The sequence below is a fragment of the Lissotriton vulgaris genome, chromosome 8 (genome assembly GCF_964263255.1).
Source record: "Lissotriton vulgaris chromosome 8, aLisVul1.2, whole genome shotgun sequence".
Lineage (NCBI taxonomy): Eukaryota > Metazoa > Chordata > Amphibia > Caudata > Salamandridae > Lissotriton > Lissotriton vulgaris.
This window is the reverse complement of record NC_141696.1, coordinates 110,729,210-110,801,298: the sequence shown is the minus strand read 5'-3', so window position 1 is coordinate 110,801,298 and position 72,089 is coordinate 110,729,210. Positions and strand designations below refer to the sequence as shown.

The following is a 72,089-nucleotide window of genomic DNA, read 5'->3' as shown; positions in this document are numbered from 1 at the left end:
AGGCCTGAGTCTGTACTTATCGTACACCTGTTCATCTGTTTGCCCCAGCAATGTGATGCGCACCTTGAAGACCCTTTCCTGGATCATCCTCCTTCGCTGGGCCAGGGCATTGATTCTCCTCCTCCAAACAAGCATGTAGGGGGCAGCCATTTTGGTTGACTAACAGAGTTTACAGGGTCATTTTTAAAGGGTTATTGTGATTGTCAGCACCTGTCAGAATTTTTTTTTTTCTCATTCAAATAACTTTACCTCCAGTTTGAGATTCCCCTTATTTAGCTCGTGCTAGATAGCGATTATTGAGTGTTTCTGTATTTGCGATTTTTGATGCATTCCGTTGCGATTCTTTATTAGCGATTCGGTATTTCCGGAGGCCTGCTTTGGTTTTCGTTATTTCCGAATGGCTGGATAGCAATTCGGTAAAATACCGAGGGGATTTTTTTCCCGATTCTTTATTATTTCCCGATTTGTGTTGATGCATTGCATTTTGGGTTTTTGCGGTCGGTATCAGCCTGTTTTACCGATTTGCTATTTTACCGGGAGGCATTTTGCTTGATGCATTTGCCTGTAAATGATATTTAGGCTTCAAATTTCCCCAGGGATTACGGAAAGCCTTAATCACCGCCAAATAAGCACAGAGAGTGAAATAGCTAACCTTTTCTCAAAACCTTTTCAAAGAAATTGGAGAACATCCGGAAGAGAACATGCAATAGGCGAAACAGAACTCCAGTTCTGGAAATGCCCTCAATGCCTGCCATAAGACTTTAAAGTAGAAGGCCTGCCAGAATTCTGCACAGCTTGAGCTAAAGGAGAGGACAAGCTTCTATTCTGCCACCCCATTGTCTCAACTTCCAGACCAATAACTGAAATCTTTGGGAAATCACTATATTAGATTTCTGGGGAGACTAGTGAATTGGGATCAACCACAGACCCTGCACACCAAGCGCCTTTAGAATAGGACACCATAACTATCTTGGCTAAAAGGGACCGACCACCAACATCATCATCCTGACCTCTCCCTAAAGTCGAGTTAGAAACCTGGGAATCAAAGGAATAAGCGGGAGGCGAGCCATAAGGAAGTCGATTTGGCCACTGCTTTGTCAAAGCATCCATCCCCAATGCCCCGTTCTGAGATACCCTGGAACAAAACCTCGGAAGATGAGCATTGATCCAAAATGCAAACAGATCCACGTATGGGATAACAAACCTCCTGCAAATATGTTGAAACATCTGTAAAGAGAGAGACATCTCCTGAGAGGACAGAAACACCAGACTTGGGGAGTATACTATCACACTGTCTAAACCTCTGATGTCGACTGCTGTCAGGGAAAGAAATGGACTTTCAGCCCATTAAAACAATGTTACCTCCACCTGATTTAGAGACTTAAACCTGATATCCCCCTCCCCCGGTTGTTCAGATAGACTACTGACACCATATTGTCTGACTTTTTTTGGAGAAGTTTTATATAGCGTGAACTAGACCTGAAGGTATCAAGAGCGCTTTCATGATCACCAGTTGCATTATAGACGGACACATTCATTATTATTTTTTTTGTTAGGCACTTGGAGATTAAGTGATTTGCCCAAAATCACAGGATGTTGGGCATCCCTGCCAAGGCTCGAACCCAGTTCTCCAGCTTTGAGGTCAATCACCCTAGCCATTAGGCCACTTCCTCTTCCCTCTGACTTGACAACCAAATGACAGCCCTGGAAAATGTCGTGAAAATGCATGACTGGTCACAAACCAGCAGTAAGCGCTCTCCAGTGCAAAGAACGTCAGATCTCTTGAAGTGACCATCATGCCTGTATGAGTCCTATGATGCCCCTCATTCAAAGGACCTTGCATCCGTTGCCAGCACTTTCGGAGGTTCTGGTTGAGGATCCATACCCTTCGTTAATGATTCTGCAAGATGCCACAATCTTAACTCCTCCCTAATCTCCTGTGTCACTGGAACCTTGATCTCGATATCTGCAGACTTGAAATCTCAGTAAGCATTGAGATGGCACCACACAACCAAAAGTGAAATCTGGTCCAGGGGATTGTAAAACAGCTGTCGCCATATGACCTGCAACTTAAACCATTGCCTGACTGAAGGAGAGTGGCTTTGAAAGATCTGCTGAGTTAAGGACCTTAATATCATAACTCTGGGAACTGGAAGACACATCTTGTTGAGGCTGTCCCAAATCTTGCTCCCATTAAACGTCAAGTTCATGGATAGTGAGAGTGCAATTTACCCAATTTAGAAGGACACCATGTGACTGGCTGGTCTGCAACACAATTTCCAAACCCATGAGCAACTGGACCTTCAAGGGGGCATGAAGAAGCCAGTCGCCGAGCTGGGGGTAGAGGTGGACTCCCTGAAGATGTAGAGAGGCTACCAGAGAGGCCTTCACTTTCATGAACCCTGTGGAGCTGTCCTCAACCCAAAAGGGAGAACGCTGAACTGGAAATGCCGACCTCTGATACAAAAACGAGGGAATCTCCGATGAGAGAGGAAAATTGGCATATGATAGTAGGCATCTTGGAGGTCCAGAGTGATCAAGAAGTGTCCCTGCAAGGTTTCTATTTTCAACGGTAGTTCCCTGATGAATTTGTTCAGATTCTTTAGATCCAGGACGATCCAAAAACCTCAGGTTTGCTTCTGAACCAGAAAGATTATGGAGTAAAACCCCTGACCCCACTCAGCTTGGGAAACCTCTTCCATCTCCTCCTTCATGAAAAAGGACTCTCTACCTTGAGTGATTGGCAGTTACTTCTCCTTGTTCAAAGGCTACAGAGTCAGTCTCAATCCAGAGTCGTGAGGGAGATGGACTCAATTGTCTGAAGTGGATTGAAGTCAAGCCTCCTGGAAGTGCCGACTTCTGCCTCCAACCGCACAGACCTGGCCATTTCCGTGATTCCTAGGAGTTCTGCTGGAGACTTAGGTTTTCTCGCCTTCTCATTCTTAGGGTGAAAATTTCCTTGCCCCACCGGTTGCTGCCTGTGGGAAGGCTGTCGAAAAATAGATTCCTTGGATTGTGGCACATAAGAACTTCGTTTAAACAATGAGGAATTCTTCATTATTTAAAAAGTTTATGGATCTTGTGCTCCAGCTTTGCCCCAAAAAGTTGAGTACTTTCAAATGGAATTCTGAGAGACGAGTCTCTTTTGGAAAAATCCGTCTTCCAATGCTTAAGGACTAGATTAAGCCTTGCAGCAACAGAAGCACCCACATATAAGGTCGCAAATTTCACAATATCGAAGGAAATGTCAGACATACTCAAATTGTCTCTCCATCCCTTCCAAAAGTGCAGAACACTGCAGCTCACCCGAAAAAAACACAATCCGCTACGCGGACATACCATGTGTGAATGCGCTAAATACTCTTCCAACACTGCATAGTCATTTGCCCTAGCAAGACCAGATCTTTTCACAAAAGGGCATATGGGTTCTCACCAAACCTTTTAGAGCTGCATATGCAAGCTGGCCTGCTTTTGGGTCCTCTAGATATTTATATGTCCAAAAGGGTACTTTGCAGGAATTCTCCATCTTGCCACCATGTCTGGCTGTTTGCGGTCATATGGTATTTCTAGAGCCACATACAGGTACACCCCACGGCTTAGCCAACAGGGATGCATCCATTTTCTTGGCTCAGGTACAGTCTATCCCATATTCAACAACATATTTAAAGAATACCTAAAAATATATGAGACATAGAGGAAATGGTACACACCTAGCATCTCACTGTATTGAGCAGGAACCCTTAGAAATTCCTTATACTAATTCCTTACACTAAGTCATGCGCAGGGCAGGAAAGTTTATTGTATGGCTCTGGAGAGCATGCAGTCAAGGCCAATGTTGTTTCCCCCTATTGTGCAGTAATTTTTATTGATTTTCCTGGAAAGCCCAACAATCATGCCTGCTTACTGTGTGGCTTCCCTGTTAAATTGCTTGAGATACAAGAGCATGGCGCAGAGGCCAAAAGGTACCCAAAGTGCTCCCTTCACTTAGAAAGTGACAAGTGTCTTCTCTTATCAGTTTTTGTTTTTCTGGCAGTGCTGGTTTATAGTAAAGGCACAGGCACTTTCACAGGTCTCCTTCAGAGATAAATGCCTACCGGCCTCAGTTTAAGCGATTACACAGTCTCTTCAAACAGGGGTCTTTCCCTTACATGTGTGTAAGATTAAAGTTATATGCAGGGATTTAAGCGGGCCGGGTCGCTCAAGGTCTCAGCCTGGTAGTAATTAAAAACTGATATTGAAACAGGCCCTTTTCATGCCCTATATTCATGTCCTTAACTGTAGAGGCAGAAACACGATTGATTCTGAACAATGAATGTAAAAATCATTAGGCTAATCTAAGTCAACAATTTAGTTCCTGTTTATATTTCACGGTTATTTATTTATTTTATTTATAAAGACTTAATCTTGCATTCCCTAAGAGTGTTAACTAGTTCCAGGATGTCGTTTTTTTTCATTTTTCTTAGTGAGGTAGATTATTCTTGTATACTACATACTTTGAACTGAGTCCCCTCCAGGTGTTAATAACGAGCCACGATTGAGAGCTTTGGAGCGGAGACTGGAGGTGCTACAGGTAGCTCAGAGTGCCTGTTAGTGGGGAAGAAAAATATTCAGAATACATGGTCATCAAATCCTTGGCCTCTCTACTGAATGCACAGAGCAATGGTTGTGTATTCCTGCAGCAATTGGGATTGGGTGTAAATGTGTATGAACGAGGTTCACAGTTATCAAAAGATTAACATGGCGAAAATATAAAAAAAGAATGCAGTGGTGACTGAGTATGTTGTGTGTTTGGGTGTGGTGAAGTTAAGGCGATGCAAGGAACTGCATTTAAGAGCGTGAAGACAGGGTGCTGAAGAGGAATGAATGAGGTGTAAGATTTGTAGATGGGCATGTGGCGAGAAAAGTTACACAGGTCTAACAGAGTGAACATAACAGGAGTGACCGAGACACACTGAAGACCACAGTCCTCAGTAATGTTCATTCACTCTTTTATATTTTCAGGATTGAAACGTATTCAATAATAATTACAGCTGAATGCTGGCTGTAGTAGTGTAAGAACAGCAATTCAACCAGTTTTGACTGGTAAAAAAATCACCCAAATGTAGGCCTTAGCCCACAAGGCAGGGTCTATGGAATTTAAAAATAGCACATGTAGAAATTTAATTTTAACATGTCCTTACAGTGACTAGCACCAAAAGCTATTTTTTCACAGTGGCATGCTTAGTTATCCATTGTAGAAAACCAGAGCACAGATTAAAATCCTACCATAGTATCTCGGAATGGGGCCAGCTAGAAAGATAACTAAACTACTATTTTTTAATAGTTATCAAAAATCCAATTTAATGGTGACGTCAGTTTTTATTAAATATTAAGAGAAAGTAACTTTTAGAAAGTTACCTTTTTCCTGCCAAAGATCCTGGAGGCTAATTTGTATTGGCTCCCCAGCTTCTCCCATCCAGGAATTAGCCTTTAGGTTTAAAGCATTTTATTGAGACATTCACAAATAAAAAGGAACAGTTGTCACAAAGAATCATTGCTTATGGTACAACCATATAGTAGCGCACCAGCGCGTAAGGGCTCTGCAAACGTAACGTCCATCCAAATGTGATTTTTGGCGCGTATGCTGCAACAAAAAACTTCAAAAGTAAACAAACCCCCCAAAACTCCCCCTACCCTTCCCAACCCCTCGAACCCCCCCTCTCCCCTCCCGTCCAGTGCTAAGGTCGCCCTCCCGCATCAACCCCCCCAAGCCGCTCCTTCCACCCAGCTGCCCACAATCCTAGGCTCGTTGGTCATCTGAATCCGCTTGTGAAGTCAATCTCAACAATCAGAGATATCGGGGGCATGTAAGTTCTGTAAATTCCTTAACGAGTAGTGAGTGAAACGGCTGCCACAGGTCATTAAACTGCTCCACCTCTCCCGCCACCATAAGCGACAACTTTTCCATCCCCAGGACATGCCATAGTCTATGCAACCAACCTGTTGTGGAGGGGAGTGTGGTGGTGCGCCAGTGAATAAGTATATTTTGAACTGCAGAGCCCAGTGCTATCGCAATTTGCCTCTTTCTACGAGACCTCAGAGGATACATTAGCCCATTGGGTAAGCTCAACAATACATATGCAGGGAAGCGAGGCAGTTCAATGTCGAAGTTTGAGTCAATCTCATCCAGGACTTCCTTCCAGTAGGGGCACAGTAGAGGGCAGTCCCATAAAACATGAGTGAGTGTGCCTATCTGCCCACATGCCCGCCAACAAGTTTTCTCGATGTTGCGATTCATCTCATGCAGTCTCTGAGGTGTGTAATACCAATATGTGGACACTTTAGTAAATGTTTCTGTAAGCCCAGTGTGGTATGCAGAATGACGTGCTCGGTAAGAAATGTGGTCCCACTCCGTGTGACTTAAGGATCTCCCCAATTCTCGTTCCCAGCGTTCCTTACCTGGCTTATAAAGACAAGAGGAGGAAGGCTGCAAGAATTTATATAGATCTGAGATGAGTTTCATGTCTGAGGTGTGTGTTACAAACTATTTCTCATAGGGCAGGAGTTTCCTGTCCGCCGACTCACGCACCTGTGGTTGCAGCGCCCAGTGGCGCACCTGCATGTATCGCAACCGTTCCGTTTCGGGCAATTGATATTCCTTCCTGAGGTCTGGAAATGGAATGACGCCGTCCTGAGTATATACGTGAAATAGCGCTCTGCATTCCGCAACTCGCCAGCGCGCAAAGGCCCCAAGTTCCATTCCGGGATGAAAATTCGGGTTGTCAACCAATGGCGTGAATTGTGAGGGGAAGGTAGTGAGTGCATGCATCGCGTTGGTGGCGTCCCACACCCTCATCGGGACCCGTGTGATAAAAGACTCGTATAGGTTGGGTGGACGATGAGCCCTACGTAAGAAGGGCACCTCTTGCAGAGTCCGGCCCGCCACCGCCTGGTCTTGAAAAAGCCAGTGTTTGTCAGACTCCTTTCATTGGTAACCATCTTTTTCTCTTCCTTCTCTTAGATCCCAGTTCCGGTCTCCAGTGGTGTGTCGTCCCCAGGTTGTTAGGAGAGAAGACAAGGAGAGGAAGGTAAGCAAAATGGCCTATCCAATAGGTTTAATGTTTTATTAGCTACAGAGACCATCACCACACCCAGGTGGGTAGAAAATAGAACCCTTTTGCTTCGGGTTATTAATTTCTAACCCTTTGATAGAAGAGGGGGAGGGGGTTGTGAAATAAAGAAAAAAAATGCAATTTGTTCCCCTGGCTCACTCAATCCAATAATGTGCCTTCAGTCTTCCCCGGGTCATTTTCATGGCCTAACTTTTTTTTGATAATCAAGTTTATTGAAATTTTAAACCACTAATTCATAAAGGCAACAAGATCAGGCATAATATCATACTGTACATACACATGTAGAGCGACAAGGATCGTCGAATCAATCAGCAGGGTAAAATCATACAGAGGGCTAATCCAGAAGAATAACGACACGTATCCACTCCTCAAGTTAGCAGGTTGAACCATTTGCCCCATATCTTTTGGAAAAGTTTGGGGCAGCCCTGTGCTTTGAAGAGGGGCTCCTTCTGAGTCCCACACTAGTCCACCCCCGTCTCCATCTCCGCAGAGTCGGGGGGCTTGGCCTGGGACCACAGCGCCGCTATATCTCGCTTCGCCACTGCCACCACTGTCCCGAGAAAACGCTTGTTTGCCCGAGAGCCGTCCAGGCCATCGAACACGCCTAGAATCAGGCGCAAAGGGTCATGAGGAATGGTCAACCCTAGGGTCTGTGAGAGCTCTAGTTCCACTCCCGCTCAGAATGGAGCAAGGGCAGGGCACTGCCACACCATATGATAGAAATCCGCAGGCCTGGTTGCAACGCGCACAGGTCGGGGAAGGACGCAGTTGGGCTTTGTATAAGCGCTCCGGTGTGAGATAAGCCCAGTGTAAATAGTAAAGTTGGACTAAGCGCAGCTTCGATGAGGTTGTCAGGGTCTTAGGGACCATTAGGGCGTCCCTCCAATCCGCCCCCTCCAAGGGGCCCAGCCAACCCTCCCAACGGGCTCGCAGCGAGTCTAAGATTGCAGGGGTATTGTTCATGAGGGAACAGTATATCCGGGAGACCCCGCGCCTAACCAGATCCCCCATCATCACCTGGGCCTCAAGGGGACTAAACTTGGGAAGGGAGGAGGGAGAGGATAGGTGCACCACCAGGGCATGCCTGAGCTGCAGATATTTGTTAAACTGGGAGGTGTGGAGGGAGTAGTGCTGCTGCAGGTCTGCGAAAGTTCTGATATGGTCCCCCACCCAAACATCCCCAAGAAGAGAGATCCCTTTGTGATCCCACCGATGGAAGTCTCGGAGGGATCAGGTCTCCTGCAGCCATGTGCCATACCACAGGGGGGTCTGCCTGGTAAGTGTCTGATCCCACCTCGTGTGGCGCAAGTCAGTGCGCCAAACCAGGAGCACCGACCGAGTGACGGGGGCAGGTCTCGCAGCATGGGGGTTCCATACAAGTAAGCCTGAAGCCGCAGAAAGTCCATCGCCTGAAGTTCCACTTGGTACGCCGGGTCGGACCAGCCGCCCGTGAACCAATCGTGGACCATGATAAGTTTTGCGGCAAGGTAATAGAGATGAAGGTTGGTGACTCCCATACCTGTGTCATAAGGAGGTATTCAGCAATGTGCCAGGGACATCTGCGATCTCCCGCCCCCCCCCACAAAAAACAGGTAAGAACACCGTCAAACTCGTGAAACCAGGTTGCCGGGAAGTGAAAGGAAATATTCTACAGAATGTACAAGAACCGGGGGAGGACCATCATTTTGAAAAGGACACTTCTGCCAAGGGGGTTAAGGAGAAGAGATTGCCATTTCTTAAGGTCCGCCCTGGCCCTGGTGAGTAGGGGTGTGATGTTCAAGGACCAATGCATTTCCGGGAGTAGGGCAACCCAGATCCCCAGGAACTTGAAGGATTGCCTGCGCAAGGGGATGGTTGTCTGCCAGTCAAAACAGGCACGGGACGGGTGGTGGGGAACCAGGGTGGACTTCGCCGAGTTGAGCCGAAGGCCCGAGACCTGTTCAAAAGCGGAGATAACCTCCTAACAGCGCAGGCCAGAGGTCTCGGGGTCCGCCAGAAAGAGGAGGACATCATCAGGGTATAGGGCGATCTTGTGCACCCGCAATAGCTCCCACATCCTGCCCAGATGTTGGAATCTTGGCGAATACAGGAGGCCAGGGGGTCCGTCGCCAGGGCAAATAAGAGTGGCGAGAGCGGAAAACCCTGTGAGTGCCCCTTCGGATAGGAAATGTTTCCGATAGTACACCGTTGACCAGGACCCTCGCTTTAGGGCTGGAGTATAGAACGTGAATGAGGAACTGGAAAGGCATGCCGAACCCCATCACCTCCAGCACCTCATCCAAGTAGGCCCAATCCACTGTATCAAAGGCTTTCTCAAAATCGATTAAAAGCAGAGCCAAGTGCTGAGTGAGATGGTGGCGATGCGCAAGTGCGAGCTGGAGGCAGCGAATACAGTGCCGCGTACCCCGGGCGGGCATGGAGCCGCAGGTAGGCAGACAAAATATCGATTTTTTAATATCGACATACAATAATGTCGATGTTTAAATATCGAAGGGACATAATATAGAAGAACATAAGTTACTTACCTGTAAACTGTGGTTCTCCAGTATTGGTGTCTTTCATAGATTCACATGCTTGAATATTCCCCGTCATCGTTGTGGGAGTCCCACGGTACATAAAATAGCAGTAATATATGCATAAATAGATGAAATTACATAATCATACATATATACATATAGAGCAATTAGATATAAAGATATCATAAAGTTAAGAAAGTACCATAGAACAGAATAGGCCCATAGCAGCCTACGGGAGAATTCACTTTAGTAACATATCAGTGTCATTTTAATGGTCCACATACCAGCCAATCAGGCTGCAGCACCCTCTAGTACCTTCTCCTCAGAAGCTCAAGTCCTCAGATTTTTGTAGCACAAAGTGACCAAGAGTGCATGAGGAGAAGAGAGCCTCTGAGGGGAGGAAGGGTGGGTCGTATGTGAATCTATGAAAGACACCAATACTGGAGAACCACATTTTACAGGTAAGTAACTTATGTTCTTCTCCAGTATTAGGGGTGTCTTTCATAGATTCACATGCTTGAATAAGAATAGAAAGCAGTAAGGCACAACATGACTCATAAAGGTAGCATAAAACAAAGTACATAACACAATTCAACGTAAAACTGTGCATACTATGATTCAAGAGAAAATACCTTTATGACTGGAGGCGGGAAGCAACAGAGGTTCACCTTATTGGAAAAGATTCCATAGCACCGCTTGTCCCACTGCTGCGTCTGCGGCATCTGCTGATCCGAGACAGTAGTGCTTCGTAAACGTGTGTCTGCTCGACCACGTGGCAGCTCTGCAGATGTGGCGTAGAGGCATTCCCCCAAAGAGGGCTGTGGAAGTTGACACCGCCCTTGTGGAGTAAGCTCGTACAGGAGTAGAGAGGGGCTTTCCAGCCCGTTGGTGGCAAAAAGCAATGGCAGAGGAAATCCACCTAGTGATGGATTGTTTGGTAACTGGCTGTCCTTTGCAGATTGGGCCGTAGGCCACAAAGAGCTGATCTGATTTTCGAAAAGGCGCAGTGCGTTGAATGTAGAATTTCAAAAAACGGTTTAAGTCCAAAGAATGCAGGGAACGTTCTGCAGGGGACTGAGGATTAGGGAAAAATGTCTTAAGGATGACAGGTTCATTAAGGTGGAAATCGCTTGGAACCTTAGGAATAAATTTTGGATTGGTGCGTAGTGTAACCGCTACTTTAGAAAACTGAAGAAAAGGAGGTTGGATCGTAAATGCTTGAATGTCACTTACTCGCCTGGAGGATGTTAGTGCAAGTAGAAGAGCAACTTTCCACGTGAGGAATTTTAAGCCCGCTGAATGGATGGGCTCGAAAGGAGGTAGGAGGAGCTGAGACAGGACCAAATTTAAGCGCCAAACAGGAGGAGGGCGACGAGTGGGCGGAAACATCCGAAAGAGGCCCTTGAAAAACTGTTGGATAATTCGAGAGGACTATAATGACGTGGAACCATCATGACGGAAGCAAGAGAGTGCTGCCAAGAAGACTTTAAGAGTGGAATGAGAAAGTCCTGATTTTGCAAGGGACAGGAAAAAAGGCAGAATCTGTTCAGGCTTGGCGGTCGTTGGATCCAAGGCTTTAGTGTGACACCAGACACAGAAACACTTCCACTTCAGTTGATAGGTTTCAATGGTGGATGGAGCGCGAGCGTGAGCCAGCACTTCTCTGCAATCTGCGTCGATGTTCAGACGTGCAAACTCACTGTGTTCAGGTTCCAGGCATGTAGCTGGAGATACGCCGGATTTGGATGGCAGATTTGCCCCTGCTTCATTGTCAGGAGGTGAGACAGAGGATGAAGCGGAATTGGATCGCTCTGAGAAAACAGGAGGAGAAACGTGAACCATGGGCGCCGTGGCCACCTGGGTGCTATTAGGGTGACATGACAGGGTTGAAGCCTCATTCTGTGTAACAGGCGCGGAACTAGAGGGAGCGTAGGGAAAGCGTAGATGAATTTGTTTGACCAATTGATCGAAAATGCATTCCCGCTCGACTCTCTGTGGGGATGACGACTTGCAAAGCGTTGGCATTTCCTGTTGGTGGCAGTCGCAAAAAGATCCATCTGTGGCTGGCCACACTGACGGAAGATGAAATCTAGAGTTGGTTGATTGAGTTCCCACTCGTGATTGTCTGTGAGAGACCTGCTGAGTGAGTCCGCTAGGACATTGGAGACACCCGGCACATGGATCGCAGAGAGATGGACTTGATGGTGAATCGCCCAGTCCCATATTTCTTGTGCTTGTCTGGAGAGCAGAAGAGACCTTGTGCCGCCCTGTTTGTTGAGGTAGTGCACGCTGGTGGTGTTGTCTGTCTGCACCAGCAGCGATTGGCCCTGCACTACCCTCTGGAAAGATTTCAGGGCAAGGAAAATTGCCAGAAGTTCTAGGCGATTTATGTGCCACGTGCGTTGGAGCGCAGTCCACTTTCCTTTGACGGACATTCCTTCGAGGTGTGCTCCCCAACCCTCCAATGATGCGTCTGTCGTGAGCGTCAGTGTCGGAGTAGTCTCTCGAAAAGGTCGTCCCATGGAGATGTTTGGAGGGTGAGCCCACCACTCCAGTGCAGATTGAATGCGGGGTGTGAGGTGAATCTTGTCGTTGAACGACCCCGAGATCTGTTTCCACTGCTTGTCTAGTTCCTCTTGTACGACTCTCATGTGTAGTCAGCAATGTGGAATCAGATGTATGCAAGAGGAAGCCATGCCCAGGAATGATTTTAACATACGGACATAAACGTACTGTTTTGACTGCAAGGAAAGTACCATCTTGAGTATGCGGTCCTGTTGTTCCTGGGAGACAAACACCTTTGCCAGTTGAGAATCTAGCAAGGCTCCTAGAAAATCTCACTGCTGTGATGGGCGAAAGTGTGACTTTTGGCGATTGACTGAAAGGCCCAAGGTGCGAAAAAGTGAGATGCAGACCTGAGTGGGCTGATTCGCCACCTGGTATGACGGAGCCTTTATAAGACAGTCGTCTAGGTAAGGGTAAAATTGGATGCCTTGCAGGCGCAGAAAAGCAGCTACCGGAGCCATGATCCTTGTAAAGACCCTCGGTGCTGAGCGAAGGCCGAATGGCAGGACTTTGAACTGGAAGTGCAGGTGTCAGACTGTGAAACGAAGATATCTTCTGTGTTTGTGGTGAATCGGCACATGAAAATATGCGTCCTGGAGGTCGATAGTGGAGAAGAATTCTCCGGGATTGAGGTAATTTAAAATTTAGTGTTAACATTTGAAATGTTTTTGTTGTGATGAATTTGTTCAGGGCCCGCAAGTCCAAAATAGGGCGCCACTCTCCTGACTTTTTATTGATTAAAAAGAAGCAGAAGTAAAAGCCCTTGCCCTGCTGCCCCTGCGGTATCACTTCGACAGCCCCTTTTTTGATCATCAATTTGACTTGAGCCAATAGTTCTCTGTAATGAGGTGGGGGCGGACCAGTAGGTTGGTGGTTGGGAGGAAATTTTATAAATTCTAGAGTATGTCCCTTTGAGATCACAAATAACAATAAGAAGGGTCAAAGGAGAATATTTAATGACCATACAGTGATATCATCCCCTATTCCGTAATTATAATAAAGATACCAGTAGGTCAAGGAAAGTGGTAAACTATCTAAAACTATGTGTTTGATTAAGGAACAGTCACGAAGTCCATATAAAATGATACGTGGTGACCATCAAATGATTCCCATCAGATACCCGTCCTGTGCCGCCCTACATCATTTGGGATCCTTCAGCCGAAGGAAGTGATGTACAACCACTGAAGATTAGGTGAACTGTAACCGTGGAAAAGAACTCAAATGTGATAGCTTAATTTGTGTGGCATAAGGAGGGTAAACTGACTAGCAGTGTAAAAAGTATGATAAAGTAACAGTGCTTAATTTGAAAAGTGAGTGATTAAAGATCGGGTTGTGGAAGTGGAAAAAGTATTTTAATTGTATCCTATCCACACCCAACAGTAAAAACAGTGCAAGATAGTGTTATACAAATAACTACTCAGATGGATTAAAGGTCAACATGTTTCTGCGGTGAAAATGGAGTCTCGAGATCTCCTCCTGCTTCATCAGGACCTTGCGAAAATGCTACTGCGTAATGTGAACAACTAAAATAAGTGAAAATGGTGTCACCTGAAATTCGCCCAATTTATGGGGAATATACGCCCCACCTCACCTGGCTACAGCGCAGGTAGAAACGGAGCACCGCTCTGTCCGTCGGTACTCCGGACATCCGTCTAGGCTGTCATGGAGGGACACCTGGCGCTGTAGCCAGGTGAGGTGGGGCGTATATTGGATATTGGATTGCTGCGCAGAGTTTTTCTATTGCTTCCAGACACCATCAGAAAGACCCTGGTCCAGGCGTTGGTTATCAGCCGTCTCGACTATTGTAATGGTCTCTTGCTGTCAGCTAATGAGGAGGATCTGGATAGGTTACAGGTTGTGCAGAACACCGCAGCCAGGTTGGTTCTAAATGCCCCTCCGAGAACACCTTCAAAACCTCTACTTGCCAGGCTTCATTGGCTTTCCATCCGTCAGAGAGTTGTTTTTAAGATCTGTTGTACGGTCCACAAAGGACTTCATGGTTTGGGTCCCTCCTATCTGGCAGACAAGTTTGTGCCGTATGTTCCTTCTCGTGCTCTACGGTCCAGTGACCAAATGCTTCTCACGATTCCCAGGATCAAGCGGGTAAGGCAAGGGGGTAAGGCTCTGTCTATGAGGGGACCGAGGATATGGAATGGTCTCCCTCTCCAGCTTAGGCAGCTTGAAAACCATCTGGCCTTCAGAAAAAAGCTGAAGACGTTCTTGTTCCAGGTCTAACCACACAGTTTAAGAACTAGATTGGAGCCAGGAAATTCGATCTCCTGCAGGTTCAGCAGTCAGATAGCGCGGAGATACTCCCTTGGGAGTTTATTCAAGCGCTCTACAAACCCGCAAAATAAATAAATAAATAAAATAAATGAAGCAGGAGGAGATCTCAAGACTCCATTTTCACCGCAGAAACATGTTGACCTTTAATCCATCTGAGTAGTTATTTGTATAACACTACCTTGCACTGTTTTTACTGTTGGGTGTGGATAGGATACAATTAAAATACTTTTTCCACTTCCACAACCCAATCTTAAATCACTCACTTTTCAAATTAAGCACTGTTACTTTATCATACTTTTTGCACTGCTAGTCAGTTTACCCTCCTTATGCCACACAAATTAAGCTATCACATTTGAGTTCTTTTCCACTTGATTTGGTTACAGTTCACCTAATCTTCAGTGGTTGTACATCACTTCCTTCGGCTGAAGGATCCCAAATGATGTAGGGCGGCCCAGGACGGGTATCTGATGGGAATCATTTGATGGTCACCACGTATAATTTTATATGGACTTCGTGACTGTTCCCTAATCAAACACATAGTTTTAGATAGTTTACCACTTTCCTTTGAGATCACATCCAGGACCCAATGATCGGAGGTGATGTTTGACCAATTTAAGATGGACTTGGAGATCGGACCTCCAATTTTCACAGACGGTGTGTACTTAACGCTGGGGTTGTCACTGTTTCTTAGCATTAGAACCACCTCTGTACGTGATTTTTCTCTGGTATGGTTTTGAATTGGTCTGGCAATTTTCAGACTGGTAGTTATTTTGTTGTCTATTGTCGTTATAGGAACGATATTGGTTGGAGCCACGAAAAGTCGAAGAGCTGCCGCCCCTACCACGTGCTCCTCGAAACGGCTGTTTCTTATATTGGAGGGTTGCTAAAGCCCGGGTCGTATCCGTATCCTTTTTAATGGATTCGAGAGCGTCATCAACATGTTTGCCGAAGAGCGAATCGCCATCATAGGTTAGATCAAGCACTCGCGCTTGAACCTCTGGACGAAATGCAGTTGACTTTAGCCATCCTTGGCGTCGCAACACAGCGGCCCCAGCCAATTACCTGAATCCCGTAGATGAGATGTCGATGGCACAGTCGATGATCTCTGAGGAGATCTTCTCTCCCTCCTGTACAATGGCTTGCGCTTCCACGCTGATGGCATCCGGATATTGTGGTATTAATGCTGCAATTTCGGACCACATCTGGCGGTCATACCGTCCAAGAATTGCTAGGGAATTTGCCACCCTAAATGTTGTGGCCGCCATAGTGGTAAACCTTTTCCCGAAGTAATCCAATTTGCGTCCTTCTTGATCAGGGGGAGATGTGAGAGGTGCGGCAGGATTGCGAGACCTTTTCTGAGCCGCCTGTGTGATGACGAAATCCGCCTTCGGCTGAGAAACGAGGCATGCTGGAGAATTTGCAGGCGCTTTATACTTTTTATCAAGTCTAGGTAAAACGTCCGGGATCCAATTAGGCCGCTCCATTAATTTGAGACCTTCCTCCCAAATGTGATCGATGATCTGGATGGTGTGGGCTTGCCTCTGAGGAAGATCCTTGAAATCATATAAAAAACAGTCTGTCTGCCGGACCTCTAAAGTCAGGTGAAACCTTTTGGCAGCACGGACCATCAAGTTGTGAAAGCTGCCAATGTCCACTGGAGGCGAAGCTCTTGGCGATGTTGGTGGAGTAGAAGGTGTTTGAGCCCTGTAGTCATCCCAATCAGTGAGGACGTTGTCGTCATCATCTTGATCTGTGTTTTGAGGGTCAGGTTCCTCATTATCAGTATCCTGCTGAAGGCTGCTGAAGGCGGACTGGTGATCTGTGTGTTACTGTAGGTATAGAAACTTGTGTTTGAGGAGGAGGTTACAGGGCTGGAGAAGGAGGCCTAGATGGCGGAAACTTGCGATTATAATCATCCAGCATGTGCTGCAAATTAGACACTAAAGACAGTGGTATTTATGTCATCTGTTCCGTTATGGGTGTTTCAGAGTGCTCTATGGGGAAAAGATCTGCCCCATCTTCGGTTTCCTCTTCCACCTCCTCGTCATAGTCCTGGCACTTGATCTTAAGTTCAGAGGGGCTAGACGCAGGTCGAAAAACATCATCGACATATGAGCCATCATTAGAGGCCTCCTCTGCGGACTGAAACAATTGTTCAGGAAGAGCAGAGCCATTCTTTACAGGACTTAAATGCAGAAGAGGTACCCGTCTTTTAACCATTGAAGCAGTGACCACTGTGAAGGTGGTGGCTGTGGCCAGTGGATGGTGTGAAGTTGACAAGCTCGTCAACGAAGCGCCAGAAGATTCAGAAGGAGGCTGAATTGTCAGCGCTGGGTCTGCTGATGAAGAATCCGTAGCCATTGACGGATGTGACTTCCCTTTATTCTTCGTCGACGAAGGTTTTTTCACCGTCGACGACGCCGTCGACGAAGAGGGTAGCGTCCACGCAGATGTCACCGTCGAAGAGGATGTTGTCGTCGGAATTTTACTCGTCGACGAAGGTGGGACCGTCGACGAGGATGCAACCGTCGACGGCGTTGTCACCATCGACGAAGAGGTTCCCATCGACGGGCTGGGTCCCGTCAACGATGGTGTTGCTTTCGACGACAAAGATGGAAGCATCGACGAAGATGGACGCGTCAACGGAAGCTTTTTCGTCGACGATGAGGTCTTGGCAGTCGTCGACGAGATCTTAATGATAGAAGTAATAGTTCTCACCTCATGGGTCGTCCTCGACGAGGTGGACGTCGTCGACGTAGTCCTTGAAGACATTGAACCATTCGTCGTCGACGTAGAGACAGCATCAACTGATTTAGTCGTCGTCGATGTCGTCGACGGACGCAATGACGAGCCAGTGCTCGTTTTTGAAGATAATGGCACGGCTTTGGATTTTGACGCCAGACAACCAGGTCCCGTAGGCGTTGGAGGCAAGTCCTGTGGGGAGACATTCTTAGAGACTTTAGCAAGTCTTCTTTTCTTGAGGAATGGAGAGGGCAACTCCGTCTCTGACCCATCCTTCTGAGAGGCCTTGGAATGAAATGAAGAGACACTCTCAACCTCCGAGACCACTGACTCAGATGTCTTCAACTTCTGTAGCCACTGAAGGAGACGAGCCTCTCTGTCTCTTAACCTCTTGGCTGCTAGGCGTTTTCCCGCTGTGTGCTGGAAAATGCCATTTTAGTGGCACCATGACGAGCTCAGCTCGTCATCAGCACACGACACCCGTGGGTGATGACGAGCTGAGCTCGTCATCAGCATCGAAACGGTTAAAGTTTTAGCAGAAAAAGTACGGCAGTATTTACAGTTCTTGACTTCATGGTCCGGGTAGAGACAGTAAATGCATTTACTGTGTGGATCTTCGTGAAACAGTCTCAGTTTTCCACAGGATGAACATTGTCTAAATAAAGATTTCCTTGAGGAAGACATTTGTCAAGTAGAAATGAGCTATTAAAGTAGAAAAACTGAGCAGAGCTCAGGGAGACTCCCTTCACACGACGTGCGGTAGAAAATCTGAGGACTTGAGCTTCTGAGGAGAAGTTTCTAGAGAGTGCTGCAGCCTGATTGGCTGGAATGTGGACCATTAAAATGACACTGATATGTTACTAAAGTGAATTCTCCCTTAGGCTGCTATGGGCCTATCCTGTTCTATGGTACATTCTTAACTTTATGATATCGTTATATCTAATTGCTCTATATGTATATATGTATGATTATGTAATTTTTTTCATCTATATATGCATATATTACTGCTATTTTATGTACCGTGGGGCTCCCACTTCGACGACGGGGAATATTCAAGCATGTGAATCTATGAAAGACACCCCTAATACTGGAGAAGATAAGTTATATCAATAATTTTATTATCGATATTAGTAATATCGATGTTACTAATATCGATGTTAGTATTATCTAGGTTACTAATATCGATGTTAGTAATATCGATTTTTCTATGATTTTATGTATATTATTATGTATTTATAATGTATTTCATTTTTATTAATGTAATTTAAGCAAATTTTGTATTTTAGTACCGTAGCGGGTTGTAGGTTTATAGGGGAATAGGGTGGGAAGTAATTTAATTATACTAAATTCATTATTATTTATTAGGAATTATAAATTAATTTTAATAAATTGGTAATTAATTTTTTATTAACTGGTGATTAATTTTAATTAATTGATAATTATGTTCTATAGCGGATTATGGGTTTAATGGGGAATAGGGTGGGAAGTAATTTAATTATACTAAATCAAATATTAATATTTTAGGAATTATAAATTAATTTTTATTAATTGGTAATTCATTTTTATTGATTGGTAATACATTTTAAATAATTGATTAATTGATAATTATGTTCTGTAGTACGTTATTGGTTTTTAGGGGAATAGGGTGGGAAGTAATTTAAATGTAATTAAGTAATAATTTATTTTAATTAATTGTTTTGTTAATTATATTATTGTTAATTAATTAATTGGTAATTATTTATTATTAATTGGTATTTATTCTTAGTTTATTTTTACTTAATTATCGATTGCTAATCATGTTTTTAATAATTATGTATTGGTATTTGTAAATAGTTTATATTTATTTAATAATTAATTTATTTTAAAATATTAATTTATTTATAACTATGTTATTTTTAACTTCTACGCTATCCAACACTTTCCCTACTGTTGCACTCTATGGAGAGGGAATAGTAATTTTTACCCCTACGCTATCCAACACTTTCCCTACTGTTGCAGTCTCTGGAGTGGGAATAGTAATTTTTACCCCTACGCTATCCAACACTTTCCCTACTGTTGCACTCTGGAGTGGGAATAGTAATTTTTACCCCTACGCTATCCAACACTTTCCCTACTGTTGCACTCTCAGGAGTGGGAATAGTAATTTTTACCCCTACGCTATCCAACACTTTTCCTACTGTTGCACTCTCCGGAGTGGGAATAGTAATTTTTACCCCTACGCTATCCAACACTTTCCCTACTGTTGCACTCTCTGGAGTGGGAATAGTAATTTTTACTCCTACGCTATCCAACACTTTGCCTACTTTTGCACTCTCTGGAGTTGGAATAGTAATATTTACCCCTACGCTATCCAACACTTTCCCTACTGTTGCACTGTCTGGAGTAGGAATAGTAATTTTTACCCCTACGCTATCCAACATTTACTTAATTTTTCTAATTTGTTTTACATTTTTATTCATTTTTACTTAGATTATTATTTTATGTGTATAAATTTATTTGTACTTTATAATATTTTTATTTATTTATGTTATTAAATAATTTCTAAAAGTTATTATTAAGGAAGTATATGTTATGTATAATATGTATATTATTATTTTTTTTTAAAATTTTTTATTGTTTGCAACAAATTACATGATTCATTACAATTCAATTCCATACTTAACATACAAATACAGTTAATATGAGCAGCAACTAAAATTGAGGAATGGCAACAACGTATAATTAATTATTAAACCAATATTTCACATTAGCTCTACTATTACAGTAATAAACTACTAGAACAGAAAGACAAAACTAGACTAAATCATGCTTCTAGGCCTTCAAAAAAGTGCTTCCATATCTTTTCTTTTCTCAGAAGAGCTTTTGGACCCCTAAGTTTAGCTAAAGAAAATTCCATAGTTCTAATTTCATAAACCAATGCTAACCAATCCGCAACATTAGGGGGTTCTTTAGAGATCCAGACCCTAGCTATTGTTAATCTAGCACATGCTAGCAAAATCGTTAAGAGATCCTTATTGGGATAGTTCCTATCTTGGATGTCTAATAAAACCATTTGTACCGTGAGATCCGATGAATTTATCTGGTTAAATTGAAGATGGTAAGATATGCGATTCCAGAAATTGGAGAGTGCAGGACATGAGAATAACATATGTTCAATTCCAGCCGCAACAGTGTTACATTTAGCACACCTAGATTTCTCTGTCAACGAGTTACCATGTGCCCAGCTGGATATTCTTTGCGGCGTATAATACAATTCCGTGATTGTCCTATATAGTTGCATTTTCAACTTAGACGAGTGAACTATTTCACTTAAATGAGTTAGGACATTTCCAATCTGTACTGAATTTATGTTTTGATTTAATCTACGAGACCATTTGGCTGCAATTTGAGTTGTGTGGAGAAGTGGAGAAAATTGTGGAAATAAATTATGGGTCATTCCTTAAAGAAACGGCTGCGAGTTTTAAAAAATGGCATAAGATACCTTTGAGTTTGTTAGGGAGATTAAACCTGATAAAGATGAAAATCTTACCCAAGTTACTTTATTTATGCAGAGCTATACCGCTACAACCAAATAAGCTTTTTTTTAGAAAATTGGATGGCATCTGTAGTAGCTTTATCTGGGGGTATAAAAAAGCACGATGGGCGGTAACATTTTTGACACTTCCAATCTCTAAAGGGGGACTTACCTTACCGGATTTTAATCGTTATTTTTTAGCTACTTTTCTTTTACGCACTAGGAGCCTATTAAAAAATACTCCCTCTTTATTTTTTCATCAATACATGTTGGGGGCTGACGCTAATCAATTTCTACTACGGGTCCATGATCCAAACTATTTCAAAAGAGTAAAATTCAAGACTGCAAAACATGCCATACGAATTTGGGATAAAATTCTGTACATTAGTAATAGTTCATTTTACAATACTGAACTTAGATTATGGAACAATCCGGGCCTTCCTGACATATTTTCGGACGGTTTGGGTAATCGATGGATAAGACAGGACATAATCACATTAGGAGATCTTTATTGCACTAATGGGTTGAGGGACTTCGAGAATTTAAAAATTACAAATGGGCTTACGGATGACATGCATTTTAAATATAGACAACTAAGAGATTTTTTCTGTAATAAACTGAAAATAACGGAAGTCAAACAATCTGATATTATTGAGGGTATTTACTCAGAAAAAACTAAATCATTAATCAGATTGGGATATCAATGGCTTATTAAGGAGAAGGGAGAAAACATAATATGTATATTATTAATTAATTTTTTTATTAAATTATGTATATTTATTAATTTTAAATATTCTAACATATTTTTAACTATGTTTATTACATTTATAAGTATTATTTTATTTATATTAAAAAAAAAAATTAAAAAAACAATATTTTTTAATAACGATATTTTTGACATCTATATATTTTATCGATTTTTTTTACTTACCTTGTTAGAGATAGCATGTCGATATTTTTGTGGTCAACATTTTTGTTGCGATATTTTTGTAGGTAGATATTTTTTTAATCGGTACTTTGTCAGAGATTCGAAGCCGCACTGATCCAAGTCGACCAAATCACATAAGAGAGGAGGGAGGCGCTAGGCTAAGACAGTAGCGAAGATTTTCACCTCAGTGTTAATGAGGGAAATAGGGCGATAGTCCGTGCAGTCGATGGAGGGGGGCTATGTCTTCGAAAGCACCACAATAGTGGCAACGTCCGTTTCGGGGGAAAGGGGCCTTTGTCTACCACGTGGCAAACCAGTTCTACCAAGTTCGGGACCAGCGACTCGCGAGAAGTCACATAGAATTCTTGCGGGTATCCGTCCGGTCCCGGCGTCTTACCGGCGTGTAGGTGAGAGATGGCCTCATGAACATCGTCCGAAGTAATGGGGAGATCCAGAGTCTCTGAGATCGCTTGGGGCAGACGCTGCAGGTGAGTCCCTGTCTCCGCCAACAATGTAGTCAGTGAGGCCTCGGGGGGACGGGCCGCGTAGAGATTGGTATAGTATGCTGCATAGGCTTGGGCAATAGCCAGTGAGGTGCAATGGTGGGTAACGTTCCCATCGCGGATCTCGGGAATGATGCGGGCGGCCTTGAGATAGGAAATGAGGTTATGGAGTAATTTTCCGTTATTATCTCCCCAGCCAAATAAAGAGCGCCACAGCATTTTAACGGTCTCAAGGGAGACTTGGCAGATCTCTTCCCGAAGCAACGCGAGCTGCCAGGTGGACCCTTCACCCCCAGCGGACCCCTGAGTCGACTCCAGCTGGGCAGCCTGAGCCTCCAACTCTGCAAGGTGGGTGACCTGACCCATGAGCTTCGGGTGGACCAAGCCCCTAGCCACCCTCCGTATGGTGGCCTTACCGGCCTCCCACAAAGTACCTGGCGAAGAGACGACCCCATGTTGAGCACAAAGTAGTTCTTCAGTTCACGGCCAAGTGATTCAACAAAGTCCTCGTCCTGCAAAAACCAGGCATTCATTCTCCAAGTCATAGGAACACCAGTGGGGGCGTTCCCAAGCTGGAGGGAGACAGGGGAATGATCAGAGATGCCCCTAGGCAGAATAGCAGCCCCACATACCAACGAGCAATCAAGGGCACGCATCAGAAGCAGGTCAATATGAGAGTGAGTGTGGTGGGCCACAGAAGTGTGGGTGTATTGCTGTCGCCAGGGATTCCACACCCTTCACACGTCGCAGAGACCAATCAGAAAGGCGCTTAGCAGAGGCAAGGCAGGATGCAGAGGGAACACCTGTCGCGTCATAGGAGGGGTGCATGACAGCATTAAAGTCTCCTCCCATGACCGTCAGGCCCTGGGGAAGGGTGGAGAGCAGGAGCATGAGTCACCTGAGCGCATCAGGCATGGCAGCGGGGTGGAATGTAGAGAGATACAAGACTAAGAGGGTGTCCCTCAATCTTACCGGCCAGGCCACATAGCGGCCTTAACGCGTGGTTCTCAAACCGGGATAGACTAAAGGGGAGGCCCCTACGGAGCAGTATGGCCAACCCCCAGGAGGCCCGAGTAAAGCCTGAGTGCCAGACCCTATCGAACGCATAGCGTGCAAGAAAAGCACATTGGGTGCCTAAGAGGTGCGTTTCCTGTAAAAAGAGAACATCGGGAGCGTGGCGTTGGGCGCTGCGGAGAACTGCAATTTGCTTGATACGGTCTAGGAGGCCGTTGACATTCCACGATGTAATGTGGAGGGGTCTGTGTAGAGTGGGCGGGTATTGTGTGTGGAGCGCTACAATTGCTATACCTGAGTACCAGGGGAGGCCACCCCCGGCCCGGGCATTGGAATACAGTGCGTTTGGTATGCCAATCGCCGTGTCGTCAGCTGTGGTGCGTGTACAGTGCTGGATGCCAAGTAAAACAAAAAACAGCGGCCTGTAGGTGGCCAAAAACAACAAACCATCAGGAGACAACGGTCTGCCCACCCTCCCTCTCTCCCAAACACCCGCCACCCTACACTTCAGAACGTGAAGCATCTGTCGCCCTGAAGAAAACAACAAGAAATCAGCAACGCAGCTGAATCGGGAAGCTAATATAAAACGATTAGCAAAACGTGAGCCTGGAAATTATGGAGCCCTCCATGTAGATGTATAAAGAACAGCTAGACAAGAAAGAACAAATAAACAAGAAGACCAAGTCCTGCAATGAAGTCAGACTGTTCAGGTAGTACAAGTGGTCGAACTTGGTCTGGTGGTGGTGTATCCCTACATGTGTGTGGGCCTGGAAAGGGGAGTGCCACCGCAGGGGCTGGTAATAGAGCAGCGTACGATCATCATGCAACAGCCACTTGAGGTCAATTCCCACCGTCTTCGCCAGTACCTCGGAGCACAGGACTTCGCGACAAGTCGGAGTCAGAAATGGTCTGGTGCAAAGTCCCAGAGGGGTCTGAGGATGGACAAGGTCGATCCGGGAGCCAGTGGAGCTGGGAGACCCAGATCTTCTGGGTGATGTATGAGGAGACTGTTGAGGCGCATCCTCTGTTGAGCAGGAGGTCGATTCCCGGCGAGCACCCTTCCTGCAGGACCTGTTGTGGCGCCCCCAGGACATAGGCATAGGCAGGTGTGGTTGAGTGGGCACCATCCGAGTGGAGGGAGGCTAAAGAGGTCCAGAGAGGGCGCTCCTCCGTGAGACAGGTCCAAGCCACCTGGGGACTGTCAAAGAAAAACGCCTTGTCCTGAAAGATGACTCAAAGGCGGGCCGGAAAGAGGAGGTCTTCGTCATAAGTGCAATGCTGGGTCTGCACCGCCCTGGTGTAGTCTGGGAAAATCATGATCTTGCTGTTCTGGAAGGTCAGAGGGCCCTTCGTCCGGGCCTCCCTAAGGATAATGTCCCTGTCCCGGAAGTTGAGGATCCGCAGGATGATGGGTCGGGCGGGAGCTCCTGGCAGAGGCCGGAAAGCCAGGGAGCGTTGGGCACGCTCAATAGCAAACCATGGGGAAAAGGAGTCTTTAGGCATCCATGTGCGCACCCATGTCTCCACGAACGTGTCTGCATGGCCTTGCTCCACTCCTTCGGGAAACCCAATAAGGCGCAGATTGTTCCTTCTTGCCCTGTTATCAGCGTCCTCGGCCCGACGGTGAAGGTTCGAGGTCTGAGTCTGGAGACAGGCCACCTGGGTCTGGAGCTGGCCAATATCATCCTCGGCTGTGGAGAGACGCGACTCCGCCTCCGAGATCTGTGCCGTGGCGTTTCGCAGGTCCTGCCGAATAAGGGCTTTGTCGACCCGTACCTCACCAATCTTGTTCTGCACAGATGCCTGCGACGCACCAATGGCCTGGAGGATAGTGGATAGATTCCCCCCCAGAGGAAGCCGGGTCCTCCTTCCCCCCCCCAGGTCCCGGTCGCCCGTGGTGAATTTGTCCATCGTTGTTTGGGTGTGGGAGGCCGAGGTCTGTAGGGCGCGGGTCCTGCCCATCACCACCGAAGGTGGGGGTCAACCGTCACACTGGCAGGGGGGGGACAGGCAAGCACCTCAAGAGGAGGGAGGTCCCTGGAACCCAGACCATCAATATTCGGGCCCGGGTCAGCACTCCCGGTCACCGTCCACCCCCGGGAGAGCCCGCAGACAACCAAGATAAGTGCCCCAAGCAGGAGGAGCATCAAGCGGCCAATAAACCGAGTAGGCCTGGGGAGGTAAGTCTCCAGGTCGTAGCACAGTGGGTGAGAGGTAGTTCCAGGCGGTCAGTCAGCTCCAGGTAGCGGCGACAGCAAAGAGGCTCCACTAGGGTGCATGAGGGCCTAGGCGAGCGGCAGAGGCGGTGGGCAGGGGGCCCAACAGCTCTCCCCCATCCCCCAATGGCAGGGTCGAATCCGGGGAAGAGGAGGGCGACCCCACAACGACCAGCTCTCCCCAGCGGCCCCGCCAGGGAGTATGTACCTCCACGGCCCCCACCCGTTACTCGACAATGGTAGCCGAAGTCAGGTAGGGGCAATCAAGTGTCCAGATGGGGCCTGATAGCGGCCACAGGAGGCACAGGCGAGTCCACCAAGCAAGGAGGAAGTGGGGGGCGCTCAACACCTATAGCTCCCCCGGCGCCACCCCCGCGACCCCAACCAGTCACCCGCACCCTCCGCACTCACCGGAGTTTTGTCTTTGGGGGCCGATGGGGTCCACTCCCTTCACGAGGCCAGCGATCCGCGGGGGGCCAGGACCAGACCAGGGGGCCCAGGCCAAGTCAATTCAGGGAGGTGCACAGCAGTGATCACAAAGCCCCGACTGGATGGCAGCTGACCCAGCACCCAACAGCGGAGAGTACCAGCTCCCAGATCCAGGGAGGCCAGCCGAGCCCCCCACCCCACGCAGGAACCGGGAGACCAGAGGCCCAGGTAAAGCACCGCCACCAGACCAAGGTGGGCACCACTGATTCAGGAGAGCGACAAGAGGTGCATCTGAGCCATCCAGATGACATGTGGAAGGACGGGCTGGTAGTATGATGAGGGAGGTGAGAAGTGGCAGCAAGAACCGCAGGCGCCCCTCGCGGCGAGCCCCCGGCCAGTCACCCCCCAGGAAGGAGGAAGTAGGTCACCAGAAGCACCCCACCGCCCGACACAGCGGTTGACAGAGGCAGGCTAGGTTTGCCAGGAGAAGGCCCCACGGGTCCGGGCAACGCGGCGAAGCCTGAGCAACAGCACAGCGTCTGGCCCGCACCCCTCCCAGCAGGACGGGGAGGCAGAGAGCCCGTCAGATCCCCGGGAAGGAGGGGCCTCTCCTATCCAAGATGTAGCACCAGTGGGACACCCCAGGGTCTCATCAAGTGAGGTCACATGTAGTCGCACAGGATGCTAGGTCTGCCTGGAGGGCCAGGGGGCCAGCACCGCTCCATCAGCCCACTGCTCGATAATGCAGCCAAACCCCCGGCCCACCCCTCACTCACCGGTGAACGCAGAGGATTTCACGGGCCACAAGGCCACAGGGATTCTCCCAGTCTGAAAAGCAATGCGGGCCCGGACAGGGGCTGATGCCGGTAGGGCACCCCCACGGAGGGAAGGTGTGTGGCAGGAAGAGGCACCCGCTGCCCGACACGTGCAGCCGATGGGTCCCTGTACCAGGATTCACAGAGAGTGCCCCAACATTGTGTGGGACCTGGAGCACAAAGGGCAGGGGGCCTGGGAAGGCAGAGCGCCAATCCCATGCACCGCCACCCGGCTGGTAGCCGCCGCAGGTGTGGGCCAGGTCCCTGCACCCCAATGTGTTTGATCAAGGTCACAGTAGCAACTATAGGGGCCGGATCAGGCGCTGTGGAGTTGGCGAGTCAAGGGAGTGGGACCCGGCGCCAGCGGGTTACCCTGGACAGAAGCACCACCTATTGTTAACAGGCCCCGTCTAGAGCACTTCAACTCCGGAGGGTGCCCTTTACACGCCGGTCTCCAGTAGATTTCGGGTGGCACCTGGGTCCCCTCAGTACATTGATGCAGGCGCCGCCGCCGTAGAGGATGGGGGGCGGGCTCGAACCCCCGGCGAGCGCCAGCAAGTCAGGACAGGACTTGGGAGTTCGGCCAGCCCCCTGAGAGGGTCGCAGACAGAGAGTGGTGCAGCCGGCTGTCTCACGGGTGATGATGCCGCAGGCACTGCTGGCTTCAGCGGCAGCCGCCGCCATCTTGCGAGGAGAAGGATTAGAACCGGGTGCGAGGGGCCCAGAATCACCAATCAAACAGACCAGAGCGCCCCCCATGGCATAGGGAACCACCCCAGGTAGGTAGGAAGGACAGATGACTGCCGCTGATGAGAGGATGCGAGTCGGATGACGGAGGGGTCTGGAGCACTCTTGACGCCTCAAGCTACGCCCCCTTCATGGCCTCTTATCGATCACCTTAGTCCTCTCTTTCTCGGACTCTCAATATAAAGGCCCTTTTATTCTCTTCCCTCAAAAGCCACCAATTTCTCTTTTCTGGAAATTACAAATGGCCACTGCATTAAGTCAAGAACTCTCTTTGGTCCTCCTCTACTGCTCCCCTCTCCTCCCTGTGCCGCACTCCTGTTTCTCTACTTTACCCACATATTCACTCCCCATCTCGTACAGCCCCTGAAGCTACCCTCTTTGCCCACGTACCGGCAAAAGCTGCAATTCTCCTGAGCGGATGAGGGGTGAAACCCCGAAAACAGTCCTAAGATGCTTGTTTCTGGTCCAGGGAGGGCCTGGCTTGGCAGTTCGGGCTGGACTGTTCCCATGAGGCACAGGGTCAAGACTGATTTGCATATGGCCAGGTCTAAACTGGGTTGGCATGGTGAGCAAAAGAATGATGGATTTAACCCAGATCTCTTGACTGGGGGTTAATGTTTTGAATTGTTCTGCATTCCGTCCGTCAATTGTGTGTCTTTTAATGACAAATGAAAAACCACCGTTTACAATGGACAGTGACAGGGTACAATTAAAAAGATGGGTGGAAAGTGGGCGGAGCTTCATGCCCATATCCTGAATACAGCATGTCTCGAAGAGACAGTGCAAGCACTGCCAAGGCGAGACCTAGCCCTGCCCCGATTGCTGTATTTCTTTGTGGTCCTACCGGTGTGGATCCCACTGAGCTTTTTACGGGACCTCAACTTGCTACCCACTGGCTTTATTTGAGGGTCAGGCTGCAGAAGAGTGGCATTATCTACCATGCAACAACTGACAGAAATAAGGGGCTTGGCTCTCCTGGACTTTGAGATTCACTATTTGGCAGCACAACTGCAATTAATCAAAAAACATGTGTGGGGGGTCAAAGGGAAATATTTACCGACCTGTCAACTCACTCCCTTACTGTCATACTAGTGAAACAAAAAAGAGAAGACCAGGTCAAAGTGGTGTAAGGCTATACCAGTAACTAAGAAAAACGGGAGTGCATGCGTGAGAAGTTGAATCACAAATGGCTTCAGAATAATCCCATCAGACCACCCTTGCGGCGGAGTCTCGTCATGTGGGAATTGGTTGAGTGATCCAAACATCGCCCAGGCCATCAGGTAATGGTGCGGATGTGGATAAACATACTGTAGCCAAATTGTTGCTCAAGAGATGGTACTACTGTGGTGCAGTGCTTAAATGACAGTGAAGGATAAAACTAACTACTTAAGCAAACCATGTATTATTTAAGATCTATCTAAGTGTCAGAATTAAAATCACGCCTAGTAGCTGAAGAGTTAGGCTACACTATGGCGCTGTGCAGATCGGTCGACATGTTTCAGCCAATAAGAGAATTACTCTGGCTTTCTTCAAGACCTATAAAGATGTTTAGCTACTGCAACTAAAAAAAGGTTGTAAGTGCAAACATTACAGAATTATACATATAGTGATACATATAACTACCAGTAACTTGGAATCCCAGTGTATACTGGAGAAAGAGAAAAATATCTTCTTCCTAAAGAGACAAAAGACAACAAACACTTGTTTATCACGCATGCATCTCCCACCTGCAAAGAAACTGTATAGACAAAAAACACCTGCAAGAATCATTTGCGTTCTGCATTATAATGAGCATACTAGGTCTGTCACATAGAGGAATTTCCTCACAGTGATACTCACCCATCTTTGTGTGGGTGATGACCTCACCTCACCCGGCAACCGCTCGGGAGAATGAGGCCCCGCTCTATGGTGTAGAAATAAACGGACACAGTAAGTACACAGATCTTCTGTGCCCAGCCAAATTGCACTACACAAATAACCTAATAAACGTGTGTTAGATGTTCAATTCACCCCACTGCATGCCGACACCTGTTCCAGACCCAAACTAGCACAAATTGTGTCATAAGTAGATTATAAGGAAGGGTAACATAGGTTAAAAGCATATTAGGATGCTGACCCGGGCCACTACGTGTTTACCCTTATATTCATGAGAAATTCAATAGTCATGAGGTGTAATGATAATCATAGGGTGTGATGACAGAGAACAGACCACTATTCATCTAGTAAATTCTAGTAGATATATCATCCAGGCTACCCTTATTCCCAACTGCTGGGTTAGAACGACAAGGGAGTCAGGAGCCTTACCTGCCCGTCGTTACCTCTTGTTCTGTGACCGAGCGGAAGTGGAGGCAAAGACTGACCCGCCTCACTTCCTTTTAAGTTGTGGCTAATTGGTTAACAAGCCCCATGCGATGTCCAATGGAAAACTACTCTGCCACAATAATCTAAACTAAAGCCATAGTATACGCTGCTCTCAGGCATATCTGGGAAAATTCCCAAATACCTGTATGGCGATGCGTTGTGCAACCGTGTTTGCTGGATATATTCGGCGTTCGTTTAGGAGTAGCGGCTCCTAAACGAACGCCGGGGGCTTGTTAACCAATTAGCCATGACTTAAAAGGAAGTGAGGCGGGTCAGTCTTTGCCTCCACTTCCGCTCGGTCACAGAACAAGAGGTAACGACGGACAGGTAAGGCTCCTGACTCCCTTGTCGTTCTAACCCAGCAGTTGGGAATAAGGGTAGCCTGGATGATATATCTACTAGAATTTACTAGATGAATAGTGGTCTGTTCTCTGTCATCACACCCTATGATTATCATTACACCTCATGACTATTGAATTTCTCATGAATATAAGGGTAAACACGTAGTGGCCCGGGTCAGCATCCTAATATGCTTTTAACCTATGTTACCCTTCCTTATAATCTACTTATGACACAATTTGTGCTAGTTTGGGTCTGGAACAGGTGTCGGCATGCAGTGGGGTGAATTGAACATCTAACACACGTTTATTAGGTTATTTGTGTAGTGCAATTTGGCTGGGCACAGAAGATCTGTGTACTTACTGTGTCCGTTTATTTCTACACCATAGAGCGGGGCCTCATTCTCCCGAGCGGTTGCCGGGTGAGGTGAGGTCATCACCCACACAAAGATGGGTGAGTATCACTGTGAGGAAATTCCTCTATGTGACAGAGCTAGTATGCTCATTATAATGCAGAACGCAAATGATTCTTGCAGGTGTTTTTTGTCTATACAGTTTCTTTGCAGGTGGGAGATGCATGCGTGGTAAACAAGTGTTTGTTGTCTTTTGTCTCTTTAGGAAGAAGATATTTTTCTCTTTCTCCAGTATACACTGGGATTCCAAGTTACTGGTAGTTATATGTATCACTATATGTATAATTCTGTAATGTTTGCACTTACAACCTTTTTTTAGTTGCAGTAGCTAAACATCTTTATAGGTCCTGAAGAAAGCCAGAGTAATTCTCTTATTGGCTGAAACATGTCGACCAATCTGCACAGCGCCATAGTGTAGCCTAACTCTTCAGCTACTAGGCGTGATTTTAATTCTGACACTTAGATAGATCTTAAATAATACATGGTTTGCTTAAGTAGTTAGTTTTATCCTTCACTGTCATTTAAGCACTGCACCACAGTAGTACCATCCCTTGAGCAACAATTTGGCTACAGTATGTTTATCCACATCCGCACCATTACCTGATGGCCTGGGCGATGTTTGGATCACTCAACCAATTCCCACATGACGAGACTCCGCCGCAAGGGTGGTCTGATGGGATTATTCAGAAGCCATTTGTGACTCAACTTCTCACGCATGCACTCCCGGTTTTCTTAGTTACTGGTATAGCCTTACACCACTTTGACCTGGTCTTCTCTTTTTTGTTTCACTAGCACAACTGCAATGCCTCATGAATGGGTAGCGGTTAGAGTTACCTGGAGGGGAGCCTTCAGCCCTGATGTCCCAGATCATGGCTGCTTATCCAGAGTTTTGCTACGGTTGACTTACCAGGTGCCGATGACAACACCAAATTTCGAGTGCTGCGCAAGTGCTGGACCAGGAGCCCACAGATGGCGAAAATGCGAGAGCCGTACACACAGGCATCATCAGTTCCTGACAGAACTCTCACGTGGGGGAGGGGATTGGTGGAAATTAAGGGATTGGGTGACGGCGGTTGCAGTGACTGTGTAGGGGCCCTGTTCAAGACCGAACTCATGCTTCAATTTAAAGATTTCCGAGAGCGATACGATATATCTCAGGGGCATTTTTTTGTTGCATAAGATGCTTAGGTCGGCGGTCCGTAAACGTAAGAATGGATGAATGGCTGAGTCACCTCATACAGGGGGATGCCAATATATAATCACATCTTCTGCCACGTATAAGGCAGTCACCTGCCTATTAAGAAGGAAAAGGGGGGCAGGGTGATTCTGCATCTCGACAGCCACTGGTCACGCTGTGGGGAGGACCTCAAAATTCCCCTTGAGGAGAAAGATTTGGGTATATTTGTGGCCCGCATGTCCAAAGTGTCTAGAAACACCAGATCCAGGTCGTGAAAACTGTAGCTGTATGATCAACTGATTGTGATTGTATTATGTGGCTTATTTTAACTACTAAATGCAATAAAGTATGTTTTTTTTTATCATTAGTGCTGAGGCACCACTGAACTTCGACTTTCCACAATTTGAGTTTGAGGGATAGGACCCCGGGAAAGAATGTATTGTGTTTAAGGTTGGGTTTCATTTTGCAGCTGCAGGGTCTTACAGCCAATGTGTTGTCAAGCATATTGTCAATTTCGGGTTGAAAATGGATAGTGACCTGTGTTCATCATTTGAGCTTAAAGAGATGGAGGAAAAGGTGAAGGCTATTAGGATAGACACAATTGAATGCTGCAAAGTAAAGTAAAGGATCTCTGTGACTAGGGTTTTCCATGAACTGGCTCTCTTTTGTGTGGGGACCCTTTTTGAAAAGGGGTCTCTTGGGTGGTCAGTCAAAGCCAAAGGAGACAGGCCTCTCTACTACACTGCAGATCAGGGAAAGTGAAGATCACACTAATGAGGTGAACTGGCTAGAATGTGAGATTACAAATTTTATGAAGCACATTACAGGACAACACAGATGCTCTAAATGGTAACACGTGACATTAGATAATTATATGATCGTTGTTTAGGGAGAAATTGTCCATAACTTCTGTTATGGTAGTGGAAATTCAAGGAATTGATAATCTAAAAGTAGACTTACTGTCATATGACCAATTTTACATTCTCAGGTGAGATCTTCACTTGGGAAACGTTTTGTGAAAGGATGTGGGATTTACATCTATAGTGTTTTTTTGTAAATAATTCCCGTCCCTCTTACGACCTTATTTTGGGGCGTCATACCTATGAATGTTGTAATTAGGTAGCAATAATTCATCAAGTATAAATTAAGACATGTGTTGGCATATAGTCAGCTATCTAGGTATTCAGAAACCATTCTGAGAGTTAAAATATTATCTTTCTGCAGTAGACAGACAGGGCCAAGTAAGATGACAATGATCAGCTGAATCTAAAGAGTCACAAAAATCTGGAGTTAAAACGGACTGGCCCTTCTGGGTTTATCTCAGAGTAAGCACTGAACTGGGATACCTTGCTATTGTGAGTGTCAAGGGCTAAAAGGGTGCATTTGGTATTAAATTTGGTGGTCCAACAGTAAGCAAGCCTCCGGACTGCAAAGCTAAATGACCCTCTCTATCATCGCCCAAATGTATACAACTGGAGTCTACTTTGACTAGCAGGTTGTGATAACTCTACCTCCTCCCAATAACCCCTGAACCCGGTCTTTCACAATATGTATACCAGCAGATTTCTTTACTGAGCCATGTGTACTCAACACAACTCTCTGTAATGAGTCACATGTACACCAGTCGGTGATTGTACTGAACAGGTGTGCACCCAGGCGATCTTTGAATTGAGCTAGGAGTACGCGAATAGCTCACTTTACCAAGCAGTGTGTACCAGAAACAGCTTCCTTTACCGAGCCTTGTTCATCCACAACAGCTCTTAATGAGGGGTTGCAATCTGGAACATCAAGTGGGAAATCTATACAGTAGTCAAAATAATGAGGCAAGTGCATTTATGTATGTGTATTTGTATTTGTATTTGTATTTGTTTTTGTATCGCGCATAGCTCACCCGTTAGGTCTCATAGCGCTGACAGATGGATAAAACAGAACCAGTAGGTATGGAAGGTGGTTGACTAAGGTTTGAAGAGCAGAGTTTTTAGGTTCTTACGGAAGATAGTCAGATTGGGTTCTGCTCTCAGATCTAGGGGAAGTGAATTCCAGATGGAAGGACCAATTTTTGAAAAGCATCTATCACCGTTCCTCACTGTGCGGACTCTAGGTGTCTTTAACAGTAGTTGGTTGGAGGAGCGAAGATTTCTCGTTGGGCTGTATCGATGCAGTTTATCTCTGATATATACTGGTCCTTGTCCGTTTAAAGATTTGTGGACTAGGCAGCAGACCTTGAACTTTATGCGTCTGTTAACTGGTAACCAGTGTAGTTGATTCAAGCAGGGGGCAGACGGGGTTCTTGGTGGAAGGTCCAGTGCAAGCCTAGCCGCGCTGTTCTGAATGGTGTGTAGTTTGGCTATGTTAGAAGAATTTATATCAGCAAACAATGCATTGCCATAATCCAGCCGGCTAGTTATTAAGCCTTGGATTAGTGGTCTTCTGCTAGTTAAAGGAAGCCATTTGAATATTTTTCTGAGGCTTCTCATTAAGCCTATACAGGTGTGTACCACTTTATTAATGTGTGGTTGCATTGTGAGTTGGTCATCCATTGTGATTCCTAGGTTTCGGACTGTACCTTTAGGGGGGGGGGGCATTGACCAAGTTCAATGGGCCACCAGTCCTGTTCCCATAATTGGTGTGCCTTTCCGAACAGCATTATTTCGGACTTTTCTGCATTAAGCATTAAAAAGTTCTCAGTCATCCATTTTTTGATGGCCACCATGCAGGATCGAAATCTGATTTTGGCGTCGCCTGGGTAGGGGCCCATGGTGACCAGGATCTGTGTATCGTCAGCGTATGAGACTGTTTGGAAGCCATGATCCCTGATTATTTTGGCTAGGGGGGACATATAAACGTTGAATAACGTTGGGCTCAGGATTGAGCCCTGGGGGACGCCGATGTTATTATCTGTAGTATCGGACAGGAACGGACCGGTTTTAACTCTAGATTTCCTGTCTGCCAGGTAGCTTTGTAGCCAGCCCAGCGCCTTGCCCCCGACACCAACCCCCACCAGTCGCTCTATTAGTACTGTGTGGGAGATGGTGTCGAACGCTGCAGAGAGATCCAACAGAATTAGGATTGCTGATTTCTTCGAATCAATGGCAAGGCGGATATTATCTACTATTTCGAGCAGAGCTGATTCCGTACTATGGTGGGCTCTAAAGCCTGATTGGGTGGCGTCCAGTATCTTATTGTCTTCTAGATGTTTCATTAGTTGGGAGTTTATAGTTGTCTCCATCATTTTGCCAAACAGGGGGAGGAGGGCTATTGGGCAATAATTTGAAGGAGCAGTGTGGTCAGCATTGATTTTTTTGATAATGGGCCTAATCGTTGCTTCCTTCCAGCTGCTTGGGAATGTACTTTGTGCGAGGGAAGTGTTAAAAATTGTGGTGAGTTCAGTTGCTATGACTGGTCCAATTTTGGCTAGAATTTGTGATGATGCTGAGTCATTTGGGGATCCTGATTTAATCTTTCCTAGATTCCTTATTACCATATCTATAGTAAAAGGGTTGAATTCTAGTAGCTGCATGGTGGGTGTCAGGTTCTCCATATGTGAAGGATACAGGGGGTGTGGAGTATCTGTATTGGGGGTGGGATTAGGGAAGGTCATATATATATTATTTATTTTGTCCTTAAAATATACGGATAGCTGGTTTGCCCATTCCTGGGATTCAAGTGCGCTAGCTTGGCAAGGTAGGGGATTCGTGAAGTCTTTCACTATTTTATATAGTGTTTTTTGGCAGCTCCCTGCTTGATTTATTTTGTCAGCAAGATAGTTTTTTTTTGCTGTTGCTATATTCGCCATATATTCGTGGTGTGAGGTTTTATATTTGGCTTTATCGTCTAAGTTTTTGGTTTTTCTCCAACGCCTTTCTAGAGCCCTAGTAGCTACTTTTAATTTCTTCAGTTCCGGGGTAAACCAGGGACTGCTTTTTGTGGGGCATTTGGTTGGGCGCTTGGGAGCTATTATGTCGAGGGCCTTTACGATGGCTTTGTCTAGGTCCACTGCCATCTGATTCGCCGATTGGGTAGCAGGGGGAGGAATGAAATGCCTCTGGAAAGTGTCTATCTGTATTTTTGTCCATGATCTGGTTAAATTCGATTGTCTAGGGGGTTTGGGGTGCTGTGAGTTTAACTTGATAGAGAAGTTTATGAGTGAGTGATCGGTCCATAGTACAGGGGTAAGGTCATTAATGGATAATTGTTGAGAATTGGAGCAGATGATGTCGAGGCAGTGTCCCGCAATGTGCGTCGGGCCTGTCTCTCGTATTTTCAGGTCTAATGCATGTATGCTGTTGATCAACTCAACGGTATGGTGATCGGTTTGACATTCTAGGTGGTAATTTATGTCCCCTAATAGCAAGAAATTTTTACATGCAAGGACGTGGGGTGCAAGAATGTCTAGCATTTGGGTGGCAAAGTTCGCTTTAGTAGTGGGAGGTCTATAGACCAAAGCACCCTTCCAGGATTCAGTGTTATTGAGTAGCAAGGAGAAAAGTAAGAATTCGCCCCAGGGCGCCAGATGAGTCTCTATGATAGTGATTTTTATGTGCTCTTTAAATATGATGGCGGTTCCTCCGCCTCTTTTAGATTTTCTGTCCAGCCTAATGATCTTATAACCCTCAGGTAAGGCTGTGGCTATATCTGGGGTAGAGTGGTCTTGAATCCATGTCTCTGTCATAAAAAACAGGTCAGGAGCTTCTTGATCGAGCACTGCCCAGATTTGTATGGCGTGCTTTGGGAGGGAGCGTACGTTGCCATATATGCAAGTTATGACAGGGGGTGTGATTATTTGGGGAGGGGTCGAGGGGCTGATGTTTAGAGCTAGTAGCTGGTCCTTCGAATAGGTTATCATTTTGTAGTATTGGCTGTGGTACCTGGGAGACGGACGAACGTGGCGTCGTGCGTCGGTTCTCAGGCGGTGACAGGCGAGGACAGGCCTTGACTTTGACGCGACTTAGATGCGCCGCACGCGCGCCGCTGCGCGTGTCCGCTCTGCGCACTCACTTTTGAAGTGTGGTGGGCGGGACCTCGCGCCGATCAAGCTAGACCGCTAACTGGTGGTAGCCGGAAGTGTACAGGCGAGCAAAACACAATTTAGCTTGTAACAATGTTATGCCCCCAAAGCTGTGTGCCAATAACAATTTTTCCAAGCGGTTTCCGTTGCGACGCTATCGTCGATCATAAAATGCTCTCAGCAATTAAAAAACAAATTGTGCAAGTCAAGTATTTCGGTGCAGTTTTAAAAAGTTTCTCTGAGGCTTTAGCAGCGCCTCCTTCCTTTCCTGATTCAGTTTTTGTAAGTGTCTCGGCGGGTCCGCTCTGCGCACTCACTTTTCAAGTGTGGTGGGCGGGACCTCGCGCCGATCAAGCTAGACCGCTAACTGGTGGTAGCCGGAAGTGTACAGGCGAGCAAAACACAATTTAGCTTGTAACAATGTTATGCCCCCAAAGCTGTGTGCCAATAACAATTTTTCCAAGCGGTTTCCGTTGCGACGCTATCGTCGATCATAAAATGCTCTCAGCAATTAAAAAACAAATTGTGCAAGTCAAGTATTTCGGTGCAGTTTTAAAAAGTTTCTCTGAGGCTTTAGCAGCGCCTCCTTCCTTTCCTGATTCAGTTTTTACAAATCTGAATTCCATAGCTATGTACCTTGAAAACACCATGAAACGACAGATCAATGTAGTCTCCTCTACCTGTTTCCATGTTCTCTGCATGCTCTGAAGAATCATCAAATGGCTCCCCATCCACACGAGAAAAACGGTCATGCAAGCCCTAATCACCAGCTGGCTGGACTACGGCAATGCACTGTACGCAAGGACCACCACTGAGCTCATGAGAAGATTCCAGACTATACAGAACTCAGCGGCCCGACTTATTCTCGACCTACCCAAACAGACCCACATTGCCCCACACCATAGGAACCTCCACTGGCTCCCTGTCCAGAAAAGATGCCAATTCAAGATCTTGACACACGCCTAAATCAACCTCCACAACCTGGGACCAGCTTACATAAACCACCGCCTGAACTTCCACCAACCATCCAGAGACCTTTGCTCCACATCCCTTGCACAGACGCTGCGCATCCGCCACTAGATTCAAGATAGCCTGGCTGATGAGGATTATGAATCCGAAACCGGTCCCGGGATGCTTGTTTCCGGTCCAGGGAAGACATGGCTTGGCAGTTCGGGCTGGACTGTTCCCATGAGGCACAGGGTCAGACTGATTTGCATATGGCCATGTCTGAACTGGGGTGGCTGAGTGAACTAAAGAATGGTGATGGATTAAACCCAGATCAGTTGACTGGGGGTGAGTGTTTGATTTGCTCAAACGCTCTGTCCATCATCCCCTTTTGTATCGCTTTAAAGCCACAGCAGAGGCGTTCCTTCTCCTAGGACAGCGCCAAATCCTGGAATGGCCTTCCTCTCCACCTTCGAACCTCACACTCGCTGTCAGGAAGAGACTAAAGACATGGCTTTTCGACCAAGCCCAGCAACTTAGCGCTTGGATACCCTCACAGATTATACAAATACTGATCGATTAACATATTGTCAAGGTACACGGACGTGGGGTTAAGTATACTATACATGTACTTGATATTTAGGAAACCATAACATGGTAAGTTGATGGTCCCTATTCGATATTTCATACATCCACAGTACTGAGGCACACTTACATCAGTAGGTTATTTCACTGTTCTACACATACATAAGCAGTTCTAAGCAGCGACCCATATGCACATCAGCAGACATATTTACTGAGTCATGCTTATGCCATAATGAACCTTTTCAAAAAAGCTCTTTGCACCGAGCCATGCTTACACCAACAGCTCATTTTACTGATCCAGGTGTACACCAGCACCTTCCTATGCTGAGAAAATTGTAAACAGGATCGCACTATGGTGAGTGCGGTTTACGGATGTGCATAATTTATATTATATTATATTATATGAGTGTATATATATTCATATATTCCCTACGTTGATATCCTATTACTTTACCTCTTATTGTCCTTCAGTCACTTGTTTATTGTTTTCTTCTTATTATTATATTTTATCTTGCGTTCTCTTTCTTCTGTAATACACGCCCTTCTTCTGTGCAATTCATTCTTCGTTATGTTCTCCTTTGTCACCTCCATTGCTTATTTTGTGTATGACTTCTCATACTGTCATGTTTTTTGTACTGCCCCTTTCGACCATTGTAGGTTTAAACTGGCTACGTCGTTTGGTTTTATTAATTTCCTTTTCAGCTTTATTTATTTATTTATTGTTTGCTCCTTTCTTTCTGAAATCTGTTCATTCCAGCATCCTTCTCTCTTATGTCTCTACATTTCTCCTATAGCACCTTCATTGATTATTCTGTGTTTAACATCTCATACTAATGTCATATTGTTTTTATTCTGCCTTCCTTGCATTACTTGTACATCTTAATTATTTACTTGTTTCGGGTTTATTCATTCTTTTCCCTTCAATCTCCTTATTTGTTAATTTGGCTCATTTACTTTCTGAAATCTGTTCATTCCCGCATCCTGCTCTCCTATTCCCCGCCCCTACATTTCTCGTTTGTTTCCAATCCTCCCGGATTCCTCCTTAATTTCTTCATTCCGCACGCTCTCCGTTCTGTCGTGTATTCCTCCCGCCCGCCCACTCTCCTCTCTGACTTTGCCTTCTTTCCGTCCGTCTGTCCTGCCTTCTTACCTTCATGCTCCCTCTTTGCTTCCCTTACGCCCCCATCTCCTTCTATCAGTTCCCGTACTCCTTCTCTCCCTCTAATCGTCTCGTTCCCTCTCCTTCCAATTGTAAATAAAAAAAACTCCTGCATTAGGTCCATCTGACAGTAGCATGGTTCGAGTGTCTGATTGAATTAGGGAGGGGGTGAGGATCCTTACATGCGAGATTGAAAGCAAGATGTGCTTTCAGAAGGAGTTAATGGCCCTATTAACCAGTTAATGGCCAGTGCAGTGGCTGAGAGACGTCCATCCTACCTGTCTGCTGCAAAATACAGCCGCAAAACATGGTCGGTTTAAAGAGGGGCTCAGAGGTGCAGGAAAGAACATTTCTAATAAAAAAACAGAATTAAGTGTCCGTTTCGTTCTTTAAAAGAAAAAGAGGGAGGAGAGCGATTCAGGAAGGAACAGATATAATATCTATATTAATATGCGCAGTGTTTACGTGAAATGCTTATATTAGCTGTAATCGTGTGTGGATAACACGTGCGCGCAGTGTACCAGTTTACCTCCCAAATTACGCCACTTGTGTAAATAACATTATTATGGTCGGAATATATATGTTACGGATACTCATACTGTAGCGTTACTGGCATTATTCGTTTACAAACAAATATACAGTCTGTACTAAGAATGTAAGTGCGGATTAAGTATGTATACATAAATGTATGAGAGTGTACTAAACGAATAATGCGCGTTTACGTCTACACAGACATTCGTTTTACTACACACGCGCATAGGGGCTTGTAGCGCGATATATTTCATAAACATATACAAAGTACATATAATAAGTGCCTCTGTACTATAAATGTTTCATTGTTATAACAGACAAAATGTCCATCTGGACTTGTCTTGAGAACCAGTCATTAAATATGAATCTAGGCAGCGCTTAATGTCTTTTTAGTCCGCTAACGGCAAAAGATGTAGGCACGCACACAAACTATATTCATGCGAACACGTTTACCTCACACGCACACACCTGTGGGGTAAGAGAAGGTAGAGTGTGCCTATATATATTTTATTCTGATCTAGGTTCTGTTTTCCCCTTTCTGTGCAACTGCAAACTGTACTTTCCTTTAAAAAGAAGAGCAGGCGAATATCTTAAGAAAATGAATTATTTGATTATAAATCAAGCCGGGTTTCATTGTACGCCAGGGCTTCCCGGTGCTCTGACTGAGGATCAGCCCCCACTGCCCCCGAACGAACAGAACACCTAGACCTCCGAATCGGGCATGCAACCTTTGTAGTGGTCCACACTAGCGAAGACTCCAGACCACCCCATACCCCTCTCAGAAACAAGATCGCCGAGGCAGGTTAATACTTAAAAGCAGATGATATGAAGGACCGCTGTTAGCGCCAAGCGGCTCTAGTCGGAGCGCTTGGGAAGCGCAGCTGAAAGGGGCCCTACTTACGGAAGGGAAGGGTAATCCCGCTGACGCCGGGTATATAAATGTGTGATTTATATGATAAATGTTATGGAGGTTAGCAAAATAAATAAAAATAGTAGGTCTTATTATGGGTTCCATGATGCTCGCGTATATCAACTTGCATTGTAGTCGTAATGTTGTTTTGTAAACCATGGACAACATTAGCAAACAAACAAAACATAATAGTGTATCAAAACGTAAAATACTTTAACCTAGAGTATGTTATCTAACATATCGCATGCTCCAGACCCATCAGATCCTATATTTTCACAAAGCCATATAATGGGCATCTTCCTTGCTAAGACCAGGTGCTGCGATTACCCATCTTGATGGTACACAGTCGTACCTGCGACATAAACGAACTTCATAACACTAAAAGAGCGTGCCATAAAGTGGGTTGAGATACATCATCAGACAAAAAACAGAGCAACTTAACAATACTAAATATATTGTAAAAAAACACAATTCGCTCGATTTCAAAGTGCTGTTGTATCAGCTGCTGTACTGTTATTATTGTTGATATTAGCTTAAGAATCGGCTAATAAACGACTAACGACCAAGTAAAACGGTCAAAAGGAAAACATTGAACAACAAATGTAAAAAAAAGAAAAGAAAAGAAAAAAAGGACAGAAATACACAGTCACCTACCAATAGAATAGGTCCTGTTAAATGAAGTGACCGAGGCTGAGGGATGGCATGAAATGGCCCGGAAATATTGGCAGCTTGACTACCTTCGAAAACTAAATAAATAAGACAAGCCTAATTTAATTGTTGGTTTTAACGGGAGAAAAATTGTTACGAAAATCAAATAAGATAAAAGAATTAGTGAAATCCGGTTTGTTCTACAAAAATAAAAACCAAGGTGTAATTAAATTACACCGGGTTAGCCTCTAATACTCTGGTGTTCAGGTTGCAAAATGTCTTCAGTGTTTTTAAAATAACGTATTACCCCCGTATTCTGACACAAAAAAGTAAAACGGTATGAACATTTACCTTTTTCTAAAAAGAGAGATGGAAAAGGGGCGTGCTGCCCCCTCCCCGAGGGGTTAAAAAGACAGATTAGTGATGCGCTCTGGGTGGGAGGGGACTGGCCTTTCGACTGCCCACTACAGAGGGACGAGACATTGTCATGCAAAGAGACCACCGCCTCGCATTGTCTCTCCCCTGCCTCTCACGTATATTTGAAGCATCTCATACAAGCCGGGAGGCGCATTCGCAGCCAGAGGGGTTCAGGCAGTAAGGAAGAGAGAGAGAGAGAGCGCGCGTGGAGAAGGGAGGGTTACTGCACTGCGAGAGAGCACCACGCAGTGCGGAGACTCCTGGAAACACTACACATTGAGAAACTCGAGCACGACGGAGCGAGACATCCCAAACCCGAGGGGTTGTTCGGAGACAGAAGACCCTTGCCACCTACGGGAGGATAAAAATACGGCCTTTCCGACAGAAAGAAAAGAATACAGCCACCGCGCTAGAGGATGCAAACTGGAAGTCAAGTCCAACTCCCGTAGTCCTCGATGACAAGAAGATTGAGAGCTCTGTACGAGAGGTTTCGTTTTACGGTTGAGAAAGAAATAAAAAAGAAGTACAGGGCAGGAGAAAGACAGATTTAAAAAGAAGGGATGTCTGTTTGCCGCTAAGTCAGCTGTTGTGAGTGAACTGTTGCAGGCTAACACGGGCGCTCCGTCCCCGAGTTCTCCAAGACGAGAGGCTCCTCGGAGGTCCTTTCTAGACGGGCCCACCCTCCTCTATGTACACAATGGATTACTCGTACCTCAACTCGTACGACTCCTGCATGGCCGCGATGGAGGCCTCCGCCTACGCCGACTTCAGCTCCTGCAGCCAGGCCAACAGCTTCCAGTACACCCCTCTCCGAGGCAGTTTCGGTACCAGCCCGGGGTGCCCCCCTCTCAGCACGGCCAACTGCACCCTGGGGGCGCTGCGGGACCACCAGCCCTCGCCCTACAGCACAGGTAAACCTGCGGTACTTGTGCCACTGTGCTAAGAGATCTGTGTATTGTCTTTCTTTCTGTGGAGACCCTTGCACCAGAAGTGCCTTGGGTGAGACCATTGAGGCATTAAAAGGATGCAGTGATGAAAGAATATGGCAACAATTCACCAAGACGGTCAAATAGATTTAAAGCGTATCCACAATTACTTAAGTTGTTTTATAGCCACTTTAAAACACACCTGTGTACTATTAACACAACTGTTTAATATACCACTGGCTCACGTTGGCTGGCGGTTTCATAGCGCTGTAACTAACAGAGGTTACCTGGATCACTACTTATATATATATATATATATATCTGTTTTATATACTGCTTGCTCGCACACATGCTGCCATGTCACGAAGTTGTCATTTTGAACTATAGGCCTCCGGATTTACCTCCCACACAATGCTCAATGTATCCGCATTGTAAGGATGAAAGGCAGAGTCGGCTTCCGCAGTAGTCAGCTATGACCCATGAGCGTGAAATGTCTACTAATGGAATGGCACATACAAGCTAAACATCGTTATGCTCAAGTACTAGGCCTTTTATTATTGATGCCGAGTCATGGGAAACTGAAGCAATGTCATTGTCATCACTATGGTGCCTGTCATGTCCTAGCATAAAATGTCTTATGGAGGTGGCGGGAGTAGTATAAAGCACAGGAAAGTATCAATTGCAAAAAAATAAAAAGAATACAATACCCATAGCCAAATGCGCGCTCTGGTGCATCGAAAATGCAGCAGCACGTAGGGTTGTGTCGCAGAAGGTCCAGGTAATTGCCCCTTTTAGTCCAGGTGCGTGAAAATAAGTCATCAAAATGTGGCAAGGGTGGCAATGAATTTTAATGCCGAGGAAGTAATGCCTTCATATACCCGAGTTTGGCACGGGGGACAGAGAGGAGAAACTAGAACGTATTAGTCAATTTTGTACGAAATAAAGAGATGTAAGTTATGTAGGATAGGATGGAGGGGGCTTTAATCAGGTTAAGACCAGGAGAGTCACATCACATTAATACGTAATGAGGTTACCTCCGGCAGGTATCAGATCAAGAGACAGGCGTCAAGGTGGCACTGCGGGCCTCGGATGAAATAATGCTGTCTTCCTCGGAGGGTCCTGTCGGACTGGAACAGAGTCGCCCGGTGCGCACCTTGCAGCACTTCAGACCTAAAACGCCAGCCATGGCAGGACTTCAGACCTATCTGAAGGTGGATGAAGAACTCATTTGTTCTCAGAGGTGATTGAACACCGTAGCCGCCTCAATGCGCTAATAATGTCTTCAGACAAGTATGCTGAAGGAGCAGGGCTACACAGAGCGCTTAGTCTGAGATCACAACGCGATGATCCGAAATTAGAAGTCTCATTTTGGGACTCTACAACCTGCAATGTCCCTCTGCAGCCACACATAGCATTTGATTTCGCGTGCAGCTGTCGATTTATTAGAGGTACTCTAGAAAGCAAGCGCCCTTCTTCTATTGGAAATGCACTGCAGGTATATCGCAAGCGAATTCACGCCATGTTTAAATCTACACTGGTCTTAGCGGGGGAAGGAAAAGTGCTCCGAGGATCTCACATGTATGCGCCAAAGGGCACTTTAAAGTGCGTACACGCTAGCTACAGCGCGAGTGGCTGTGGGCGCAGGCCATCTGCTTGGCGCACCCTTTGTATTTCTTGTTTGTGTTCTCTTGTGGATGCCCCAGGTGAGGTGGATGCCTTCCTTGAGAAGCAGCACATTTTTTCTCCCTCCTCTCTAATGCCCCAAGGCGGGATTCCCAAAGAGGATCCCAGTGAGGGACATTTCTGCAAGCTTCCCCGCCCCGGGGATCTCCATAACATCAGCACGCAGCGGCACAAAAGGCGAAACTTGACCCGCGAGAAAAGGCAGCGCAGAGGCTCTTTTTTTCCATTTCAAAAGGCCGAACGCTGTTTTCACCTGACCCGCTTGTGTGCACGAAGAGTAGAATCTGTGATAGTCCCACATTCTTCGCGATGGAAGAGGACTGGTTACCACATAGTGGAATATTTTTGTTAGGATCAAGTTTTCGGAGTTAGTCCAGTATTAATTGCAGTTGTTGAGTACCCGTTGCGTTAGCCATGTACTATTTGCAGTAGTTCAGTATTTTGTTTAAATAACCAAGTACTATTCATGAGTCAAGTATTCATTGCAACAATGCCACATTCTCCTGGCATTCATGCACTGTTTGCATTAGTGGAGTATTTAATGTGAAAGTCGGTTATTATTGGACCATTGTCCCAAATTCTTTGTGATAGGTGGTTATTCTTCGTCATTGTCTTTTACTGTTTGCAGCAGGTGGATCTGGTTTGTGATGGCTGTGCGGTAGTTGTGACATGTCTGCATGCTCTGGGCTAGTCCAGTATTATGGATAGGTGAGCGTGTTGGCGACGCATGTGCATTATTTGTAATAATCTATTTTTTAAAACAGTCAAGTACTTGTTGCAATTGTTGTGCATTAGTTAGGATCGTTCAATATCGTTCTTGACTGCAGAGTACATTTGCAATAGTTATCTGCTATTTGTGATTTTCCAGAATTCTTCACGACGGTCCAGAACAGACTATAAGTACGCTCTATGAAAGTCACATATTGTTTGTGAGCGTCAGTCACTCTTTCCTGTAGCGGAGAACGGTTTGAGACTGTCAAACATCCTTCCAAAAATATTCCATCTGACAGAAGAGCACGCTTAATAAAGTATTATCAGCCAGAGCCAACCGTCCGTTCTATGCAGTGCTCAAGTACTGTTTGGAAGAGCAGTGTGTTCTTTAGGACAGTCGCACAACCTGCGTGGTGGTTGAACAGTTCTGCAGCACTCAGGTATTCTCTAGATATTAATAGTTGCAATATTCAAACAGGCTTTTTTCTTAGTTTACTTGTCTTTGTGACTGTTGAGTAAGATTTGTGCTCGTGGTGTATTTTCAGTAATGCAAGAATAGTCCCCGTAAAAGTGGAGTATTCATAGTCGTAGCTTGGTGTTGACCATTCATTGCAATGGAAGCACATTATGAGTCTGTGGTATTTTCCATGATAGGCAAGTATGCTTTTCCCAACAATTAACCATTATTTGGCAAGGAGAAGTCCTTTACAATAATTGAGCGTTATTTGTGATCTTGAGTATTCTTTGCACTAACGGAGTATCTTGTGTCATATGGTAGTATTGTTAATGAGAGTCAAGCCTTCTGTACAAATGAGTGCTCTTTATAGGAGCTTATTCTTTGCGAATGCTGAGCATTCTCTACAATAGGTGCATTATATTTATGAGGGTTTCTGTGACATTCGAGCATTTTGATATGGTATAGCTTCTTTGGGATAAACAAGCATTTTTGTGACAGTCGAGGATCCTTTGCAGTAATCTTGCATACTCCATAGGTGCTTCAGTTTACTATCCTATCGTAAAGTCGAGCATCCTTTACGATAGGATAGGGAAGTCTTCCCAAGTGTACTCTTCACTTTATCTTTGGACACACAACATTCACATAGTGTCAGCAGTGCTACAATTGTTTTAAGGAAATCCAACATATACACTTGCTACCTACATTTCAAAGAGAAGGTACTAGATTTAAGGAGAAGGAAAAGAAGATGCAAGGCTGTATCCACCAAAAGTCAGAAGCTCCTCCATAGTGAAGTATCCTCTTTCTATGTGAAGAAGTCAACCTGAAAACCCTTGCATTCATTTATTTAATTCTTTTGACATGATCAGTCTCGTGGTGATAAAAAAAAAAAAATGAAGGTAAGGTATAAAAAAAAGGATGACCTACAGGAATGGAATGACCAACGGGTGACAGTCCTGGTGAAATGACTTCAGCCTACTTCCTAGTGGTCGCTTTAGGAGTAATAGCCTTTCAGGTCGCTAAAACCCCAGAGAGTAAGGAAGGTATAATATAGAAATGGTCAAGAATGGGTTAGGCCTCTGACTGGGTAGCAGAACGGTCTGGTTTGTTCTACCCAGATTATAGGACGTCCGCCCCGCAATAAATGGTCATACAGACATATGCACATGCACACACGTTATGAAGAACAGAAACATGACAGGTGAGCCAATGTGTCTATAAGAACACACAAATCAGATGGTATCACAGTAGAACACATGTGCCACTACAGTCAATTGCCTCATCGATCAATAGTAAATTCTGGGTCTAACTTGCATATGCCACCACGTAACTGTTGGGTGTGTTTGCATGGTCCAAGATACAGGCTCCTCGGTCAGAGGCTTTAAAGTAGCATTATTCTCCTATGAGATCAAGGTTTGTGGTAATATGATAATAAACAACACGGCCAAGAGATTTGTAGATGTCAAGAGGACCCGCAAATGGAATTACTGGACCTCAATGCAAATGAGCCTTTATGAATTTTTTACATTTCATGACAAAAGAGAAAATTCTATTCTAAGCATTGGTCAAAACCTGTCACCCACAGAAGCACAATACAGTCTTTTGTGTAGTTTGGCAATGACCCCAGAATCAAGGGAAGGCTTTTCTGGGTTATAATTAGCAAGGATGCAACATTCATAGTACATTATTTACATTTGGTTTAGTAGAATGTAAACATGATTTATTGTGGGGAGGCGTGCACTGAAAGCAGCAAGTTTAACACTGCAATATGTAGTAAAAAGAACAGGAAGGAATAATTAACTTTACGTAGTCAGTAAAGGCCTGTACAGAAGACTTCATAGCTTTAAAAATGCTGTTTTAAAAGTCCATTTTGTCTGCTGGACCAGTGGGTTGACAACTGCTTTTTGCAATTCCCACAAAAAAAGAGACAGCTGATTGCACAGCATTCTTGTTTTATTTACGTTTCATGTGTAGATTGATGATTGATTTAAGGTACTCACTCAAGTGCATATTCAAAGCATGGTTGTGCTTAGAAAATAAATATTAATTCACCATTAAGGAGAAAGTAAAAAACATATGTGGAGAAGTGTGGCTCAATGGTTAGAGCGGCAGACCTTGAAGCAGAGCGCTGGCCAGGGACCAGGGTTCGATTCCCGCCTCGGCGGGATCGGGCTTAAATTCCTCTGACTGGATATTCTCGCCTCAGTGCCGAATCTAAGCATGGGCCCCACGCTGCAACTCTGGGCAATAGCTTGCTTAGTCTCCACAACGGCCCCTGATACACAAGGGATGCCTGGTTTCACCATGGGATGCCCAGGAGTGGACACCTCACAAGGAAAAGCCAGGAGGGGTTCCCTTGTGGTAGGAGTACAAGCGCCGGGATGCTTACGGGTTACTGTTCGCGCTATACAAATACAACACATTTACATTTACATATGTGGTTACTGTGATTATGCAAATATTTCACAATCGAACACCATTTCTGTGAACACTACTGGTTGTACAAAAAAGTGATAGAAGGAATGCTTAAACTATTCCCGGCCACTGGTAATTACTTGGGCCACATACTAGTCTATCGATATTTTGCAACAATGCCCCCTCAAATGAAAAACCTAGCCATACGTAAATCAGTTTTCGTCCTGCTCCAACATGAACAGTCCAGCACGAACTACCAAGTGAGGTCCTCTCTTAACTGTAACACAAGCAACCCAATACCGTTTTCTGTTTATTTGGGGCTTTTCAGTCAGCTTGAGGTTGTGTCCAGTAGCACAATTAGCAAAACATCCACACCTCGCCGTACCTGTCCCGCTTAGAATGTCACAATGAAGAAAACATAAAAAGTGATGGATGGAATGCTTGAATTAATGTCAGCCCAAAAAAAGATCGACTGGGATGTGGCCATAGTAATTACAGGGGGCCAAGATTAATTCAATCTTTCCATCTATCACTTTTTTGGATTTTTGATTGTACAAAAAGCAACGGTATGCAATGTTCCTAGTTGGGCATGGATACACCACCGTGTGGTTTTATGGCACGGATTGGGATAGTAAAATTAATGAAAGTAACAGTCAAATATAGAACACATAATAAGTACAAAGGACAGTGATTTGTATTTATAGCCATGGCAATTACATAAACGATTTGAAATCTATGAATTGTGGCGTTTGAAACCTTGGGGTAAAAAGCTGTGACTTTTGCACTGTAAGAAAATGGAAGGGCTGGATTTTTTTATCATTGTAGTTAGGAAAATCCTAGATACATGTTTTGTGGTCTCTCTGAATCGCTCTCACCTCGCGCTCTCCATCTTGATAAACACAACGTTAAAGTCCTTAAGCTTAGTCTTTATTTTTCTCCTTCAGTTCCCTACAAGTTCTTCTCTGACCCCTCGGGTATCAACGAGAAGAGGAAACAGAGGCGTATACGGACCACATTCACCAGCTCCCAGCTAAAGGAGCTCGAGAGAGTCTTTGCAGAGACGCACTACCCGGACATCTACACCAGAGAGGAGCTGGCGCTGAAAATCGACCTCACAGAAGCTAGAGTTCAGGTGAGCTAGCTTCTAGGAATGACCACTGTAACCATGTTTGGACTGGGTTTGTGTCCAAAACGTTCTCAGCACCGTATTTGGTACAGTCAGTGTAATCTTAACATTGTGCGTTGGTTTCATAACAAAGTATAGGGGGACACATCTATCAGGCGGCCATCACAATCATGAACACCCAGGTTTTTTTTTACTCTGGTGCTATAAGTTTATGGTGCCTGAACTTGAAATCATGTCTACATCCCAAATGTTAAACTAGATCAAAACCAATACCTACTTGTAAATGGGCTCTCAAGGAATGTCAGTGAAGCGCACTGCAGAACCTTCACCTGCAGGTGTAAAGGTAGTTTGGGGCATTCTGCTGGGGAAGGAGAGGGGGAAAAAAAACTAAGAGATTGAAGGTCTTTTCACTGCCGGCACCAAGACTATGGAATAATCATCCTGCAACCTTGAGCAGTGCCATCACCGTACTGGGCTTCAAAAAATAAACAATCTTACTAATCGGTGAACCCTTGTGCAGGATGTCAGAAATGCCACCCACCCATCCACGACACATCAAACCAAAGTTAATCATGGAATGCACAGTTCGATCTCTTTGTACTGTGCTCAGTTACTAGCAAGGATACTATCCCTCTTAAATAACCTTCACTAGTGCATTGTGCTTTAATAGGTAATGGCATTTAGTCAAGAGCTCCCAAGAAAGAACTATATGTAATAAGAGAAGGTTCAGGCGACAGACACTGATAAAGATGCTCATTGGGAGAGGTGTGGCGCTGCGGCCAGGGCGACTGACGCTGGTGATCACAGTTCGATTCCCAGCACCGGCGGCAGGGGTCTGCCCAGCACCATGCGAATCTGGGCAATAGCTCGCTTAATCTTCCCAGCGCCGAGATACCCCTTCGGGGGTGATTTGTGCGCTATACAAGTACTGGATTTACATCTACATTGACAGATACAGGTTTGTTTTGAGGCAGGCACAACACGTTGAATCGCTTTATAAAGGCACATGTGATCCAAAATGTATGGAAGAGAATGCACAAAGATGAATTACTAGTAGTTCAAATTAATTCTGGCACTTCCATTCATCATTTCTTTGCACTCCAGACCTCCTTACCCCCCAAAACTCTTTTCTTACCCCCAGCTATGCTCCTCAAATTCTAGTTTATTTACCACTCAGCTGTATTACGTTGTCTACCCCTTAATCCCTCACTTTTTCTCTGTACCCCTTAATTTGTCTAAGCTTTTTAGATCAGTTTTGACTATAAAGCTACAAGCGTACATCTCTTTAACAGGCATTACAAGTTGCATAAAAGAAAAGCGTATGTTCATATGTCACAAACGTTCTGTGGTTGCACTCCTGGGCAAGCCCCTCATTGATATAACTCCTTGAAAGTGAATACTTTCCAGTGCTACGATGGAACCAGTGTTTGATATGAAAACGGTGAATAAAACCGAGAAAACATGGGTATCAAACAATCTTATAGGTGATTTTACGCAAGTGTTAACCTTTTGTTTAAAGGCTTGTGAAGATCAATTTGAGGCAGCTTCAAAATCAACCACAAATAGCCACCTCTACACCGCTCTAACCCTTCACTCATAACAGTATACCATAACCAAACACAGTGTAGAATAACATAACACAGAGTAAAAGATCATAATGCACCTTAGTCTAAAACAACGCATTGTAACATACAGCATCAGTAAACAACCTAACTCAATGCAACATAGACTAAAACACGGAACGAAACTCCAAGCATCACACTGCAAGATAACAAAATGCATCCTAGTAACTTAGGACAAAGCAACATAACATACTGCAACCACATTACACCTAAGGAAAAAATACATAATGCATCCTCGAGCAACATGAAATATATCAAACTATCGAACGTAACTAACACAAGGGAGCCTAAAACATCATTATGATATATAATGTATAAATAGCAAAAAACACATCCTGCTGACATAACCTAACATAAAAAAACAATGTATTGTATCACAACAAATTATATCCAAGTGCATCGTTAGGCAATGTAGTAGAATCCAACATGATATAGTAATTGCAACGTATTGTAATGCAACATAACACACTCAAAGTGCCTTAACATGAATAACAACATAATATGATGCAACAAGCCCATCCTGACCAGAAAGCAAGAGACTGTGTGAGCATCAGCTTGACACAAAGGAAACCTATAGTCAAGGCCCTCGAGCTAACATTTCCTTTTTTCACAGAACCCATAGCAATACGCGATCGAAAATCCAGGCAAGTGTTGTTCTTACACTACACCATGCCTCTGTGCGGTGCTTACAAGTCGAAGGAGTAACCGAGTAGGAAATATGCATTTACATATTTCACGTATTTCCCTATTTTCTGCGGAACGATCAGTGTCCCACGTTGGGAGAAGCCACCCCTCCTCTCCTGCGGGAAATGGGTGTTTAGAGCACTTAGGGCTATATTTATTTGGACAGTTGCAAACGTCTGTTGGAATATTGTTGGGTGTGTGCCACATTCTCATAAATTACGGGCATGCCACTCCCCTGGGAATGCCCGATGCCACTACTCCAGCAATAAACTTATGTTGGGATTTTCTGCTTTTTGATTGCAACTTGTACTTAAAAAATTCTGCAAATCTTGATACTGTGATTAGGCTTTAGGAATGAGTGCCATAAATGTTACTTTTGCAGCTGTAAATTGCTAATCTGATTACCAAATATTTTGTGAGAGGGGATGTCATGTGGCATTTTTGAACCATACGCATTTTCTCAGCATTGGTCACCACTGGTTCAGTCACTCATGTATTTCCTTTTCATAAACTAGACAATCTATAAGTAATACCAGTGACTTCAACATGTTGCAACAATGACAAACAACTTCAATAAATGTGTGTTTTCCTGAGGAAACGAGTTTGGAATTATAAACTAATTTTTAGGGCTCGCCTGGAGTTGCAGCGCAAAGCGCTGCCGCCAGCAAGCCTCATTGTCGTTGTGTTGCCTCCCCCAAGTGGTACAGACAGGTTCACGAGCAGACTCCGGTCTGTGAACGCGCTTCCAAGAAACGGGCGTAGACTGCAGGCGCCGCCACTGGCACGAGCCGCAGGGAACGTCAACGTGCACGCTCACGGCGTCACGCTCCTGCCCTCCCGTGTCTCTTCTAAGGCTGTTCTGCGCTCAAGGCCGACTTGTTCGTGCAGTGAGTAGATCGTATTGACGCAGGTGTGGTGTTAGTATTTGGTGCAGTGTTGTTTTTTTACTCGTCTCATAACTGTCCCCTCGTCATACTCCACAATCAGGAAAAGAAATTTAACACAAGAGTACCGCCCTAGGGACCTGGCATCTTACTTTTATTGTAATATGTAAAACTTGGCAGAGTTGTTTTTTTTAGCATCTATCATACAGGACAGGTCCCCAGTGGGATGGGCAAGCAGAGGTCTTTGTACGTGTCTGTCCGAGAGGGGTTTTAATGCAGCGTCTGAGAGGGGCCTGTCGAGGCTTCCATGAAACCTTGGGGGTATTCTTGTCCAGTTTGCATTGGCTAGAAGGGAGCCTTTAAAATCTGTGTTTAGAGCAACAAGACACAGTGGGTCATTATTGCATGACTCCCAGTCCTAGCCAAAGACACCGACCTTGATGTTCACACCCTGCACAAGAACGACCCTTGAGAATTAGGGTCCGCGTCTGTTCAGACACCCCCAGAGGAAGTAGGTTAAACACAAGGGGCAGTAAACTCCACCTGTTAACCCACAAATTACAATTAAAACTAATAATGATAGCAGGGAATGGTTGGACGGAGGTTAAAATGCATTGACCTGCCCTCCTAAGGCAGTCTGTCCAGTGCCGAGGGTTCGGCTGCGAAACTGAGCCTGCTGCCACGTTCTATCAGTGCTAACCCAGCGTCTCCCAGCATCCCGCCCCCCCCCCCATTCCTGTGTTCTAGTCGACTCTCGGTGTAGCTAGGGATCAGCAGACATCCAAAAGAACCTGTCTCTTACTGCAGCATACTGGGCGCGCCTACCGTTACATCAGTGCCACACTGCAAGCGGCCTTCACCGCACTGTGATTACCCTTTGTTGCCCACACCGCAGTGAACTGATGCGCTCTTATGCCAGTGACACCGCAATTGAGAGTTTTGGTCACTGCGGAGAGAGACAAGACTGTGTTCTACGCTACTCCCACCCCAGCTATACCCGGAGCATCCCCCATGCGACACCTCTGCAGAGAGGCTAGCCTCCAGCGAGCCCTCCCCTCACCGCAGCAGCCCCCGGGATCTCCCTCGGGCACATCTCCCCCATCCCTCACCCTCTCAGCAGCTCTCTGTCGCACTGTGTGCAGACCGTTGAGTGGGCTTAGTGTTTTTTTTTTTACAATTATTATTATTATTATGATGAGGGATACACATGCCCGAGTATGCCCCTTATTGCAATTCATTGACACTCCTGCGAAAAATCTGGGTAATTGTGCTGATCTTCACACGGATGATACCATACCTAGGCTGGTCTAACATTATATGTATAGAATGCCTCAATACATTCCTTGACAAACTGTCTAGAGAGCCAAAAAAAAACACGTGGCACCACTCCTGTGCATCCTCTTTCACAGTGCCTGACTGAAAACCACATTCAGTCTGAACAAGCATTTGCAATGCAATCAGTCTCGCATTTGCGAGTTTAAGCTATTGCCATTGTAAATGACAATGCCTTTTCTTTATGTTTTAAAAACCAACACGTAAACAAAAGGCATTGCCATTTACAATGCCAATATCTCAAACTCTCACAACTGCGAGACCTATTGCATTGCAAATGCTTATTATATACTTATTACTGATAATCTCTTTACCATTTTGGGCAATGAAATGGTACCGAAGAGATCAAATCTTAGGCCTGGCTAGGAATGTGTAATGCACAGTCTGGTGGGAAACATGCACAGGCTCCCAGTCCCCATCTGAGCGCAGAACCACGGCACTCAGACCAATCACAATGGTGCATTGCAGCATTGTGATTGGCTTAGGGGAGCCAGTGTGCTTCCTGCTTCCAGGACTCACCAGTAAGAGAAGCAACAACAGGGAAGAGAAGGCAGCCGAGAAGAGATGTTTTTCTTTCAATAGTTTGTTTTTTTCACCCGGCCTGCAAACCCCTTTCCCTGCTACCCCCATTCCCTTCCTACCGCCACCGACCTGCTTATGTTACAACATCGTATGATCCAAGGGAAACCTCTTTATAAGTCTCTGCCTCCGTTCCCTTTTCAGGCACAAACAGCACACAAAGAAGCTTAAGCCCAACTCTATTTAACATCTTTATGACCCCTCTGGCGGCATTGGTGGAGTCCTACGGGGCCCAGATCGTTTCCTATACTGACGACACCAAGCTTCTCTTTACCTGCCGGAAGGGCGAAGAATTCGAGCGTGAAAGTATCCGTGAGTGCCTTGGGGCTGTTTTTAACTGTTTCCAACTGAACAGTCTCAAGTGCAACTCGGATAAATCCGAGATACTTTTCTTTGGATGCCCCTCGGAACCGGACTGGCAAGGGTGGTGGCCTGCCGACATGTTCCCTCCAGCTCATTCTTCTGAGTCAGCCAAGAACCTGGGAATTAAAATAGACAATGGGCTCACGCTCAAATCCCAGGTGCTGACCCTCACAGGAACATGTTTCGGTATCCTCAGGATGCTGCGGAAGTTCTTTCCGCTGCTTTCTGAGGACCATAGGAGAATAATTGTTCAGGCCCTCATCGGATCCAGACTCGATTATGCCAATATCCTGTATTTGGGCCTGCCGGAATACCTCTTACAGCGTATGCAGGTGGCTCAGAATGCAGCTGCACGAGCCATCTTCGGCCTGCATCGACGAGTGAGTGCGTCAAACTTACTGCGAACTCTACATTGGCTCCCCATCCGGAAGCGGATAATATTCAAGGCCATGACACTGGCTCACAAAGCCTTGCATGCCACGGGTGCCCAATACTTACAAAAGAGGCTGGCTTTCTACCTGCCGGCACGATCTTTAAGATCGGAGTCACTGGCACTAGCAGTAGTCCCCCGCATAAAGAAAGCCCGTATCGGAGGACGGTCTTTTAGGTTCCTTACCTTTGTCTTTGCGTTCCACGCCCAATTTATTCGCTTTCAGGAAGAGTCTAAAGACTTGGCTCTTTACTGGCTAGAGTTTCCTAGGTCCATCTTTGGTTCTGCTGTTTTGTCCTTTACTGTTATGTTGTATCTGTTTCCTCTTTTTCTAGGTCTGGAGCACAAAGCGCCGGGACACTCCTTTGGAGTAGCCGCGCGCTATAGAAGACCTATAATAACACAACATAACATAAGCTCCAGTTAAACGTACTGTGTACAATGCAGAAAGGGAAAACAGAATTAGATGCAGGACAGCCTAACTTTGCAAGGGTTTCGCCTCAGTGGCAGCTGGCAGTGAACGGGGTGGCAGGGCGGATAAAAAAAGACCACGCACCTCTTCCCAGCCGCCGTCTCTCCCCCGCCATTGCTGCTCTTCCAGGCGAGTCCCAGAAGCAGGAAGCACACAGACTCTCCTAAGCTAATCCCAACGCAGCGTTGTGATTGGTCTGAGCACCGTGGTTTGGTGCTCAAATGGGGAATAGGAGTGTGTGCATGTTCTCCACCAGGCTGTGCAATACTGCCTGGTGGGGAACATGCAAAGTGGGCATGACGGTTTGGCAGGTCCAGACGGCCAGCCAAACAGTCATGCGCACTTAGTGTGCTCACCACTCCTCCCCCGTCGCCCAAGCCCCAACCTAACCTAGCCTTATAGCTACAAAAAAGAAAATGATAATAACAAAGTTATCATTTTATTTTTCCTTTTTTCACTGCTCTGAGAGCAATGGGGTGACGCTCCTCCCGCCTAGTGGAAAAGCCACCCCTGCATGGTGTACAGTTGCCACCTGACCAGTTTTTGTTGTGCTGGATTGACCACTATCAGCTAAAAGTATTATTTCCCTTCTTTTAAACGTAAAATGAAGATCGCTCGTCCACAAAGAAATATTTTCAAAAGTTTTTCACAACTTTTATTAAGATGACTCGGAGACTTGGATACGTGGTTTAAACCCAAGTTTTATTGTCATCAACCAACACAGAGAAGGAGAGTAAGGAAAGTGACCGCAAGGTCGGGCTCCCACATTCAACTGTCAGTAGCAACTGTCAAATGTCAACAGGACGTTCTAGAACGTCCATCTGACTGCAGGGAAACAGTACGGTGTCCGGGGAAGGACAAAGCATTAAACACAACACATCTTCTCCCTAACAGAAAGAGGGTGAGGCAAGGAAGGAAGAGAGAAAAGAGGAGAGAAAGAAAAAGATATAGGTGTGGAGAGAGAGCAAAAAGGGGTATAATCAATCACATACATAGTCTGAAAACTTCTTAGGAAGAACAATGGGCCTTCCAATTCTGCTCTTAGTGATCTGTTGATTGGAGGTGAGTGTTTGATTTGCTCAAACTCTCCGTCCATAATCCCGTTTGGTATCGCTTTGTTCGCCCTAAGTTGGCAGGGTATGCCCGACGTAGGTCCCTTGCTCACTTTGCCACTAGATTCAAGCTAGCCTGGCTGATGACGGCTGATTAGCCAGAAACCGGCCCCAGGATGCTTGTTTCTGACCAGGGAAGACATGGCTTGGCAGTTTGGGCTGGATGTTCCCATGAGGCACAGGGTCAGACTGATTTGCATATGGCCATGTCTGAACTGGGGCTGTGGAGTGAGCTAAAGAATGATGATGGATTAAACCCAGATCAGTTGACCGGGGCGAGTGTTTGATTTGCTCAAGCGTTCCGTCCATCATCCACTTTGGTATCGCTTAGTGATCTGGGCAGCAGCATCAGCACAGCCTTTCAAAGATTCTTCAATTGTTCCAGGTACATGCCCACATTCACTGGGATGGTCTGGCTCACACTCGTGCCCTTCGTCTGTGTAGTCACCCAAGTTAGTACTCGATGGTAGTAATTCTGTAGCTTGTTGTTCGCCAAACTCCTGGTCTGAAGAGTCTTGATCCAAGTGGGGCAAACTACTACAGGATTGTTTCTGCAAGGACAAGGCAGAGAAATGCCATACCTTGCCATCACTGAGGCGTGCTAAATTACAGAATACCATGCGTACGGAGAGTGGTTGTGAGTAACGGTTCTGTCCCTTTCCCACAAAACCGCTTCTTTCAACTCTGATCATGTCCCCAATGTGCCATTTTACTTTTTTGCAATTGTGCTTTCTGTCAAACGCTCCTTGCAAAGGTGCAGATTTCTTTCACCTTTGCTTCCTACTTCGTCAGGAGACTTATCCACTCTTTTTGATGGTTTCAGCCACCCCACATTGTCCTTAGTCAAGAGGGTCCTGCCTCTCATGAGCTCAAATGGACTGTGTCCGGTATTACTGCAGAGTGTGACACAATAGGCCCACAGGATTTTGAGTATCTCGAGTTTCCAGTTCAACTTGTTATTTGCCAACTGGATTATTTCTTTGATGACACGGTTGAACCTCTCAACCGCGCCGTTGCCAGCCGGATGATAGATGTGGTTTTGTGACTGATGCTATTCCTCGAGATGAACGCTTGAAAGATTTCTGAGGTGAACTGTACACCATTGTCACTGATGATGCACTTCGGTAAGCCTTCCCTGATAAAGACGTCATTGAGGAATTTTACAATGCCACACGCATCTGCCTTAGTGAGGAAACCAATTTCCGGGCATTTGTAGAAATTATCAATTAGGATGATGCCATAGGTCTGTTCACCATCTTCAATTAAGGGACCCAAGATGTCTACTCCCACTCTTTCCCAAGGCATGTCAGGGCAGACAATGGGATGTAAGGGGGGCCTGAACGTGACTTGGCTCTTGTCAGAGTTTTTGCACATAGAACAATCCCTCACAGCCATTTCTATGGCAATGTTGATGCCTCGCCACCAATACCAACCCTTGACTCTGGTTTTGGTTTTTTCAATGCCCAAATGCCCCTCGTGGCAGATGTCCAGTAATTTCTTTCTCAGGTGAGTGGGAGGCACTACCTTACCGCTCCTTAATAGTAAACCGTTCTCCTCTGACAATTCATGCCTGACTTCCCAAAACGGACGGATTTCCTCTGAAAAGGATTTTTTAGCTGGCCAACCCTTCTCCTTCATCATGAGGACCACGCATATTGTAGAATCAGTGCTCACCCATTCGCTCAAGGAAATTCCATGCAACTCTTTGTGAATATTGGCCACGCACCCATTATCCATTTCCTCCTTCTGAATGTCCTGGTTCTGTACCAGCATGAGGCTTAGGAAATCTGCCACAATGTTTTTTACACCAGGTACGTAATGTACCTCATAGTTGTAGTCAAACAGCCGTACAGACATTCGCACGAGTCTGGTTGTAAGTACCTTTGTTAGAGGTTTATGGTCACTGCGTAGAATCACTTTGGTTCCCCACACATACTGCCGGAAATGTTCCAATCCCCACACACATGCAAGGGCTTCTCGCTCTATGACGGAATACCTCTCTTCTGTTGGGGTGAGTGATCTGGAAGCGAAAGCTATGGTGTATTCTGTTCCCTTACCGTCCATCTGGGTGAGGACTGCTCCGAGCCCCTTCCCATTTGCATCCATAGTGACGATGTTTCCCAACTTGGGGTCAAATTCGTTCAAGGTGGGGATATTACACAGCTCCTTTTTCAGCAATTTGAAGGATGTTTCACAGCTTTCTGACCATATGAACTTATTATTGAGTTTCAACAATTGCCTCAATTCATATGTCTTACAAGAGAAGTCCTTTATACATTTTTAATAAAATTCGATCATGCACAAAAATGAACGCAGTTCATCCTTATTTCCAGGCTCAGGGGCTTTGCAAATGGCATCCACCGGTTCTCTTTTGGGTCTGATTCCGCTGCCAGAGATGATGTGCCTTAGCTACTTCACTTCAGGGCACGTAAATTTGCACTTATTGTGCTCTGCCGTTAATCCTCTCATGTTGAGGATGCTAAGTACTTGTTTGAGTTTCTCATAATGTTCTTTTCTCGTTCGACCCATTACAAGGATGTCATCCTGGAACATCATTATGTCATTTACACCCTTGAAGATCTCTTGCATTAGTCTTTGGAACATGGCAGTGGCTGATAAAAGACCAAACTGTACCTTTTTGAAGCGGCAGCAGCCGACTGGTGTGATGGAGGTGGTGAGAGTTCTGCTGTCCGAGTATAAGGGGAACCTGGTGGTGAGCCACCTTGAGATCTACGGAGAACCATTTTGCACCCTTATGGTTAGCAAGCATTTCATTTATGCGTGGAAGAGGGAATTGGTCAACAATGATACTACTGTTCAAGTCCCTCAGGTCCACACATAACCTCAAACTTCCGTTGGCCCTCTTGGCCACGACCAATGGAGCCACCCACTCTGACGATTCCACCTGCTCAATGACCCCTTCTTCCAGCAATTTGTCCAGTTGTTCCTTAACTTCGTCTCTGATTGCAAAAGGAATACTTCTAACTTTGTGTAAAACTGGTGTAGCACCTTCCTTTACTCTTATCTTGTGTCTGAATCCGCTTAGTGCTCCAATTTTCCCAGTAAATACTTTGGGGTATTTAAAGAAACATATTTGCGCTGAAATCCTCTTCCTTGTGGACCCTCATAACAGGTTAAGGCTTTCAAGGGTCCAGCACAATACCTAGGCTGCCTTGGTCCATCCACCCCAGGACGGAGGGACCTACCATTGAGACATACAACTTTCCAGAGGACTCCCTCCCTTTGAATGCGAAGTTGAGTCTCCTGTAGCCGCACACCTCTATAGGTTCTCCTGTAAAAGTCTTAATCGTTATATCTGGCTCATCTAACTTTTCTCCTAGGGTTGGTACACATTTCTCTTCCCATACCCGTCTATTAACAATGGTGCATGGTGACCCTGAATCGGCCACTATTGACATATAGATTCCTCCAATTGTCATTTCACAGGTTGGTTTCTTCAACTTGTTAGTGACCTGTAACACTGTCTCGTCATCGATGTTGAGCACATCCTCATCTGATGCGAATGTAGTGCTCTCATCGTACATACCCACTAATTTAACAGATCCTCCCGGTCTTTTGTGGGAGACCTTTTGAAAATGCCCCACTACTCCACAGAATGAACATTTAGTCTTTCTCGCTGGGCATTTCACGTTGTTAGCCATGTGATTTACACTACCACACCTGTAGCATTTCCTACTATTTCCATTCTGGGATCTGCTTTGGTTGCCTCTGCCACTGAAACTCCCATTCTTTTGTTTGGGATTTTGTTTTGCATCCACTGTCCTTGCGACAGTGTCTTCCTCTTTCTTTACTTTGCTTTCAGACAGTACTGCTTTAGCACACCTACCAGTGAGCTCCGCCCTTCTGGCCACATCTATGATCGTCTGTAAAGGACTCTCCCCTTTGGCCCACAGGTTGTCTTGTATGGTTGTGTTAGACCCTTGCATGACGATTTGGCCCCTTATGAATTTGTCATGCAAGTCACCAAAGCGACACGTGATGGCCAGGCTTTTAAGTGCAGATACATAGTCATCAACACTTTCGTCCTTTCCCTGACTTCTGTGGAAAAATGTACATCTGTCCACTCCTACACACACAGTAGGTTTGTAATAGCTGTTCAGATCATCTAATGCGTTTTTGTATACATCACCTTCTCCTTCTGCTCTTGCCTTCTTATTCTTCTTACTGTGCACTTTTATACCTCCTGCACCTTAACAGTGTAAAAGTACTTTGTATTTCTTTTCAGCCTTGCAATCCTCATCTCCTTCAAATGTGAAGACATCATTTTCAAAATACTCCCTCCATTCTTCGCATTTTACACTGAGCTCTGCTGCCCCTGGCATGAATGTATGTGGAGGTGTCAAGTTCCAAATGTATACTGAAGCCATGTTTACTTGTTGGGTGGAGGAGAAACAGTACACTATTTGACGTGTGACAAAGTGTTCTGGTGCATAAGGGTCAAGCGCTTAACTCACAGTCTTTTCATTAAATTTCAATTTTTAAAAAGTCAATATGTCCCTTGTGCTTCTACACAACAATTGTCCATTATGTCCCTTTTTAGCATAAGCGCACAACCGGTATGGTTTTTAAACTGTACCTTTTATCCTTGTTCTGCATGGATTCTTTTATATTTTCTCTGGTGAAGAAGTTTTATTGTGCATGTTCTCCACCAGGCTGTGCAAGGTGGGGAACATGCAAAGTGCGCATGACGGTTTGCAGGTCCAAGACGGCCAGCCAAACAGTCATGCGCACTTAGTGTGCTCACCACTCCTCCCCCGTCGCCCAAGCCCCTCCCTAACCTAGCCTTATAGCTACAAAAAAGAAAATGATAATAACAAAGTCATTTTATTTTTCCGTTTTTTTCACTGCTCTGAGAGCAATGGGGTGACGCTCCTCCCGGCCTTAGTGGAGAAGCCGCCCCTGCATGGTGTACAGTTGCCACCTGACCATTTTTTTTTGTACTGGCATGACCACTAGCAGCTAAAAGTATTATTTTCCTTCTTTTAAACGTAAAATGAAGACCGCTGGTACGCAAAGAAATATCTTCAAAAGTTTTTCACAACTTTCTACACATTCTTAAATGACTAAAGCAAACGGGGGCTGAATTGCCATGCTACGAATTTGATACTGAAATTAATTATATGGTCTTTTCAAGCACCGACTCCTAACACTGTTAGAATTTGAAAACCTTTCATTTTGGGATTCATATTTTTTCCGCGAAGGGTGCTACCTCCACTCTATATAGTATTGAAAGGTAGCAACCAAAATTATGAGCAGTATTTCTCTACAGCTTTTCATACATAAATAATCGGTTTACCTATTACGTACTTCAATGACTGTCTCTCAGTGTGTCAAAGTAGCAGCTCGCATAACACCATAACACCACTCTAGTTTTCAGTTGGGAGGGTAATACTCACCAAGTCGCCTTCCCCGACAGCAAAAAAGTGTTGGCTTAATAAATCTTAGGCTGAAGTATTTTTTAAATATATTTTAAGAAAAAAAAGTCATTTTTTTAGGTAAAGCCGCACCCGTAAACTCGTTCATTTCGCTGTTCCTCACCAAATAAGTCCTTCACCCACGGCTTCCGTTTTCTGTCTTTTTCGATAGAGTCGCCGAGTCTTCAGAGAGGTGCCGGTTTTACCATACACCAGACACCGTCTCCGAGAGGCGCGCGTGCGCTTCCCGCGAGCACCTGCGCAGGTGACGCACAGCAAACGCCGAGCCGCGGCCCCTTTACGTTTAACAGTCCTCCGTGCACGCGAACCCTCGCGTAGGTGACGCAAGGCGAAGAGCGAGCGAACCCCCGCGTGGGTGACGCAAGGCAGACTACGCGCCGCTACGACTGTTTGCGGCTGTGGTGAGGCGCGAGCCCCAACGTCTTTGATTTATGACGCGTTCCTCATACTTGGCCCTCGGCTAGCGCTTGTATTCATTTTTTTGTTTTTATTGCTGACATGTTAGTATAACACAAAAAGATTGTACGGAGTTCCAAGCTACATTAATTTTATGTGGAAGGATGCGAGGCCTGCAGCCCTACAAAATATGAAAGATGGTTATAATAACCCAAGAGTGATGTAGAGCGGAGAGATGAGGGAAAGCGCAGAGGATGCAGGGATCTGGAAAAAGGAATGTGACAGGAAGGTACACGGAGGAAATAGCAATTGTGAGAAAGGACGAAGAAAATAAATAAAAAAAGGTGTGATAGTTTCCTCTTGTACAATTCAAACCTGTTTGATGCATACATGCCAACATTTTGAACTTTATAAGAGGGAGATTTTTTTTGGGGTGGTGGAGGTGATCGGAGAATACATTTTCCTCGTTGACTTACATTCAAGCAGAGGAGATTTTAGGCGGGAGACACCTAAAATAAAGCCATTTTGGGTTTCCAAGTTATTTCTAAAACTCAATGTGTGTGTCAACAACTGCAGAGTCCAGTGCTCACCTTTAATTACTCCTGCTTTATCTCAATGTCTGCTTCAGGCATGTAGCAATCAGCGACCGTTTTCCAACTGGGGAGACAGTCTGGTCAAGGCTGCATATTGATGTATGCCTGTTTGTATTTTTTAATTTTCCTGTAGAATGACTGTTGACATTTTCATCTGTTTTCTCATGGCTGCCTATACAGCTGTCTTTAAACATGCTCGTGTATACTTCTCTGCTCTGTCTGCATATCTGGCTGCCTAGACACCTGTTTGCCTATACATGCCTGCTCGACTTTCATCGTACTGCCTGCCGTTTGTTTCCATACTTTCATTCATGTCTATCTCTCTGTATGTTTATGCATCTGCGAATGTATTTATTTCCTCCAGTCTTTCCACCTATCTGTGGTGTCTCTTGAAAAATGATGCATTCCTTGTTTTGCCCCCAGCCCCTCTTTGGGCTGGCATCATGGTACCCTGTCTCCAGTGAGCTCTTTTGCAAGAGAGTCTGAATTTGCTTCCTGGATATCGGTCTTTGCCTATCATCAAATCTCCCTCCTGCAGTTCTCTTCTTTTGGCTTGTTGGCGCTTTCTGGCCTTAGCATTCTGTCTCTCTCAGCGTTGATGTGCCTGGCTGGTCCCTTTGTAGTTCCTCTGGAAGCCACTTAGGATGATGTAGGATAGTGTCTATATCCTTCCAGCACAGGAAGGCAAAATGTGGGCCAATACCTGTGGTCAAATGTGGAGTCTGATGGTATTCGCTCAGGAATTAATGAACGGCCCATTTCACATTCTGTTTGGTGGCCTGGGCAATGCGTGCAAACCTTTGATACAGTTCGAATAAACCCTTCTGATTTGTCAGTGAGCTTACGTTGCTTTTCACATAAAGATTTTAGATAGCAGTTAGATAATCTGCTATCTCCTGCCCCTGAAACAGGTGACCGTTATCTGTTCTGCTCTGTTGGATAAGGCCAGGGGTAGCCATGATTTTCCGAATTTTGGGATAACTTCACTGGCAGCTGCAGTGGCAACGATTTCCACTACAATAACCACAACAATGTAACGATCATCTGGCAACCCCTGAAACCAGCCCTGGTCCAGACCCAGGGAGGGGATAGGAGGGGAGGCTCAGGGCTCCCTGTCGCTTGCCACATCTCGCAGGTTCGAACAGCCTCTTCAACCATTTCGTCCAGCCTGGGAAACCATACTTTGCTCAGAATTCTGCCGTTGGTCTTGGCTATGCCCTGGTGCACCCCACGCACAAACTGGACAACACGCGTAGTCAAGCCTTAAGGAATCAGCCATCCAGACTTTGTATGAGACACCCTTCGGTAGACACTGCCAGCTCATTCCAGACAAGGTACAAGGATGACAGGATACGTTGAGCTATTTCTGTCCGACATGACACATTTCCCTTGTGGATCTTCCATCTCCTTTTCTGATTTTTCCACCGTTAGCTGCAGGCAGTCACCTGCTTCAGACTTCCAGGATCTCATCAAGCAATATCGGCAGTGGTTAGGACCTCACTACCACGAGCCTCACATACTCCTCTGTTTACTGAGTTCTTGCATCCTCCTTTAGGGTGGCAGGTCGAGAATGTCATGACAAATATTCCACAGGGTTCCTAGCTCCGGCTTGTATTCGACTGACAGAGTGTGCTATTGCAATTGTAATATCCATTTTCTACCCGCAGCAGCGGTTTGTATACGATCCTTGAATTAACTGGTAGAGGGGTTATTATCCGTGTAGGTAATGAACGGAGGTCTGGAAAGATACAAGTGGAATTATGACATCCACAGAGAATGGCGATGGCATCATTTTCAATCTGTGAATACCGCTGTTCCATGGTAATGTGAGTTCGGCTGGCATATGCAATGGGGGTCCACTCACCACAGGCCAGATTTTTAGAAATTACCACCCTTAACCCTTTGGGACATTTGGATAGATTCAATTCTGATTATTAAAGAGAACCCCCAGCCATGGTGTTATGGACACAACCAGTGCTAATGCCAGTCCTGCTTGGACCTGTCAAAGGGCATCACTCTATCCTGCCGCAGGCAGGCCTACCTGTACAGGCAACTGATGGGCGAAAGTTGTTGGACTGCTCCACAACTTAACTTCCTCAGGCACTGGGAGTCTGACGTAGGCTGCTAGTTCCCTCTTGTCACCACTCTGTAGAGGCACTCAAGCCACACCAGATATGTTGTGCAACTACGTCTACCCACGTAGAGCGCGGTCAGACCTTTCGTTACCAGGAACGAACAAAGTAAAAATTTCCCAACAGAGTACAACAGGCTCAGACTATTTCCACCCTGACCAAACTAGTATAGCGCTGTCTGTTACAATAGATTGATCAGTAGGTATGTTCGATTTCTCAGTTTTTGAGACATCACTGTCTACCTTTCTTCTGTCACTCTGTCTTGTTCTCTGATATATTAAGGTATATCTTTCTGTCTTTCATGTTCTGCCTCTGAAATCGGTAGGGGAATCAGGTGTGTTCATGTAGGTGTATCAGTTCATAGCAACAAAAGCAGAGCATTGTGCTAATGCATCGAGTCATGCGCTACCCTTGATTAACGTAATAATGCACACAAAACTCACACTTCTTGCATTTAGAACCAGATGCATTAAAATGGCTGTATTTAGTGGGGCCGGTGCTGATGGACTATGCCGTGTCAACATGTAGTTGTAGCAGGGGAATTATGAATCAATGCACATACATCCCAAATGGCCTTTGTAAGCATTATCCCACATGCCTTGAAATGTGCTGACGGAGCACTAGAACCACAAGCTGTCTCCTCTAACGTGCTGCATGCTAATGTTCTTCCTGAGAGCAGCAGAGGAAGCCTCGCCCTTCAGTGTATCTTACCAGATGCAAATGCATCTGCCCTTGGAGGAACATATACAGTTCATTTATCCAGGACTAGAAACAGAGGTGGACGCAGTTGCAATCTAGTAAGGACAACAATGCAGGAAAACAATTTTGCAAGTAAATAGGACGATCGTCAAAGGTTCACATCAAGGATGTCATGAGATGTAGTGGAACTCATATGAGCAGGGCAACAGTAAAGCGCTGCAGGTGCTGCATTGGAAGGATGCAGTATCATAGCATAAGGAGGAGGTGCACACATGGTACAAAGCCTGCAGTAACATGGCAGGATTCCCACAGAGCATGCTAAAATATGCAGAATTGCATTGCATTGAACATTGGTTATATCAGAGGGGGAACCATGCAGTTTTTCGAAGAAGGGAATATCCAGGCATGGGTGGGTTGGTATGCATTGCAATGGAGACTACAACATTAGAGTGGGGGGAAGTGGTGCCATGCCTTGTGTCAGAGAATGTAATGTCAGCTCAAGAGGTGTAGACTCTGGTACCTCTGCATTTTGCTGCAGTTAGTCTCTGTCTTTTCAAAACGAATTTGTCAATGTCACTAATGTTCTCCACTTTCTCATTTATCTTTCCTTTCTCCTCTTGCAACATGCAGGTTTGGTTTCAAAACAGACGGGCCAAGTTCCGCAAGCAGGAAAGAGCGGCCAATTCCAAAGGCGGCAACAACAGCAGCGGCTCCATGAACAAGAAGTCTGACGCACGCTCCTCGTCTGAAGACGACGAGTCCAAGGAGTCCAACTGCAGTCCCACCCCTGACAGCACAGCCTCGCTCCAAAACACTGGAAGCCTCAACAGCCCTGGTAGCAGCCTGAGCCCCAGTCCAGGCACAGTGTCAGCCCTTGGACCTAACCACATCAACCAGTCATTAAAGGCCCCTCTCTGGCCTGGCGTTACCACCAGTTCCTCCAACACAGCTGACCTACTGAAGGCCTGGCAACCGGCCGACGCAGTGCCCGGACCTTTCGCCGGAGTTCTGTCCTCCTTTCACCGGAAGCCCAATGCTCTCAAGACAAACCTGTTTTAGACAAGCCTTGAACTGTAAAGAAAATTAGAGTTGTACAAAACAAACTGATTCCAGTGCCCTCTTCTGGGAAGTCATGGGATATCTCCTACCTCTCATGAACTCTCCAGAGTCTTGCTTCCTTCTCTTCTTTCAACTAGTCCTAAAAACAGAGATGGGACTGGCTAGCCTGTCATCTTTTTTAGACCACATCCATTTCAGGACTAGGGAGTCGGACAGAACTTCAGGGGGACCTTGTTCTTTATAGCTCCATCTTCCTGTCTACAAAATACCCTTGCTCCATTTTTTGAGGAACTTACAACTTGAGGAATGAGTCACTTCACCAAAAGACAAAAAACATATTTCTTAAATAAACTTAAAGTCACAGTTCTTTCAAAAACTCCTACTTGACAACCATAAATGGTCCTTTATTGTTGAAAAGTCATCCCTTGCGCCATGGGGTTAGCTAATATGATTCCAGCAGAGAATGGAACAACTGGACTCCTCAACTCGTAGTCTTCTTGAACAAATATATCTATATTGCATAGAGGAGAAGCTTATCAACATCTACAACAGGTAGGGCCTCCTCAGGAAGGAAGAACGAGAAGAAGCCAACCTCTCATTGGCAGTCACTGTTTTACCAAACCCTCAAGTTACTAGTAATACTTCAGATTGAGTCTGTGACATGGTGTTCTCGCAGATGACCAGTTTGCTCCCATGTTATCATGCCTTTGGCAATAGTACTTCTCCAACGCTGAGACATTATCATGTGCACCACAAAAGCAGCCACAGAAATCTACTCCTGTTTCATGCACTACGACCAACAGGACCACACGCCTCAGAAGGTCATGCACTGTGGTTTCGTAAGGCATACGGAGACATCAAGTTGCCTGACACAATTCAGTTCTTCTTAATCAGAACCAGTTATTGAAGGCGATGCTTTTCTCTCTTTTCTGAAGTTTAGGAACATTTGGTGTTGTTTCATTTTTACTCTACGAATTGTGTAGTTTGCTTCGTAATACATATCCTTGGCTCACTCTGTGCAGTTCCACAGTGGGAGCCACAATAGCCAAAAAATGACCTGCTTAATTTTCTGTCCTGCTGTCTATCCATGCTGTTGCTGTGGATAATATTCCCTGCAGTACACCCAGTAAGCAGGAGGTGAGCACCAAAATGTAATATGTTACCATGTGGGTTCATAGGGTGCACATCGTACCCAATGTAAAATGGGTCCTTTGTATATGAGACATCAAAGCATATAGGACCTGTGGTGAAATGTTAAGGCACAACTCTGAGAGCAGCAGTAGAACATTGTCTTTTTTTTCTTTTTTTCCACATTATTCTAAAAAGTCAGATTCCAACACTAAACATTCTAGACTGGTTGTATCTTTAGCAGATCCCATGCATCGTCATATTCATATCCAACCCTGGGAGCAGAGGTGGGTTTCTGAGGCAAAGAAACACAGAAATCAATGACTGCCAGGGACTGATTCCCGGAAAGGCAGATGATACATGTGCGTTGCATTATATGGTGTTGGTCTCTGTGATAGAGGGGTTTAAAGTAAAACGGGTATACATTATATTGATATGGTTGAACTACGTTAGTGCAGCAGTTGTCTACAGCACACTTACACTCTGATACACTGTTCTGAAGAAACAAAAAACTGAAGACAGGAAACTAAGCGTCAGAGGATAACAAATGTCAAATCCAGGCAAAGTGGTCAACTTATACAGTCTGACCCAAACATTTCAATTAGATGTACTCTAACTAGATTTCAGTATACGCTATTTTCAGTAAGACACAAAAACTTGCTTCACTTCACTTACCAGTACCTAAGAAATGTAGGCAAGATTGTGCAATTCAGCAGGGATTCACCTGCCCTAAATGACATCCCCGGGTGACACAACACTAGACATAGTGCTCCCACAATCTTGGTTCCCGACTGAACAAGACGTCTTCAGAGGCATACATTATGTAAAGTGTAGTTGCCCTGTTCATGGCAAGTATGGACCACTTAGCAACATCAACTGAGTATTGAGAAAACAGAGCCTCGGTTGTGCTGCCACAAACTGCAGTTCATTGTAATGCGCTGTAACGGACTGCACTGCATTGGACAGTTGATGCATGCTTAGGGCACTTTATGTAACAGGCTTAGGCTTCCAAGCTAGGTCTGAGCTCGATTGTTAGAAGTCTCATATAGAAGACCAGTAGTTGGACCATGTAGGGAAGTTTATGCATCAGTTGCCTTCACTGAGGCGGAAGGGGGATCAGTAAACAAATGCACTAGAAAAACAATGTTGACATTAATTCTTAAGTCACCTCGAATTAAAAGACCTAAAAACTGTAAAAGAGAAGCACTATTAATGTCACACTCAGATATTTTAATATCCTCAAACTCAAATATCCTAAATTCCAGAGAGGGACCATTAAACCACTACTAAACATCACAATACTTTGTGATTTGCTACATTTGATTTTTTTTCATTGATTAGCCCCACACTCGCCGCCATGTGATGGAACTGTTTACTGATTATTCTGAATACCGGTGCTACATGTGTGGCAAGTGACCCGTTAATCATGTTAGGAAAAGGCCCAGAGAGGATTACCATATCCGGAGTGGAATAGACACATGTTGGAAGGTGATGTTTGATTAGTCTGTCAAATGTTACCTTTTCTACTTTCACCTATGAGGATTTAAACCTCTGGACTTAGAAATTGTTTATCAGTGTCACAATTGTATGTCATCATGTGTGACATCTTTTGATGCCTTTTGCCTTGGTTTCCCAGGTCCTTGCATTGTACTCTGTTGATTTTTATGGACAAATCCTTCTCCTTAGAATTAAATGGACACATGTACAAATGTCTGCGAAGTTTTTACAAACACATTTGTAAAGCAAACAATTTTAAAAATGTCGGTGCTTTGACAAATGTAGATCAAAATTTGCTCTCCGTTAGTTGCAAGCCATATCACTGGTTCAAAGCATGTAAATAAGCAGCAAAGTGGTTGCTTCGCATCATTTATATCATGTTAATATTTGTCAGGACAAAATAAATTGTGCCTAAAGAACAGAACATAATAAATTAGAGAAAGTTCAGCCATGTTACATTACCCAGGTTCTTAGGGATATTGGGTAAACCCTCTTTTCTTTTCTCATAGCATGCGACAAATCACAAGGTCTTGCGTTACCTATGTTGAGGTCTCTCAGAGGGATTGGAAAAGCTCTGTGTTACTGCTGCACTAGATAAATCTACTTTGAGGGCAGGGTGGCTCAAGCACTTCACTTTATTGACATCTGCTCTCAACCAATGTTCCTGATTGTAGGGAAGAGTCCCTGCGTCCTTATAGACAGTGATGGGACCATCTCAGGGCATTCGTGCATGAGAAGGATTTAGCAGTCCTAATTTTTGGACCAATGCTACATAATTTAACGAACACAATGCAGGCCGCATGTTTCCATTAGATGGCATCTCTACAAGACTTGTGTCATCACTTTCCAGTATCATGGTCGTGGTCGATAGTACCAACCTGATAGCATCTGAAGTGAAATATGGAGCAACGCTTCAGTTATTTGTTGGTTCCAACGACTGCTCTGGAACATGCTTTAAAGAACTGCATGCCAATTGAAAAACATCCCCCGCTCTGCACAAAGGCGGCGAGGAAGTAAGAAAACAATTGACTTGATAACTACCGGTATCAGGGAGGGCACTATTCCTAGCTGATGGCACAAAAGGCAGACATGACAGTGCATTCAACTACGAATCTTCTATTCCAAAATAGAATGGGCACATCCTGAGCAAAAATAAAACACAGATATGATGACAATGAATGATGGAATGTGCAGCCTCGAACTGGTCTACCCTCCTCTTCTGAATTTTGCCACTTGCTGATATTCTGGAGCAGCAGAATTGACTGGTCCCTTCTTGGCAAGTAAAACAGCTTTCCATTCTCCATGCTTTCCTCGTCTTCGAGGTATTTAAGACCTACACCACCATTGGGTAGGTCCATATGGAAACGTGGCTAGTCTGTTCTTTTCACACATACACATATTTGTTTGCTTGAGGATTTTATACATGTACCATCAACTGTTAAGCTTTGTCTCCAACAAATAGCTTCAAATGGAGCGGAGTCCGGTAAAGGCTTTGACAACTCAGTGGGTCAAGCATGGACAGCACTATGCTTGTTCATGGGTACTAAATCCATGCACTTCATATGAAGCAATGACTACACGCCTAGTTTGTCTGGTTTGACATAACATTTGAGTTCATTGTTGCTAGTAAACAGATGGGCTCAGTTTAGGCACATTTTTCAAAGATATGCTTGTAAGAGATGCCTACGAGATCCATTATGCCTTAAATTGTCCATTTTGTAGGTGACGGCAGACATTTGACAACAGGTAGCCATGACAAAGTTGTAAAGTTGACCTGCGCTGTGGTTACTGGTATCACTTTTTTCTCTTGTGGTAACACTGGCTAGTATAAAGCAGTATTTCCTCTCTTCAGAACTACTGATAGGCTGACAGCAATCTCTCGCCGCCCAGCAGTTCCTGGTCAGTCAAGGACAATTCGGAAACCCGCTTCATGAAACCAGCCACCGAAACTTAAAATATGTTTTCTTTTCTCTTTAGCGTGTCGCAGTGCGTCACACAAGTTTATTAACTTATAGAATCTTTTTACGCTGAGATAATTATCCAAATGTTGTTCGCCATTTTTATTTTTGGTTGTTCTGTAATTTATTGAACTCAATTGCAAATTATGCTATTCCAAATAAAACTTAATTTATTGAAGAAGTGACTGGTTCATTGTATTATGAGTGATCGCGAGAGAAATAAAAAGCTGGTGCGGAACACAAAGAAAAGGGTCCATCAAATCTCCAATGAGAAAATATTTCATACATATCATTTGTTGCAGACAGGCATGCACTGCAGGCACGTAAAAAATCATTGTACACGTTAGCATGTAAAATCACATATTTCCTTCTGGTGTGGAAAGCTGCAGATGTGGACCTGTGCCCCAACTACTCTCCGAGCCCACATTCACCTACACCCACCGCTTTACCTGGGTGCTGAATCTAGTTGCTCCCCCCTCAGTGTGCAATCATGCTGTTA

The 72,089-nt window shown here is 45.3% G+C and overlaps 1 protein-coding gene across 1 annotated transcript; it reads left to right on the top strand.

The window, feature by feature from the left end:
* Positions 1-42,026: 42,026 nt before the first annotated feature.
* Positions 42,027-71,765, top strand: PHOX2A (paired like homeobox 2A). Its single transcript, XM_086933781.1, has 3 exons — positions 42,027-42,790; positions 49,013-49,200; positions 66,579-71,765. The coding sequence occupies exons 1-3, from the start codon at positions 42,568-42,570 to the stop codon at positions 67,005-67,007; spliced, it is 840 nt and encodes a 279-aa protein (XP_086789907.1). The 5' UTR covers positions 42,027-42,567; the 3' UTR covers positions 67,008-71,765.
* The last annotated feature ends 324 nt before the right edge of the window (positions 71,766-72,089 follow it).

Coding starts and splice junctions, on each gene's coding strand:
- PHOX2A (XM_086933781.1), top strand. CDS start 42,568: ATGTACACAATGGATTACTCGTACCTCAACTCGTACGACTCCTGCATG. Junction 42,791..49,012: donor GCCCTCGCCCTACAGCACAG/GTAAACCTGCGG, acceptor TTTCTCCTTCAG/TTCCCTACAAGTTCTTCTCT. Junction 49,201..66,578: donor TCACAGAAGCTAGAGTTCAG/GTGAGCTAGCTT, acceptor TGCAACATGCAG/GTTTGGTTTCAAAACAGACG.